The 55,311-nt window shown below is 48.6% G+C and overlaps 1 protein-coding gene across 1 annotated transcript; it reads left to right on the forward strand.

Moving 5' to 3' along the window:
- Positions 1–6,651: 6,651 nt before the first annotated feature.
- INSR (insulin receptor) lies at positions 6,652–53,962 on the forward strand. Its single transcript, XM_054050238.1, has 21 exons — positions 6,652–6,882; positions 13,802–14,353; positions 34,370–34,685; positions 35,946–36,091; positions 36,383–36,527; positions 36,751–36,965; positions 39,187–39,313; positions 39,846–40,096; positions 40,507–40,674; positions 41,378–41,579; positions 46,105–46,376; positions 46,871–47,013; positions 47,623–47,782; positions 48,098–48,197; positions 48,417–48,484; positions 48,692–48,921; positions 49,241–49,351; positions 49,430–49,589; positions 50,393–50,522; positions 50,764–50,898; positions 52,078–53,962. Exons 1-21 carry the CDS (start codon positions 6,801–6,803, stop codon positions 52,430–52,432), a joined length of 4,068 nt encoding a protein of 1,355 aa, XP_053906213.1. The 5' UTR covers positions 6,652–6,800; the 3' UTR covers positions 52,433–53,962.
- The last annotated feature ends 1,349 nt before the right edge of the window (positions 53,963–55,311 follow it).

The following is a 55,311-nucleotide window of genomic DNA, read 5'->3' on the forward strand; positions in this document are numbered from 1 at the left end:
CTGGCTGCAGCTCTCGTCCTGACCGGCGGCGTTGCTGAAGCTTGGTGTGCCCTCTCCCTGTGCTCCCACCGAACACGGGTGACGTTAGACCCACCTCAGCTCAGCCACTGCCGCCCGTCCCCCCACCCTGACCGTTCTGGCACGAGTGCTGCCTCTTCACCGGAGACAGGAGCGAGGAGCAGCAGCAGTTGGTGCATAATGGATGAGAGATGCCTGATCCGTAACATTTACAAAGCCAGGGCGTCTCCCAGCTACCAAACAAACTGGTTATCGCAGCAGGGACTGGAAGTTCTGTGTTGTCCAAAACGCAAAACACGAGATAAAGCAGCGCATGGGTACGGTTTGCTGAGCTCCCCCGTGCTGGGCTGTCCTGCCAAAATTGACTGGATCAACAAAAACATGAAATCATAATAAAAGAAGAGAAAGAAGGGGGTTTGGGGTGGGGAGTGTGGATCAGAACTGACGCACGTCGATGCCCGTATGTGCTGTGTGTCTGATGCTGCCGCCAAAGCCACTGTTGGGTGCACGGCTACCGACCGGTGGGACCAGCCCGGCAGCACCAGCAGCGCCCGCAAACCAGGCCTGGGGCTGGTGGGGGGCACTGGGAGAGGCTGGGTGGGAACGGTGGAGGTGGCAGGGAACGAGGACCCGAGGGGACAAAAATGTCCTGACAGGAAATGGAAAGTAAGTCCGGTGTTGCATCTGACATCCCCAAATCAAACCGAACAAAGCCAGAAACTGGACAAGAAAAGACCAAAAGGGGCAGTGCCGCAGCTAGCCACGGACAGCTGGGATTTCCTTCGCATCCCTCATCTCCAGCTCCTTTGAACTCGATGCGGCAGAGATGCCCTCTGCCATTTCCACCTTGGGCAAGGGTTGCATTCCGTAATGTAACAATAGAATTGTCCAGAAGGATCTGACAGTGTTTCCTGTTTCAGCAGTAAAAACTCTGGGACAGCTGTCCTTAGCACGTAAAGCAACCGCATCCTCATCCTCTGAGCTTTCTCCCACCGCAAAGAGAGCCGTCACTTATGGGATTTGGTGTGGACGGAAGGAAGGGTAAGAAAGGAACCTTCTTGATCCATGACGTGAAATATTTTATATTAAGACGTTTGGCAAATAGTTCTGTGTGAATCCAAACAGGATGAGATAAATTTTCCAAGGTCGGCCCTCCTGTATTCCCAGCTTTAGGGCTTTGGTCACCAAGAAGTCCACTCTGTAACCTCCACAGCAACATCCTGCCAGGGATGCAGAAGGAGCTATTGTTGGCTTCGCAGTGACTCCTCTGCCTCTTCAAAGGCTGGAAGGCTGAGCGATGTGCGTGGTGAGAAACTCGTGAGCAGGAAAATACATTAGGAAAAACAATAAAAACGGAGTGAGCAGAGCACCGGGGCAGCCACTCACCCAGGCAGCTGCGCTTCGCTGTTAGGAAAAGGCCACGCTGAGCGGCGGGTGAAGGCTTCTCCTTGGAGCGCAGCCGCCCCACGGACATCGCGCGCCTCTGTAAAAGGAGGCACCACACATACTGAAAACTGGTTGGATGGCCCAGAGAGTGGTGGTCAATGGAGTTCACTCCAGCTGGAGGCCAGATACAAGTGGAGTTCCTCAGGGCTCGGTACCGGGTCCAGCTCTGTTCAATGTCCTTATCAATGACCTGGATGAAGGCATCGAGTGCACCCTCAGCAAGTTTGCAGATGACACTAAGCTGGGAGGAAGTGTGGATCTGCTGGAGGGTAGGGAGGCTCTGCAAAGGGATCTGAACAGGCTGGACCGATGGGCCGAGACCAATGGGATGAGGTTTAACAAGGCCAAATGCCGGGTCCTGCACTTGGGGCACAACAACCCTGTGCAGCGCTACAGGCTGGGGGAAGAATGGCTGGAGAGCTGCACGGAAGAGAAGGACCTGGGGTTAATGGTTGACAGTGACTGACCATGAGCCAGCAGTGTGCCCAGGGGGCCAAGAAGGCCAACGGCATCTTGGCTTGGATCAGAAATGGGGCCACCAGCAGGGCCAGGGAGATTATTCTTCCTCTGTACTCGGCACTGGTGAGACCGCACCTTGAGTACTGTGTTCAGTTCTGGGCCCCTCACCACAAGAAGGATGTTGAGGCTCTGGAGTGTGTCCAGAGAAGAGCAACGAAGCTGGTGAGGGGCTGGAGAACGTCTGACGAGGAGCGGCTGAGAGAGCTGGGGGTGTTTAGCCTGGAGAAGAGGAGGCTGAGGGGAGACCTTATTGCTCTCTACAACTGCCTGAAAGGAGGTTGTGGAGAGGAGGGAGCTGGGCTCTTCTCCCAAGGGACAGGGGACAGGACAAGGGGGAATGGCCTGAAGCTCCGCCAGGGGAGGGTCAGGTTGGATATCAGAAAAAAATTCTTCACAGAGAGAGTCATGGGGCACTGGAACAGCTGCCCAGGGAGGTGGTGGAGTCGCCTTCCCTGGAGGTGTTTAAGGAACGGGTGGATGAAGTGCTGAGGGACATGGTTTAGGGAGTGTTAGGAATGGTTGGACTCGATGATCCAATGGGTCCTTTCCAACCTGGTGATTCTATGATTCTGTGATACAGTGATACAGCTCTACATTGCTGTTTCTTGGGCTTTTTTATACCCTTTAAGTCTGCCCTGTTGTTCTTGGCAGCTCTGAAGTGACTGGGAGAGCGAAGATGAATCCATGGGAAAGCTCTTTGGGATTTCAAAAGCAATGAGGCTTTTGATGGGGCCTATAAACTCACTTGCATTATCTCACGATGCGCTGCTCTCATCCTCTATCATGTAGAGCACTTTCACTGTGCGTTACCTCAGCTGAAATGCCAAAGATGACACAAACCAAAGTGTGTTTGCATAAAAACACCGCAGCAGGGGCACCGCTTGGGCTCTGCCTCTGGAAGTACAATACACATTCGTCACACTGACTCTCTGAAGCGTTTCAAAGGCAAAGATCTTGCATCCCAGCCTCGCTGAGGGTTCTCCAGACACAAGCAGTAACCAGGCCAATGCTTTTGTACATTTTAATGTATTTTGTCCTATGAAGAATATCCGTCACCTGCTATGAGTATACACTGCTCAGGTATGGATGATGTTCTGCATCAGAGAGAAAAAATACTGAAAGCCAGAAAAGAGAACATTATTTCAAGGCTCGGGACCTGTTTTCCTTGCAGTTGCTACTTAAGAGATTTCTTTACGTAAGCGAGTGGCCAAAAAAAACCCAAAGAAGCATTTGTGGGGTCGCTCAGGTAGGTGACCTCTGCTGCAGGACTCTGTTTTCTTAGGAGGATTCAGAAATGAACTCCAAAAGTTTCTGTGACAGTTCAGAGCAGAGACTGTGAGACTTCATCTGGAGTATTCCACCTCTGGAATCCTCAGCATAAGAAGGAGATGGAGCTGTTGGAACGGGTCCAGAGGAGGCTACGAAGATGATCCGAGGGCTGGAGAACCTCCTGTACGAGGACAGGCTGAGAGAGTTGGGGTTGTTCAGCCTGGAGAAGGCTCTGAGGAGACCTTAGAGCAGCTTCCAGTGCCTGAAGGGGCTCCAGGAAAGCTGAGGAGGGGCTGTTCCCAAAGGTTTGTGGTGACAGGATGAGGGGCAATGGGGGTAAACTGGAGAGGGGCAGAGTTAGACTGGACATAAGGAGGAATTTCTTCACCATGAGGGTGGGGAGGCCCTGGCCCAGGTTGCCCAGGGAAGCTGTGGCTGCCCCATCCCTGGAGGGGTTCCGGGCCAGGTTGGATGGGCTTTGGAGCCCCTGATCCAGTGGGAGGTGTCCCTGCCCATGGCAGGGTTTGGAAGAGGATGGGCTTTAAGGTCCCTTCCAACCCAAACTAGTCTATGATTCTATGATTATCACTGTGGAGGGAAGGAAGAAATGTGAATGTTGTGAAGAAAGGAGTCATATTTAATATATCAAACTATAAATTTTAGTGTTTTCTTGATTCAGACATGAGAGAAGAGCCTGCAGTGCAGCTACTAGGAAAAAAAAAGAGGAGTAAGCAGGTGCTGGCTGAGTTTCCTCGCGCCCACATCACTCCTGTTGGTTTATCTGATTGCAAACCGAGTGCACTGCAGCACGATGAGGGGGTAGCAGCGAGCGTACAGGAGAGATGCTGGAAAGATTGCACCCTGATGTTCTTAATCAGTAATTAGAAACTAAAAATAGCATTTTAGGGAAAGATAATAAATCTGTAGCCTTTAATCCTCCTGTACCAATCTGTAAGCTGATAGCGTTATTACAGGAGAGGCAACAAGAACATCAGTGAGTAAGCAAAGCAGGTTGGTGTTACAGTCCCATCACGAATTCCACATTGCCTGAGCTCTCCGGATGACTTCTGGCTCTGTCTGCTCTATGCAAAGCCTACAGTCACAGAGCAGGGTCATTTGCAAGCAGAGAACAGGTATTTTTTGTTGTTTATTTCCATTCCTTGACTGCGTTTTCCTTCCTGAAGTACTCTGAACAGAGAGGATTAGGTTCCAACTCTTAAGCTCTCACCAGTTGTAAGGAGTTGCGTACGCGTGGGAAACATCAGCAAGAACTAGATTGGAGCTAAGATGATTTTTAAGGTCCCTTCCAACCCAAACTAGTCTATGATTCTGTGATTCTATGTGAACTGCTGAAGTAGAGCTTTTTTTAAGCTGGTATCCTGCAGAATTGGGGGGAAAGCAAGAGCCAGATCGCATTACTGGGAGTTGCCAGGAAACGTTAGCGTTGCGGCTTAGCACGACTCCACCGCAGCGATGATTAAAAAGAGAAAAAGGCATCAAATGCCGAATCCCATTGGAAAAGGCAACCAGAAATCTGGGATAACTATTTGAAAGGGGCTCATTGAGCTGGAAAATGGCACCGTTCAGGAGGTGCCACCCTCTCGCCAAGCTTCCTTTCCTCAGTCCCTGGGACAATGCCTGGCCTCCGAAGGCTGTAGCGAGAGGAAGAGGGAAAGGCTGGTGTGACAGATTCTCGCTCCTAGGTTGGGAATAAGCCCAGCTCCAAGGCTGGGAATGAGCTCTGCTCTAAGGTTGGGAATAAGCCCAGCTCCAAGGCTGGGGATGAGCTCTGCTCTAAGGTTGGGAATAAGCCCAGCTCCCAGGCCGCGGAAACCGAGCTGCCCCCTCCCCACGCCTGGAGCAGCGCTCACGGAGCCCCTTGGCCTCTCCTCAACTCCCACATGTCCACGTCCTGTGCCCTGTGCCCTTCTCCATGTCCTATGTCCATCTTCTGTACCCATGTCCATGTTTTGTGTCCTGTGCCTGTGTGTCCATGTCTGTTTTCTGTCTGTGCTCTCTGCCCGTGCCCTGTGCCCGTATCCGTGTCTTGTGTCTGTGTTCTGTACCCATGTCCTTGTCCTGTGTCCATGTCCTGTGTCCCTGTCCATGTCCAGAGTCCACGTCCTGTGTCTGTGTTCTGAATACATGTTCTGAATCCACATCTTGCGTCCATGTTTTGTGTCCTGTGCCTGTGTGTCCATGTCTGTTTTCTGTCTGTGTTCTATGCCTGGGTCCGTGTCCATGCCTTGTGTTTGTGTCCTGTTGTCTGTGCCCTGTGTCCATGTTCTCAGTCCATGTTCTGTGTCCGTGTCCTGTGTTTGTGCCCCGTGTCCATGTCCTGTGTCCATACCCTGAGTCCATGTCTCTTTTCTGCCCGTGTTCTATCTCTATGTCCATGTCCTGTTGTCTGTGCCCTGTATCCACGTTCTGACTCCATGTCCTGTGTCCATGTCTGTTTTCTCTCCATGTCCTGTGTCCGTGCCCTGTATCCATGTTCTCAGTCCATGTTCTGAGTCCATGTCCTGTGTTTGTGCCCTGTGTCCATGTTCTCAGTCCATGTCCTGTTGTCCATGCCCTGTGCCTGTGACCTGTGTCTGTGTCCTGTGTCCAAACCGTGTCCATATCTGTTTTCTGCCCATGTTCTATGCCCACGCCTGTGTCCATGACCTGTCTTTGTGTCCTGTTGTCTGTGCCCTGTGTCCATGTTCTCAGTCCATGTTCTCAGTCCATGTCTGTTTTCTGCCCATGTTTTCTGCCCATGCCCTGTGTCCATGTCCTGTGTTCGTGTCCTGTTGTCTGTGTCCATGTTCTAAGACCATGTGTGTCTCCTGCCCATGTCCTATGCCCACACCTGTGTCCGTGCCGTGTCCGTATCTGTTTTCTGCCCATGTTCTATCTCTATGTCCATGTCCTGTGTCCGTGCCCTGTGTCCACGTTCTCAGTCCATGTTCTGAGTCCATGTCCTGTTGTCCATGTCCTGTGTCTGTGTCCTGTGTCCGTACCCTGTGTCCATGTCCGTTTTCTGCCCATGTTCTGTCTATGCCCGTGTCCTGTTGTCCGTGCTGTGTCCATGTTCTGAGTCCACGTCTGTTTTCTGCCCATGTTCTATGCCCACACCTGTGTCCATGCCCTGTGTGTGTCCATGCCTGTGCCCTGTGTCCATGTTCTCAGTCCATGCCATGTCCATGTCCTGTGTCCATGTCTTTTTTCTGCCCATGTTCTATGTCCATGCCCCGTGTCCATGCCCTGTTGCCTCAGCCCTGTAGCCATGTTCTGACTCCACATCCTGTGCCCCTCGTCCCGTGCCCGTATTTTCCCTCCGTGCCCGCGTCCCGCTCCGCGCCCCGCTCCGCTCCGCCTCTTGCCGCCGCCCGCGGGCCGCTTGTTTACCAGCGGGACCGGGCGGGAGGAGCCGCGCCGGGCGCTATAAAGGGGCCTCTCGGTGCGCCGCGGGGCCCGCGCCGCTTCCCCCCCGTACCTCCCGCGGCCATGCGAGCCCGGGCCCGGCCCCCGCGACCGCCCCGCCGCCTCTGATCCGCCCCGCGGCCATGGGAGCCCGAGCGGCGGCGGCGGCGCTGGCCGCGGGGATCGCCCTGCTGCTGGCGGCCGGCGGCCGGGGCCGCGCCGAGGGTGAGCGGGGACCCGGGGGGAGAACCGGGGAACCGGAGCTGGGCACCGGGGGGAGCGGGGAAAACGAGGAACCGGAGCGCTGGGAGCGGGGAAACCGGGGGAATTGGGAGGAACCGGAGCTGGGGGAGCGGGGAACCGGGAGGAACCGGAGCTCGGAGAGCAGGGAAGCGGGGAAACCGAGGAACCGGAGCGCTGGGAGCGGGGGAACCGAAGAACCGGGGCCTTGGGGAGGAAGGGAGATGGGGGAACCGGGGCCAAGGGAGAAACTGGGTCCCGGGAGAACCGGGAGGAGCCGGAGCCCGAGAGTGGAGGAGCTGAGAGGGGAACCGGGGCCCGGGAGTGGAGAACGAGGGCAGCGCGGAATCGAGAACCGGGAGGAGCCGGGCCCGCAGCGCCCCTGCGGCGACGGGGGAACTGGGGAGAACCGGGGAGCGGCCCGGGTCACCTTCATCCCCGGGGCTGCCGTGAACCGCCTGTGCCCGCAGCCCCCGGGCCCGTTTAGGGGGGCTGAGCCCCACTCCCAGACCTGGCACTGCCTTTGGGGGGCTGGGACCGGATTTGGGGGGCTGAGCCCCACTCGCAGACCTGACATTGGTTTTGGGGAGCTGAGACCTGATTTGGGGGGCTGAGCACCACTCTCAGACCTGGCACTGCTTTTGGGGAGGTGAACCTAATTTGGAGGGCTGAGCCCCACTCTCAGACCTGGGACCGGATTTGGGGGGGCTGAGCCCCACTCTCAGACCTGGCACTGCTTTTGGGGAGCCAAGTTCCACTTTTGGGAGCCCGCTCTGCTTTTGGGGAGCTGAGATCCCCTCTGTGAGCCTGCACTGCTTTGGGGGAGCCTGCTCCGCTTTTAGGAGCCCACACTGCTTTTGGGCAGCCGAGCCCCACTCTTGGACTCAGCTCTGCTTTCTGAAGGGCATACTTTTAGGGAGATGGCTTTCAGATCCAGGTATTCCAGAGGGTGAAGCTCAGAGTCAGGGATGGGTGAAGCAGCGTCCTGTAAAATGTAAGCCAGGGGTATAAAGATGTTGCATCGGGGGTTGCAATCTTCTAGAATCCACGGCTACGGGAGTTGTAGCTGTACAAGCAATTTTGATGGGTTAAATTAAATGAACTCGCTTAGGAAGTCCTCGTTAGAGGCTTTAATTTCGGGTGATGTTTGCAGGTGTGTTTTAATAAAAGGGAACCTTTCAAAGAGAGCTGTCTGGGTCGGGTTCTGGTCTGTCCCGTAGGCAATCCATAGCCTACCTGTTGGCTTTCCCATCGGAAGGGGCAGTGGCAGGATAACTGCTTCAGGTGCAGCGATGGGCGTTGGTGAAATGTGTCTGGTGTCCAGGGAATAATGTGGGATGTACCCTTGAGACAGCCTCTGTTTTCCAGCAATCAGACAAGTGATGTATCTCAGAAATCCCCCTGCTTCCTCTTCAAACGTGTTTTTTAACGTTAGAAGGCTTAAAAGAGACCGGGGTAGGATTCTAACTGGAGGTAAGTTCCAGCTGGCGAGGGTGTACAAACCTACCCATTACCCACAGAGAAATGAAAAAGGGAGTTGACATACAGCACTAATAATAAATATGTGTACGGATTCAGTCCAGCAGTGCCTAATTTGAAAACGTTATTATTACTGCTGCACTGAAGCTTCTTATTTATGTATTTAAATCGTATTTACTTTTTGGGTTGCAAGTGTTCATGATCTCAACTCCCTCCTCTTTGCTGTATTCCCATGTGGTAGGAAAATGAGCCGTACAGTTCACGGACAGAGAAACGGGAGCGATGCACAAGGTGTCAAAGCTGGAATAGTTTTATATCGTTTGTGCAGTGCGAATACTTTGTAAAGTATTTTGCAGACAATCTAAAGTCCCTAATTCAAGAGGTTTCCAGCTACTTTGATGGTTGACTCTGTTTTCAGAGGATGCTGAGATCGCACAGCACTGCAGCACGGGTGGAATCCACCGTGCTAGCGCAAAATCCCGCGTCAGAGCATTGCGCATTGAGGGCTAAATGCATGTGCAGGAGTTGCGTGAGCGAACAAGTTGCTCCCTGAGCAACGGCACTGATGAAGTCTGATTTCTTGGAGGTGTATTCTGTACAAACACACCCCGTGATAGCACTGCTCTTCAGTGACAATGTGCCTCCCCGATACTGGAGAGAAGATTCTCTGTGATATATAAAACCATGTGCAATTTTCCTTTTGCTTTGTATCCTTTTCTTCCTTTACTTCTTTTAGATGGTCAGAGGCTGGGCAAAAGCAGCGCGTAGTGTGTGAGTGCTCAGCAGGCAAGCTGGAGGGATGGTTGTCCTGCCTCACCTGTCTCATTCTTTGGTCTGGTCAGACTCAGTCTACGATGAAATGTTGCTCTTGTGAATCTAAAGTAGGAATAATAACTGCGATAGGGCTGGTTCAAGCTGGGCGTGAATGGGTCTGCCAGCTCTCCTGGTGGACCCTCTTGCTGTTCAAGAGAGGTTTTATACTAACCATCTTCTCTGCACGTTTACGCCCATCAGCCTTCTGGAGGTCAAGTTTGGGGTGACGGTCATGACAATTAGAAGTTCTGTTGGTACCAGCAGCGTGTACAGCCTGTTCCTGCTCCCCCTGAAGTGATGAGGATCGTAAGGGCTGGTAGCACTGACTGCTGCCTGTTGCCCTGTGTGACCTCCCGTGGTCCTGGGCTGCTGTGGCTTCCCTGCCCGTTATCTTTGCCCGGGAAGGACAGCAGTGCGAGGTGTGTGTTGGGTTTATGTTTTGATTTAAATGAGGAGAGTATAATGGTATAGCACACCAGACTCAGAAACCAGGCTGAGGTTGTGTGCGCTTTTGGCATCAAAGCAAGTGGCCTCAGCGACAGCTTTGCCCCCAGTTTGACTGTTGGCTGAGGTACCAAGCGCCTGCGATGTTGTCCGAGGGGCTGGAAGTTTGTAGACAGATTCGCTTCTGCGTTTGTGTCTGAATTTTCTCAGATCAGAATGACTGAGGTGGAAAACTTAAGTTTGAAAATGAACACTTCTGGATTTGATGTGATGTTTGTTAGTCTAGAAGCTGTCTGACAGTCCCTTCGCTAACCTGTCACCTAACAGGGTGTTTTCCTGTCCCAGCTGTCATCCCAAGCAGCTCCCTAAAGCCGTTTTCCAAATTCCGAATACCACTTCTAGTCAGCCTTATCTGGAATGGCAAAGCTTTTGACTTGACCCAAGTGAGTGTGATTTTTTTTTAAATAATTTGTTCATTCAAGCAGGCGTTAAAGTTCTAAAATGCAGAATTCAGTAGTTAAATGGTTTGTGCTCTCCTGTGCACTGCTGCATTGTCCTGGTGTTGACTGTTAAAGAACCAGAGCTCTGGAGCAGTGAATCACTGAGGTTTGGTGTCCACGTTGTTTACTCTAAACGCGGCTGCAGTTCCAGCTCTTCCTGGTGAGGCTCTGTCTGGAAAATTGCCCCTTGACATCGGAGCGGGTTCCTCTGTTCAGGACTGTCTGGTGGTTGCCAAACTCGTTGGTTTGAGAGGCTTTGGCATCTCGGGGTCTGTTTGTTTGTTTGTTTGTTTGATTAAAGGCATGCCTTCCACCTTTTTTCTTGAGGATCTGATGAAAGACATCCATAACGATGGAGCTTTTAGGTTACTCGGAATTGCTCGGTAGTTGGGGATGAGGAGCGTGTCCTCCCCGGCAGTGATTTATTTGTGTTTTGAAACCAGGTCGTCTGTCTGATAACTGACTGCTCAACTTTGCTCTCTCCCTTCTGGGATCAAACCTGCCCTCGTACCCAATCGCTGATTAATTCCCCTGCGGAAGGAATGCTATCGAGAGGAGTGGTGGAAAAATACTTATTACTTTGCCTAAAACTGCTTCTTGTTGTCGTGGTAACAGAAATTTATAGGGTGACTTAAGCAGCTTCTGCGTGAACAGAAGCTACAAATGCTGAACAGAATTTAAGAGTGTGAAAAGACTGAGAGCTCTCCAACAAAAACGTGTGGTTTATTTCTGATATTCTGAACTCCTTGTGATTCTCCTTGATCCTTGAAATGGTAAAAAGGAGCTGAGATACCATAGTGGTGTTTATCACGTAAAACCTAGAAAAAGAAAAATAGTTTTTCAGTGTGATTTTTCTCTAAATATGGACAAAATCAGTACAAACGCTTTTAATCTTTGTAGCGTTACAATGATATTAGCCTTTTGTTCCGTTGCTGATTACAGAAACAACCCTCTAATGTGTTTAAAATTCCTCCTCCGTCTCCGTGCCAGGCTAACGGCAGCGTTTGACGTTGCCTGCTGTCGTGCAGGAGCTCCTGGCGCTGGAACCCCGTTCGCAGAGCAGCCACCGTGCCAGTTATTACACTGTGATTGCTCAGCTTTGAAAGCAGCAGGGTTTGAATAACTCGGGTCGTGTCCTGGTTTGCCGGGATGTGTGGAATCTCCTGTCTGATCTGTGCCAGCAGCGCTAATTACAAATAACTCATTCTGTATCAGAGTTCAGAAATGGGTGAAAAAGACTTGATTTTCTTGGGTGCGTGGCAATGCGTGGGGTTGGCTGTCCAGAACAGCTCTTCCAGGCCGGCTTCCACAGAGTCTTCACTGGGTGAAAGGAAGATGTTCGTAGCCTGAAGCGTGGCTGCAGCACTTGGAAGGCTTCATCCTGGCTGTCCCAGGCTGCAGCCACTTCTCATCCGTGCTCAAGCCCCTGCTGGTGTCTCCTTCTGTGGAGCCGAGCAGGGCGAGCTGTGTGCGTTCGGGGTGTCTAGGGGCAGCTTGTGGCCAAGTTCTACTGACTTACCAAATTCCAGCTGAGATGATGAAAGACTTGGGTAATTGTGTTTAGTGCATTGATGGATTTTGTGGCCTTGAGTCGCAAGAAGATCTCAGAGCTTCTGCTCTTGAAGGTAACCCTGGGTCTATGGAGTTGAGCTGTGTTTTCTGGCCTTCCCTTTTCCCTGGGTCTGCTGTGTATATTCCAGTTCTACCAGGTAGCCCTTCACGCCGCGATACAGCTGCTGGCTGCGTGTGCCGCCTCGGCTGCCGCGTTTTGCCCGTGTGCTCAGCAAGCTGCAAGTAAGAACCAAGATGTTGGATTTATGAGTTTATTATTTATTATTGAGTTTATCAAATCGCTGTAGCTGCACTGGTGACTTCTACGTGGGATTTCAGTGTTGGGGTTTTATTTGTCGTTCTGTGGTTTCCCCTTCCACAAAGAAACCCCTCGCCTGCCCTGTCACACACGTGCTGCCTTGGAAATACCCTGACTGTTTAAGATAAATATTGAGAGTGTTTAAAGGGAATCGGTTGCACTCTCGGTTCTCAGCCCACAGCTGGCGTGTGCCCTGGGGCAGCTCTGGCTGAATTCCACCTTGGCTACAGTTTTTCATGGTGCAAAGAGGCTGCTGCCAGTTGGGCATCACGTTTCCCTTCCCACTTTTCAACTGTGCACCCTTGATCTGCGTTCATTTTCTTTTTCTTCCAGAGAGAAATTTATGAAACAACTTGGATATAGTGCCAAAAAACCCCGTTGGGCAATAGCGTTGCTCCAAATCCTGTGTCGGGGTTGCCAGATTTTTTTTTTTTGATTGCGGTGGAGCAAATTTTTGAATAATCATTAAGACTTTTGCATGGAGTTTATTTTTAACGCACACGACAGTGGTCTGTGTGAAAGCACGAGGCATCGAACAATCGTAACTGTTCAACGTCTGCCTCTCCAACGGTTTTGTAAGGCTTGGGTACTGTGCTGGGTGATTTCTACCATGCTGCAGCCTCTAGTTTTAGAGTTGGTGAGGTTTACATACAGTGAAGAGGAAAGATCCTGTGTCTTTAACTCTTGAGGATGGTATGGGGAGTGTATGGGTGGGTGTCAGCTGTGGACAGCAGAGAGGAACCCTGAAGTGGAGGCAGTCTTAAAAATGATAATATAATGCACCTGGTGGGACAGTGAAAAGGTGATTTTTGCCCCATTCTATTGCCAAGCAACCTCACTTTACATGGGCTCCCTGGAATGGTGAGGTCTGGCTGTGCTTCTATGAAATTTGAGTTTAAAAGGGTGATCACTGGGACTTTTGTTGTGCCGTACAGGCACAGGACTCTCTGTTTCCTTCTTGATTTCTTACCTGTCCTTTGGCTTAGAAGAATATTTCCCTATTTAAGCTTTTTCTTTCACCTTTTCCTTTCGCTAGTGTCTGGATTCACATTATTCTGTTTCCCGTCCAATTTCTGCTTCGTGTAGTTGTTCACTTTCCAGTTCTTTGGGTTACTGGTTCCACTAACGAAACCGTCCAGAGCCAAGACAGGGACGTGTGCAACCCCGAGAGAGTAAGAACAGAAAAGCCTGAACACCTAATCTGAAAAGTGCTTAGGGCAGAAATTACTGGTGTAGTAAATTGCTTCCATCAGCAGAGTCTGGGCAGGAGCGTCGGCTCTGGTCTTCGGTGGGTGCATTTCCAGTTGTTTCCCTGCTCTCTTCCGAAGTGCTACTATTTCCTAGGTGTTATTCCTTCCTATCTCCCCCTCCCTGCAACCGCTCTGAGTTACCCTCTCTAATCCGCCGGCATTAATTGCACAATTGGAGCTGAGGTAGGTGTGTTCCTGGCAGCTGCAGAAGGGAAACAGGCTCCTGCAGAGCCCTCTCTTGCTTCTGTGAGCACCGAATGCTGCCTCGGGACTGGGGTTCCAGCTGCAGTCGTGACAGAGGGGATAGCCAGAAAGGCAAGATGGCAGAAAAATGATGAAATCCTCTTTCTTTATTTTGTAATCGTGTACCAGGGAGTGTGCCCCACAGTTTGTTTTTAACACTTACAGCATCCTTTGCTGAAAAAAACCTAGAGGTGAACTCCGAGTGCGGAATATATAGAGTGAGGAGGGACAGAACTGCGTGTTTAGAAAACTAAACGAAATGCCTTTCCTTAAACCAATAAATACCATTGTTCTTCGCATTCCAGTTTGCAGAAGCATGGACATTCGCAACAACCTGACCCGGCTGAACATGCTGGAGAACTGCACTGTGATCGAGGGCCACTTGCAGATATTGCTGATGTTTAAAACCAAGCCCGAAGATTTCCGCGAGCTCAGCTTCCCCAAACTGACTATGATTACAGACTACTTGCTGCTTTTCCGTGTGTATGGCCTGGAGAGCTTAAAGGGGCTTTTCCCCAACCTCACTGTGATTCGAGGAACTCATCTGTTTTTTAACTACGCGCTTGTCATCTTCGAGATGGTTCACCTGAAGGAGATCGGCCTCTACAACCTGATGAACATTACACGAGGCGCTGTGCGGATCGAGAAGAACAATGAATTGTGTTACTTGTCCACCATCGACTGGTCAAGGATTTTGGATTCTGTAGAAGATAACTACATTGTGGCCAACAAGGATGACAAAGAGGAGTGTGGGGATGTGTGTCCGGGGACTGTGAAAGGGAAGAGCAGCTGTCCGCCTACGGTGATAAATGGCATTTTCATTGAACGCTGCTGGACCCACGATCGCTGCCAGAGAGGTGAGTGACGTATGTCGGCTATGGTTTGGCTGTCGATTTTTAACCCATCAGACCTGTCGGAGGGCTTCTAGGTACCAATTAATTGTTACCTTTAAGCATGGGTTCCTAAAAGCAACACTGAAAATCAACATCCGACAGGTGAGGAAGAGGACCTTTGGGATGGGGCTGCTTTAGCTGTTCTGTCACCTGTGTGAATAATGTATCAAAAAACGTTGTCTGGCTTCCCTGTAAAGTTATGGAGAACCTGGAGCTCACGAGTTTACCTGTGAGCATGACTGTTATCTTGGGTAGGAGTTGGGGTATTGGTATCTCAGTCGGGTTGGGTAGGAGATCAAGAGTCCCGATGGACTGAGAGGCTGCAGCAGGCAGAAACAGGATGGCAAGGGAAAGGCTTTATGGAATCAAACCAACTCTAGAAAGAGACAATCACACCTTCACTGAAACTTTCCTGCCATGAGGAGGTGTAAGGTGAGTGAATAAATATGCAGTGCGAGAAGGTTAGAGCTGAAGGGAAATGAGAAGAAGGAGAGGAGGACCTCAACGGGATTTGCCTGTAGCTGGAGTCCAGGGGAGGGTGAAAGAGTTGGGCTTTGAGCCTGATCTTGGGTTCAGGGTGGAGGGATGTTCAGCTGCTGTTTGCCACCCCTGAGCTCCGGTTCTTAAACTGTGGTAGGGTTGCTTTTAGTTTCATAGAGATTTGGGGTTTCCAGACTGGGAACTGAGCTTAAGTTTAGTTGTAATTATGCATTTACTTGGATTTATGTTAAATCTGACTTGACTGGGGGGGAGCAAAATGAATTGAGGTAAAGCTGACGCGTTTAAGTTGCCTCTCTTTCTAGAGGTAGTGCATCCCAATGGAACAGTGTGTCGGAAGGTGAAATTAGGAAACTTGTGGGCTGGAGAGCGTTTCTTGCCAAGCTTTAAAGGGCAATTCTGAGTGCTAAGTGCCAAATTGGGGAAGGAATTCCTACCAGCATGCATAAACTGATGAAATTAATGTGGTTTCCCCTCTGCTACTTCTCGCCCCAAAATCGTCTGGCTTCCTTTTAAAGAAAGCGGCTGGTTTTTGTTGCCAGCATGAGGGTATGAGCTACACGATGGAAGTGTGTGTGTTTGTTCCTTTTTAGAAATGAAAAATAAGGTTATAAAGCATTTTTGTTTATGAACTCTTTCGGTTTACACCTCTTATCAGCACTGAAACCTGTGTTTCTTATGCATTCAGGTTTTGTTTTCTGCTATTTCATCGGATTAAAGATGGAACTGAACTTTTTCTGTGGCTGGGCCATTCCTAATGTCCCTTATTCTAGGGAATTTTCTGGGCCTGTGCTACAGCAGGCTGGAATGCGGGGTTTCTCTCCTTTATATGGCTGCCTGTTTCCATGGAACCTGGTGGAATGTCACATTTGACCATTGGGGCAGAAATCTCTGCTCTTGAGCCGATCGTATGGTTTTGACTCGGTGTGTTGGAGGATCCCCCTCACGGCACCACACGCTGTTGTAGCTTCGTTACTGAAGGCAGCCAAGCCAGCAGGTCCATTCCACTTGAATTTGAATTTGCAGTTTGAGATTGAAAAGGGTTTCAAAAGTAATTCCGTACAGATGCTCACATCTGGTTTTCTGTGTTCTGTTTAGAGAAGCAACACTCCTATGTGTTTTGGTTGTAACTGGTATGCGTTTTCAAAACCACTTCACAAGCCACTCTTATCTGCGTGCTGAACACTAGGATTTGTACCTTTATTTATCGGTAGCTTTAGTTTATTGGTATCTGTGTTTATATTGTGCCTTGTGGCACCTGCCTGTGTGCTCTTACAGTTGCTTTAACAGCGTTAGATGTTACACACACACACACTGGTAACGTCTGTGGAGATGAAGTGACATTTATTTGGCAAATCGCTGGGTTCTCTGTTCTCGTGCCAGCCTTAACGAATCTTTAGTATGCGTAATTGTTTTGTCAAGATTAATAAGCGCTTGTGTGAGCTGTGTGTTGGCTTTTCTTAGCCTGAAGAGCCTCCCAGCAGCTCCCAGCGCTGAGGGCATTAATGCCATGAAACCTTTCCCTCTGCATTTTTGCAGCTTATCTGGGAATCCTCAGCAGCAAGTGCTGTGCTCGAGCTCCTGCCCGTGCTTTAAGAGTATTCCTCTCTTTTATTTCTGCTCTCTGTCTTCTAACCAATTGCTGGAGTGAACTGTAGTGATTTCAGTACAACTTTCTGTGGGGGAAGCTTGAGTTTGTGTTTGTTTTAACGAGGGTTATTTGTATCCCTGCTTTATTTTATAATACTTGGTGTAGGATCTCCTGTTCGCTCTCTCTTGTTTTGCCTGTGGATGGGCAGTTGCTGTTGCCTCAACTGATGGCAGGGCTGGAGAGCATCGCTGCCCTGGGACTGTTTGCTCTTTTGTCTATCAGAAAAAAATCCCTAAAGAGCATGTAAATATTGGTTGTTTGGGTGTTACAGAGCGTGTGTCGGTTGGCAGAGTCGAGTCCCAAGCTGGTGAGGTCCTCCAGGCTGCTGAGCTTTGAGTTTTGCTGGAGCAAATGTGGAGACGGGCAGAAAGTTTGAGAGCACACACGTGGGAAGGCTGTGAGATCCCAGAAAGGTCTTGTGAGAGTGGGAAGGGAGGTGGCGATGGTTTGGGTTGGAGCGGGGTCCCAGCTTTTCCACACTAGTCCCTGACCTTCTCTGCCTCCTTGGTGGTCGCTTCCTTTGCTTTATCTCTGCCACATCTCAGACCGATCCTGCATCTTTGATATTTCTTTAGTTTAATCAGATATCCCAGTAAACTCCCAAACTAACTTCAGTTGTAGCATATAATTATCCCTGCGGCTCCCATCCAAGGCTCTGAATCATCCTTGCAGCTCTAAATCCGGCCCAGAAAGTTATTTCCTTGATGATAACACGTTGAAGACAACAAAGGGAAGGATCTTAGAAATGTTGGAGCAAAGGTGGTGGGTGAAACCGGCTGGGAGGAACTGAAATGATTTGTGGGCAGCTGTGCACTTTGAAAATGGTTTCAGCGTTGAGGGATCTGTGTTGGAGTGCAGAGGTGTGGAGGTGGATACGCCATGGATGGAGATCAGCCAGGATGCGTGTCCTGGGAGTTTTCTGTTTTCTGCCTGGCTTTGCTGGTGTGAAATGCAAATCGGTTCAGCTAAGGCCAACTCATGGTATATTTTGAGTAGGAAGAGAGGCAAATGTGTAGTCTGTTTGGAATTTGAGTCCAGCCTTATGCTGTTTGTGGCAGCCAAACACCGTTCCTCTTCTGGAACATTTGTACCTTTTCAGCCCACATTTTTATAAGGCTTTTTTTTTCCATACATACTTGCTTTTACTGCCATAAAAACAAAGTTCGCTGTTCGATGCAGCGTGTTCACACAGAGAGCGTCTCTGCTGAAGAATTCAGTCAACAAAAATGCTGGAAATGCCACGTCCTAGACCTCAGGCTGGATCTGCCAAACATGATTTTCATAGCTTGCATTTTTTTCCACATGTGTTTTTTTTATGTAATAAAAACTCTATATGTCTGTCACTGCGCCTGCGGAAGGAACAATTCTCTCTGAACTGGGATTTCCTGCCAGCTCTCCCTGCAGTGAGTCTGCTCCGTCCGTGTGTAATTTGCAGCAGCCTGATGGTTTTGACAGCCTAATTATAAAGGCGGATTCAGCCTTTTACTTGCATATTGGGTCATTTGGAGGTGGAATAAGGAAATAGGGAGGAAAAGTAGAATGGCCAGATGAAAATGAACAGGAAAATGGTCTGCAGGATCAGCCAGTCCCTTGGTGAATATTGGAATATAAGGAGGACTATCTGAAATATGGACTTCATTGCTTAGAGGATGTAAATGAGGTTCAAGTTCTCACGTTCATCCTGAATGAAGCCTTTGTAGGAAGCTATTATCGTCTTGATCTTGGGACCTCACGCTACAGGAAATTTGAGTTATTGAGACTTTGTGCCATTGCAGGTTTGTTGACAGACTCTTCCTTCAAACTGGCGTTTTGCTTTATGGGATAAACGTCAAAATTGGGTCTGTCCATTAGCGCAGCCTAGAATTTGCTGCAAAATATTGACCTCAGGAAAAGAAAGCAGAAGGTGCATGAAACCATTGGGGACCAAGTGAAAAGAATGGTAAAACAGGGCTGATTTAAGGGCTGACGTTCTGAGGCGACTGACACGTCGAGGAGGTGCTGGGGAAGGGTATTGTATGGAAATGTTTGTCCTGATTTTTTCTTATGATGTTGAGGAAGCAGCTCTGGAGACAGGGTAGCAACAACATCTCTCTTTAATCTTCCTGTGACTTGTCCAGGAAGAATCCTGGGACAGGTATAGAACAGGTAGGGAACTGAGGAGTGGCTTTAGGAGCCTGCTTTGTTTCCTAGTACAAACAACACAACAAAGCACTCAGAAAAACACTGCTCCGCCTGGAATGTTTCTCAGCTGCTGTGAAATAGCACCATGAGCTTTCCTTTAGACCTGTGCCAGAAGGGATCCTGCAACTGCGAACATCTTCGAGGCAGGTTTGAATAACAAAGTTCAGATATGTGTGTGGGAAACGGTTTGTGGTGTTTACTTAGGTACAAATACTACTTAGCAACAGCTTCCTGTAATTTTTATGTGCTGGGAATTTCTGTCACCAGCAGCTTGGTTTTATTACCTTTGTCTGGGAAAGGGGTCTTGGAGCACCAAACGGACTCAGCCGACCTCCAGGGCAAGATATTTTTAAAGCTTCAAACACAAAAGAAATGTTTCCAGTTGCTGCCACATGGAGTGGAAGTGCTTCTTTTCCTTGGAGATCCGATAAGAACCGCCTTTCCCCTGCTCCGACAAATGCCAGATGGAAGCTGACACCCGATAATCTCGCTGGGGCGTCTGCTCCAGCCTTGCCAAGCGGCAGCGTTACTCAGTGCGGGTAGCGCTCATAGTTGGGGCTGTTGTGATGCTTGCAAACGGCTCAACTGATTCATTTTACCTTATTAAGAGCGGTTAAGAGATTTGTGATGCGTGGTGGCGTGATACAGCCTGGAACTGGGGGGAAATGATCAATCCATACAAACATCCTACCTGCTTTAAAAACACCAAACAAAACTTGAGGCTGTCAAGAAGCATCTGCTTAGGCTTCTCTTCTGCGACAGGGGGTGATTTCACCACTGACAGTCTCAGCTTTCTGAGAAATCGCTGTGGGTGCAGCTCCTGTGGTCTCACCACGCTGATGTTTCTTGGGCTTCTTCCCCACTGCACCTTCACCTGAGTGCAGGAGGGGCTGAAGATTTTCTTCCCCAGCCCCAATTCCCGAGCAGCACCGTAGACAGAAGGCACTGTGTGATCCGTTCCATCCGCAGAGCATTTGAACAAGAACTAATTCCTAGCTCATCCAACACTTAATAAGCAGTAAATACAGAGAATTCTCCTCAAAGGTCAAAACCCCAGGTGTGCCCAGCGAAAAGATCGTTTTAGGCTGGAAGCCTGAGGATTTCAGGACCTTTTGATTAACGACAGAACTGGTGAATAATGAAGTGCATCCTAGAGGAAGCAACGCTAACCCTTCTCTGTTTGAAACAATAGCTGGTTAAAAGCTCAGTGACCAAGCTTCCCAATTATACCCCATAATTATGTGCAAGTTCCTATTGGACGGGTGCAAATGAACTTGCTGGGGTGTTTGTGTTTCTTAATTTGGGCTGAATTAGCTGAAAAAAACCTTGTTGGGCAGTGGGAGGTTGGGTCCTGGCTGGGACTGCCTGGCACAGGCTGAGCTGTTGCTCTGTGCCGGCCGGTATTCCAGTTGCTACTTTGATCCCAAGTTTGTCCGGCATCGCGGGAGTGTCCGAAGCAGCGTCCTGTGGCTGGGCCACTGCCATTCTATAGATGACAACTGTGTGCGCTCATCATCTCTGTTGGGATTTTGCAGATGAGGGGGCACGGGGCTGGCATTGTGTGGGAGCCCTCAGCCTGGCTTTCATTTCGGCTTGTGGCATTTAAACCCCACAGAATTAACTCTGGCTCTCTGCGATGCTTAAGTGTTGGCGAAGTGAGTGTAATGTTGTCATTTGTTTCTGGCTGCCTCGTGAATCTAGATTTAAACAAACTGAAAACCAGGGCAGGGTGCTCAGCACCTGTTCATGGCCAAAAAAGTTTCCAATGTGGAATTTCCTTCTCCCCATTTCAAAACAGGGGCAGAATTGCTGTGGAGGAGAAGGATGCAGGCGGGGCGAGAGGATGCTCTGTACAAACAAGTGGCTTCTAGCTCAGTTCCCTCTGCTTGCTTTCATCCCTGACCAGAGGCTGGGCACCTTGAGAGGTCGGAGTCTCTGAGGAAGAAGGTGATTTGAAGGAAATCGCATAAAAGAGTTGGAAAAATTTCAGCTGAGATCCAATGTCTTCTACATTTTGTTAAAGAACTCAAACTGTATGTGGTTTCACTGGCATCGCCGTGGTGCATGCCAGAAAAATAAATGTGACTTCAATCTCGTGTATCAGGTTAGAGGTGCCCTTTTTCCAGGATGTCAAGAAATACTGCTCTGTTGGAATTGTAAATTTTGCAGACACTGGCTCCCACGCAGCAGTCTCTGAATCACTGGCAGGTGCCTGACGGTTGAGCTGTTCAGTGTTGCAGCCCTTGGGTGACAGGTATTTAGCAGGACTGGCCTGATGAAGAGTGCAAATTCTACAAGGCCTTTTTAATTGGGAAGGGGAAAGTCCTTAATCTGCTCATAGAACTACTCCAGTTGTTTGTTTTCCCTGTAATCTGAATATTTCTGGAGATGGGCACATCTTACGGCTGGTCACTCAGGTCTCCCACAGAGTCGCTGCTGCCACTGGTATGTGGCCACGCTGGAATTTCAGGGCTCTGCTGTGAAGAGCTGAGGCTAAGCTCAAATTACAGGGGAAGACTGATGGGTTTAAGTCAACGCATGGAGTTAGGGCAACTTAGGTAGCCAGCTCGTCAAAGATCAGAGGAAATACATGCAGATCTGAGATCGCTTGCTAGTTCTTCGTGCTCCCCTCGGTTTGCTTTAGCCTGGCCCCTAAGGATGGTGATTTCTCATCTAGTCTTGTAAAAAGCGAGTTGTCTGGGCAATGAGGCAGGAGGTTGGTTTCTGTTAATCGAAATAGAGTCGACTGGGCTTTAAAGACCAGGTTGGATGGGGCTTTGAGCACCTGATCCAGTGGGAGATGTCCTTGCCCATGACAGGGGGGTGGAACTGGGTGGGCTTTAAGGTCCCTTCCATCACAAACTATTCCATAATTCTATGATTCCTTCCTCTGGTGTGGAGAGGCCAAGCTGATGCTGTGTTCGAGGAAGGGCTGTGTGGTATCTGTGGGAGAGCTGCTGAGCGTGGCAGCTTGGCTTTCCGTAATGTGTGCGAGATGCCATCAGCTTCAGAGCGATTGGTTCTGAAATATCTGAAAATAGTAACTGAGATTTTTCTCTTAAGCGACCTGCAACAAAACCCATCAAGTTCCAGCTACTGCCCTGAGCTGAGCACCTGGAAATAAATCCCTTGCACAGGAACAACACTACAACTCTGTTGTATCAGCAGCTTTTTATGGTGGAGGCAGTCTATAAAGAACGCTTGCACTTGAAGGTGGGCTTGAACCCTGCTGCACTGTTAAAGGCATGGTTAGAAAATCTTTGGAATGGTGCAGGAAGCTTTACCAGCGTATTGGGTTTCCCAGGAACAAGGCACGTGCCAGTCAGCAGGCACCACGGGATAACTAAGCATTTTTCTGTTACCATTTTAAACTGCATTAGGCATCCATGCTGCATTACAGCACTGCGAGGGTTTTAATAGTTCATGAGCCTCATTTGTTACAACTGGAGTATCAGCCAAATACTTTTCTTGTCTTTTCTGCAAAGCCAAACCAATTCTGCTCTATGGGCAGGGAAATCAACAGCGATGATTTAATAAAACAAATAAGACTTGGTTTTTCTGGTCTTCAGTCTTCTCTGAATGTCATCTTTCCCAAGGAAGGCAGATCACGCTGAGTGTGTTTATACAGCCTCAGCTCGAGGTGAGCGAGTCCAAGAGTTCCCTTGTGAGTTCCCTTGTGAGTACCCCACGAAAGCTCCCAGAAGCCAGAGAGGAAATGAGGCTTCATGGTGTGATGTCTGGCTCTGAAAGTCTCATCCAGTGGAGCCTTAATGTGGCTTAAAGGAATAAGGCATTTGTTTTAAAACTGTATTCAAAATGAAGCCTTCAAGCTCGAAGATTTTCTCTGTTGGTTCAGTTCTGAGTGTTTAGGCTTGGAGACTGCATGCTCTGAGTCTCTGCAGGAACAAAGAACAGAAGGTGCAGTAGCCCCTCTCTCGCTTACCTGGAGACTCAGTGAAAAAGCAGTTAACATGGAAGCTGAAGCTTCATCCAAAACAGCTTCTCACCTCATCATCAGATTTCCACAATTGTTAAAATAGCAAAAGATTGCCTTTTCCTTAGGCTGCTCTGCCACGCTCAACAACCTTATCTCCAGCACTGCTGAAATAATTTCTGTACTGTCTGACTGCTCTTTCAGTTCTTGGATGCTGAGTTTCTGTGTCTTGGTGCTGAATTGGTCTCCTGTAGACCAGTTCAAAGTATCTGCATCCAGCATTAGATGTTTTGTTCAGGAGAATAGAAAATGTTCTCAGTGCTTGTACAGTGTGTGAATTTGGTGGGTGTGATAAGAAAAACCTCCTGGTGTTTTGCATGGCTCTGTTGGTGAAAGGAGGAGTCTCTGCATGATGGTTCTTGTTGATCAGCACTGGGGAAGAGCGTGTTGTTTTTCCACATGCTTTAATCTGTGATAACGAAGAACTCCAGATTGTGTTTTTCAAACGCGCATTAGGTCTCTCGGTGCTCAGATCTGTCAGTGACGATCCACTGCGGTAAGACATTCATCCACCCTAAGTGGCATGATTTCAAACATGAGCCTTGCTCTGATGCTGGAGGAGACTGAGCAGCCCTTGGCAATGAGCTGTCAAGTGTTTCATACAATCTTGCAAGGGACCTCAAAGCCTATCCAGTCCCATCCCCTGCCATGGGCAGGGTCGTCTCCCACTGGATCAGGGGCTCCAAACCCCGTCCAACCTGGCCTGGAACCCCTCCAGGAATGGGGCAGCCACCACTGCTCTGGGCAACCTGAGTTAGTGCCTCACCACCCTCACAGTTTCACTTTAAGTATTTTGCAGAGGATCGTGTGGTGAATGTGGACTTGGGTACCACCAGCCTCTTCTCAGCACTGGTCGTCGGTGATTCCGTGCCCCTCTCTGGGTGTCAGGGCGTGTTTGCCTTGTAGAGCTGATCAATGAACTTCAGCCAGTGAACGCAGGAATTGCTTGAGGCAGACTTTATCTTTGAGATGGTTTAAACAAACAACTGTCAGAAATGTCCTAGGTAGAGTATTTATCTGGCCTCGGGCAGGTGGAGGGACTGGGCAGCATCTGGGGAACTTCTTCAGCTCCTCTCCAGTTGAAAATTGCTTTCAGTGACGGCAGCTCTGGGCTGAGATTGAAACCACCGCAGTTAACTTAAGAAAAGGACTCTTTGTTTCTGGAGAAACTAATACGGCTTCAGGTTTGTGTAGAGGAGGTTCCATCCCTTTTTTTCTGCTGTATAATGATAGTTTATTCCCCCTTCACACCCCAGAGAACTTCTATCCGCAGTCATTTTATTTCCTTAAGTTCCCTCCTATGGTAATTACACATTTGGGAATTGGCAGGTGTCGTGGCTCGTGTTACCATATCAATTAGACTGTCTCTGAATTGTCTTCACTGCTCTGAGAGGGATGATGCTGGTGGTGGCCCATGATCAGCCCCTGTGTGGGCTGATCAACACCCACGCAGCTGAAGCCTCGTTGCCAGGCGCACATCTGCATGGTCTTTGTTCTTTAAGGAGATCCTGCCTCTCCCAGGGGCCGAGTGTAGCTAATGGGTGGTTAATGAGACTTCTGCTACTGCTGTACTTCCTTATTATTGAACAAAGTGACTTCAGTGAGGTTCGGTTTTGTTTGAAGAGCTCACCGTAGGAGAGGCATGAAATAAAGCAGAATTGTTGTGATGCTGGCAACTGGCAGTTGGAGCCGTTAACTGTTGTGGAAGAAAGCTTGACAATCCAAGGTCTCCCTGGGGTTTAATGTAACTGCAGAGATTCTGTTCCCTCTCCTTGTTGGCATAGCACAACTGGTTTGGGATTGAATTCTTTCAGATTACAACTTTCTCTTGCATAATTTACAAGGAGAAAGAGATTAATAGCCTCTAAGGATGCCTTGTGCAATGTAGTTAATGGTTTTTGTGCTAATCTATTGCCATTTGTTTTTCCTTGGGGTTGTGTCTGTGTGGCTTTTGGTTGGTTTTACCATTTCTCCTTGGCACTTGGGTTAGAGAAGCAGAGCGAAGTGGCATGGCACGCGTCCTACAGCTCGAAACCCGTAGGGATCAGGTTGTTTGTAATGAGAAGCCATTCAGTAGATACATCCCTGGATCGGGCTGGGTTGGGTCGTTTGTGCAGGTTATGCACTGAATTCCTTGGGAAGGGGCGTTGCTGGAGTGCTGAAGATGGCACAGGCAAGTAGTAAATAAACCCCCGTTTCCTAGGGAGGGCTCTATTGCCTGGCTCTGGGGCTGCGAGCAAATGGTGTCTATTTCAGTGCTGCTGAGTAAATTCTTATACCTAGAAATAAACTGTGGCGAGCATATTTACAGCTTTGGGTGAGGAGAGCAGGGTATGTAAGTCAGTGGGTGGGAGCTGATGAGGCCAAAATGACCAGACTGATTGAGAGAACATTCAATGGGTTCCTGTAATCTATGCATGTAATGCTGGTAATGAGTTACTGCATACATTTCTCCTTTCCACAGTTCAAATATGATTTTGAAACAATTGTTTTTCAGGGAAACCTGTGACATCCAATAAATTACTGGAAGCCATGCTTTACAGTATTTAGTTTCTGAGGTATATACGTGGGATGTAAATCTCCTCAGAGGAGGGTGCACGCGTTAGTCTTTGGGTGAAGCCTCCCCTGCGCTAGCTGCTCGCAGGAGATGCGACTGCTCCGGTTTGCTTCCTGCCAGGTTGCCCGTTCCAGCCTGGGGCTGTGCCGGCGGCAGCTGACCGGCAGCCCTGCTCCCAAGGGTGCTGCCTGCTCGCGACCCAGAGTCGCCTTCCCACTGCTGCCGTCTCCAGCAGTCAGCCTCGCTTGGCACAGAGCGGAACACTTTACCCTTGGAGTGGCTGCTGTGGAACAGAGGCTGGCATGGGGATCAGATTCCCCTCGCAGCCGCTCCGTGTCTGGCATGGGTTTGGGCAGCATGCTAAATGACCGTGCATGAAAACATTTATGCATCCTGGTAACTTAAGAGAAAAGGTCTGGGTGGCAGAACTGGGGAGCTTTGCTGCACGAGAAGCTTCATCCTCTGAGTAGTCCTTTGCATGCTGGCCTTCAGGGGATGTTTTCCTTTTCTTTGTCCTCATCCTCTCTGGAGGGAGTGGTAGGAGAGGGGGGATCTAGGTTAGTTATGTTCCTTCTTTCTCTCTGGCTTCTTTTCAGTGTCTTGGTCCACAAACACAAATTCCACGGCAGTGTCCGTGGTTATGATTCATGACTGCGCCGTGAAATCTGTCCAGATTAGAATCTTAACCTCTGCCTGACATTTCTGCGCAGATCATTAGTTATCAGTGTAATCGCCTTGTGGTTAATCTTATGCTTCCACCCGTTTCGGTACCTTTCTCTGTTAACAGGCAACTCCGCTTTCCTACCTGCTGTGAACTGTGCGTCCTTTTTGATATAGATCTGCTCTTACTTTGTGTGTCCGGGTTACATTCTGCACATCTTTCGCATAACCAATCTAAACCACAATCTTATCCCCGCAGAGCTGAGTGCGTTTCATTCTTTCCTGCCTTGTTTACTACAACATCCTTCTCCGTGGCCTTGAGAAAAGCAATCTTCTCCCTCTCTTATCTCTGCAGAAAGCAAAGGTTATACATTTTCACCTCATGCTTTGATCGTATCGCTCCTCGCTTTCAGGGCAAGGTTTGTAGGTAAACGCAGTAGCTTCTGTTAGACCTGCGTTTGGAAAACTAGGAGACTGTTGTTGTTGGACCATCAGCGCACATCAAAGTGCTTCTGCGTGCCTTTGTCTCCCTTTCTCAATAGGACCGGTATAAACTTCTGTTTTACAGCCTGTCCTGATGCAGCAGCATCTCTCGTTCAGCGTTGAGCTGCTGACTTCTTACTCTGGTCAGTCCTTGCTGCCAATCACTAAAACAAATTGATGTGGTGAGAAGTTTGCCTCACACACTGTGCTGGTGAGGCTTGAGGGAGACCCGATTGCCATCCCAGTGGATAAGACAGTGATCTATACTCAAAATCTATACTCAAAATACAGCAAGGATACAAACTTTATATGCAATTACACTTATTTTTAGGATATCTGTGGCTGGACCATTTTCCTGTGATTCTTGGGTCTTCTGGGATTGCAGTGCGAGCGAGCAGGTTTGACGGAGTAGGTTAAAGTGAACAGGGATGTTTGTGAGATGCTGGGCATCGGAAAGAGCAATATATAGTTAAATATTAACAGGAAGCATTTGTGAGGCTCCCAGGTGGCGTGTCAGCCGTTGAATGATAAAAACAGGTTGTAATAAGGATTGAAATTTAACAAACCGTAACAACGAAAAAGCACTGTCATAGCTGTGAGTAAAACAATCGTAGAATCATTAAGGTTGGAAAAGACCTCTAAGATCATCTTGTCAAACAATGAGCAAAACTTTACAGAAAAGCTCCCCAAACTAACTTTAAAGATTCTTGTCTGGGTCTGAATTACAGATCTTCTCTTCTGCTATGCAGCATCAGGTACAATAGGAGGTGGTTGGTGTCCGAATGACTTTAGAATTATCTGCTCTTTACAGATCTCTGCGTTCAGTAGTGGTTACTTACCCTGAACATCTCTGTTGCTTTTGATGGGGAGAGAGATTTCCCTTAGTGTCTCTTTAGCAATTTGCTGTCTGAAGGACTGAAGCTCAGAACCTCTCGTCCTCTCAGGGCTCAGGAACCTGAGGGAGAGGAGTGGATGTGATGGCTTCTTCATCGTCTTCAATTATCAGCCATCGAAGGGGCTGATGGTAGTGAAGGCTGCAGTCACTATGGATTTGCATGGGGCGTTATAATTTATGATAATTCGCCGAGACTGAAGATGTGGAGTCATTTCTGGGGCTTGCATTTCAAACAACAAGCAGGCAAGCAGCAGCCAGGGGTTATTCCCGATCTCTGACGCTGTGCTAAGCCCCTGTGTCATTTTGAATGCACAGGACGAGGAGCAGGCTGGAGAGTGGCACAACAGCGGCATTGTGGGTACCAGATAAAGCGTTTCCACCTTCTTCTGTCCTCAGGTGCACTTTGTGGTGCCTGTCCCGCCTTTAATGGTGCTGCTGTGTTTTCACATCAGACTCTGTTTTGATATTTAGAGTTTGATTGCCAACAGTTCAGCTAAATTTCTGAGAGTTGTTCTTAACTGTTTATGCAATCAACATGATCGAAAGGTACTCGGGAATGACAACAGACCAAGCCTGGATTTTTTATTGGTTGTTTTTTCCTTTAGCTTTGTCCCCTGGCGTTGATCAGAGAGAAGTGCTTTGCTCTGTACATTTGGCTCGTAAGGAGCATGAACACTGTGTGCACTGCTTAAAATGCACAAAAGAAAGATGTTTGATCTTCGTTCTATCTGGGCAATGTTAGGCAGACCCAAGTGGGAGGCATCCACTGCTCTCTGTAAATAGTTGGGGTGACAAAGGAGAGCAGGGGTGAAAACCTTCAAGGCAAAGAAACAAAGTTCTGGAAGATCCATGAAATGGGAGCCTGTCCTGGAGGTTTATTGAGAAGAGGTGAGAGACGCTCATAGCTGAGGCTTGTAGGCAGGAAGTTTCTGTCTCTGAAAATAAGAGGCAATAGTTGGACTGTCCTACCACCTCCAGCCACAGAGCTGAGCCACTGAATCTGAAGGTACGCAGGGTATGCTGCCTTGTCTTCTGGCCATGGGAGCTGGAGGAGCTCATTTGCAAAGGTTCTGCTTCAGGGCATCGAGAGCAAGTGACCAAAGGTGGTGTGGGTCTGTTGTGGTGGATGACTGCCTTCAGGGCTTCACTGTATTAAGATGACTTGTATATAAATATATTTTTGTATATAGCATCAATTAATGTGTGTGTGTAAGTGTGTGTGCCTGTATGTATGTGTTCCTCTTCCGAAGGTTTCCGTATTCCTTGACGTAACTCATATACGAGTGAATGTCTCTATTTCCAGAGAAACGCTCCACCAGCAATTGATAATGGATCACGCCAGTCTAACAGCAAAAGGATGGCGTGGAAGAAGAGGATCTTTCTAGAGGGATCTCCCTTTAACCGTTCTTTTCTTCTCCCAACAGCAGAGCTCAACCTTTCCCCCTATCTCCATTCAACAACTCCTTCCACAGACCTTGGTATCCTCCGTTATCACCACTGGACAAGGTGGCACACAGCTCCAAACCCTTTTATCTTTTCTAAACTCATTTCTGATCCCTGATCCCAACAGGTCCACACACCAGCATCTCTGCCAGTGTTAGTGGTAGCGGCTGTTCTTGGCGGGAAGGATTCCTTTGGGGAAGCAGCTGAATACATGGGGTTTGGAAATGGCACTGGTCCCATTCTGGAATGTTTGAACGTTCCCCATAGCTCCAAATGAGCACATAACTTGTGAAGGGGTTGGGAGGAGAAACAAGTTTTTTCTTATCCTTACTGATAGAGGAGATAAGAGTCATGTTGTCCTGAGAAATGTCAATGGGAAGAGTTTCCTTTGCGTTTTCGTAACCGTATGTTGTTTTTGGAAGCCCCGGTCTATGGGAAGGGAGGCACCTGCAGTTAATTTTATCTGTTCCTGTGTAGATATGGTCCTCCTAATGTTCCCAACTCGTGGCCTAACAGGGTCGTGGCATTATGTACTTTAATATCTTATTTTATAAATAACACTTTAATTTTAGTGACGATTGTCAAACCTTGAGTCTATTTGGCGCTTCCTCTTTCCCGAGTTGGTGCTGAGAACTGAAATCTTGTGTGTGGGATAACAGTCGATGTGTTTGGGGAGGTTGTTCCTTGGACACCTCTGGCACCGGGGAAGAGGGAGGGATAAATGTTGTCAGAGCAGCTGAACGCTGTAAGTGACAAAGTTTGCTTGAAAGCTTTGTGATGTTTCCCGATTTTTTTCTTGGTGGCGGCAGCTGGTGGTGGGTGTTGCTGGCAGCCGTTTTGTAGAAGCGTGTTAAACTCTTATTTTCTGTTCTGTCCTGGTTTCTCCCCTTCTTTTGTTGACTCAGGAGGATCTGAGAGAGGACCTGCTGGTGGTGACAAGTCCCTGTGCTCCACGCAGTCAAGTGGAGCTCTGTAACCACGCTTCTCCCAAGCACGCTGCTGCCATCCGAGAGCCGCGGCTGGGGTGGCTCAGGGTTTGGGCTTCTGCCTCTCTGGTCTTGATGACATGAAGAAGCACCAGTAGAATGTAAGGCACAGTGCAGGGGGGTTGGCAGCACCCTGGTTTTCCTGCAGCAGCTCTGTCTGCCTCCTCTGCTCTGGAGTTTTAGGTTGTACCTGGTCTCACTGAACACAGTTTTATTTAATTTTGAATGGTTGTTTTCAAGCTTACAATGCGCTGATGCCTTTGGGTTAGACGTCATCGTGGTGTGTTCAGATCAGATAAATGCTCACAAGGAAATAGGTGATTCTGAGTAAAACAAATTTAGTATTTCACAGGTAAAAATTATGTTCTAGAGCTCTGCAGAATGAGTTGCAGAATTTGGAGTCATTTTCACAAGAGGAGAATGACAGTCTTGAGAAAAAGTGATGAAGTTAATGCTCTATGTATAATATGATTTAATATGTGATTTCCTAAGGCGATAAGAACCGTAGAGATTTAATACATAATTTTCTCAGGAGGTAAGATCCATGTGGATTTCATAGCAACGATGCCGCTCAGCACGTGCAGAAGTTCAGGAACCCAGCACAAACTCTGGTGCTAAATTAAGATCCCATGCTTGCGACACACTCCGAGGAGCTGCTGCCGTGGGCGATTAGTCCTTTGGGTTTCCTCTTTGTTCCTTATTGGTTTTGTTTGGTTGAGAACCACAAGAACCCCTTGGTGCGGAGGTCATTATCGTGACTGTACAGTTAGGAAATTAGAGTTCCTGCTGCAGCTGTAACTCGGTGTGATTTTGTTTGTGTGCGCGCGCCTGTTTGTGGTGAGTTCCTATCGCGGATGCTGCAGCCATTTACAGTGACTGTTGGTGGATAAATTTATATCGCGCTTATTGTAGCCATTTACAGTAAGGGGAAAAAAACACAAGGCAGTGCCGATCCTGTTTCTGCAGGGCTCTGAACTCTACCCGTGCGCACACGTCATACAGCATTACACCAGCCCAAGCGCTGGCACCAGGCGCTGCCTATCGCGGCCAAAACAAGCCCTTTTGAGCTGTGTTAATGCTGGGTCCGGACTGGCTTCCTCCTACAGTTTTCTTGTGGTTATAAATACGCCTTTGCGTGTTCGGCGCTCGCCGTGAGAACCCCTGCGAGAGCTGGGTAGATGGCACTGGCGGGATGGGGTTTGCGGCACCGTGGGTAGACAGTGGTGCAAGGGCTGGTTTGGGAGCCCAGGCTGGGGTGGCTGGCAGGGGTTAAGGCATGTTTGCCCAGTGCAGATAGGAGCGGTTGGATGCCTCCCTGTGCAGGCAGCAAACACATTGGCTGAGGCTGAGGGCGGTTCTCCTGCTGCAGTTGTTTTCTGTCCTGGACTCGGTTGGATCGGGAGCCTCCAAGCTGCCCTGTCTGTAATCCAAACACACTTGTGTAATTCATGCAGACGGACCTGGTGGTGCGAGGCGAGTTTGTTCCCTGCTGCTGGCTTGTCTGCTGGCCAAGAGGAGCGGCTTGCACAGGACACGGCTGGTGGCCCCAGAGGACCCATGGTGGCCCTAGTTGCCACTGCTGACCCATGCTCACACGGATGCGGCTGTTATTGCATGTCAATTCATGACAAATCCATCTTAAACCCCTGTGAGAGCATCTGTTCCTGCAGCCTGTAATGCAGCGTCTTGACGTTCATACGTGTGGATTAGGATTCCTTCTTAATGAGCTCTGCACCTCTTATCGTACCCGAACCACCACTGTTTGTATACTCAGCTCACCCAGGCACTGCTACTTAAACCCCTCCAGTGCCAGAGGATCCCAAAGGAAAAGCAAAACTTCCCCTGAGTTATTTTTATGTCTTTTTCCCTTTTCCAGGCAATTCCCTGTTATTGTTTTGTTAGCAGAGAGCACAAAACAAGACTTAAACACAGTATTTTTAAGCATACTTCCATAGTCGGACAGTGTTTATTAGCTGAACAGCTTAGTGCTTGGTTGACTTGCCTGTTAAATGCAGATCTCCTGGTTACCTGTCTTGGCTCTGGAATATGTTTACAGTATCAGTGTGTTTTCTTTCCACCTGAAGCACAGGGAAGTGGTGAACCATCGGGAGCGATCCACAGAGGTAGAAATTCCTTTGCACTGACTCTGCTGCCTTTTGTCCCCCGCAGCTGGGCCTCAGCAGCGTGAAGAAATGTCGGGCTGAATCTATAATCAGGAAGGTTTGTAGAATGCATTGTTCCCTGAGCCTTTGGAGCCACTCTGGCTCGCTAGTTAAATATTTATTCACCCCTGGAACAACAGGTTTGAACCTCCGTGTCTCCTCCGTCCGGGGTGGATTAGTTAAGCGTCGTGCTGTTTGTCATCCTTGGGACAGGGATTTGGAGTCCTCTTCCTGAAGATCTGATGAAGGGGTTCTGTGGTGGGAATGAACAGCTTGGCTCTGCTGCCAGCACTGAAGCACCTTTACCAACAGCAGCTTTTATGGAACGGCGTGGTGACTTCTGCCCCAAAACGGCTCTGCCCTGTGTCTTAACTGGGGTTTATGAAGTTCCCTTTCAAATTTCTCCTCTTCCATCAGGGATGAAGAACGCTGACTCTTTTTCCTACCCCGAGAGAGAGGCACAGTGTTGTCCCAGGATTCACCAGAGGCTGGGGCCTGTGTCTGAACCCTGCCAAAGCTCCCAAAAGCGCCAATGCATTGCAGAGACAAATCTGCGTGGGCCAACAGTGGTTATTGGGATCTGCAAACCTCAGTGATAAGGGACCTATGAGGCCTTCTGGATCAGCACAGACCTCTTCAGTGTTGTCCTGCAATGAAAGTGTAACCTGGCAGCAAAAACCCAAACAAAACCCCTGTCTGATCCATCTGAGTAACCTGAATGCTGTAGTAATCATGATAAGAAGTGCTGGTGAAGAGAAGCTGGAGAGGTTCCTATGCGACTTTCAGGTGCTCATTGGAAAAAATGAAATATTAATACTCCCTAGCGTGCGCACTTTGATAACATTGAGATGATATCTCTTCAGGGTCTTGCACAAAACGATTGATTTCTGGTTTTGAGTGCTTAATGGAAACAAAGCTGTTGCCTTGGCCGCTTTGCGTTCTTCAGGCTGTCTTTAGACATCAAAAGCTCGTAGAACAGGAAAGAGAGAAACGTTAACAGCAGTTTAGAAATAGTGTAATTGTGTCTTCTAAACCCCTTTAGAGTTGAGAATTCAAACAGTTTCTGCCCTGTGAATATTTGCAGCTGAGCTCAAGACATGTCAGTAAGCAAAAGGCTTTGAAGATTGGTTCTCATAACAAATTAAAACAATCCTGTGTGGCACAGTCTTCTGTAGGTGCCCGGTGTCACTGTGTGACGGCCAGCATTTCCCAGTTCCCCATCTGCTCCTTGAGAAACAAGTATTGTCTTTGGAATATTCCAAACTTTGTAGTTCTTCAGGATGAAACTGGCCCCATTCCTCATCCCAGGTTCTTTCTCCTGCTGCATCAAAGCCGTGCTTGGCTTTGGTGCTTGCTCTTAGAGTGGTGATTTCAACTTCTTTAGATCTTCGGTGAGGCATTAGCACAGGGTGCCTGGAGAAGTTGTGGCTGCCCCATCCCTGGAGGTGCTCAAGGCCGGCCTGGATGGGGCTTTGAGCAGCCTGATCCAGCGGGAGGTGTCCCTGCTCATGGTAGGGGTTTGGAACTGGATGGGCTTTGAGGTCCTTTCCAACCCTAACCATTCCATGATTTTTGAACTTGAAGATTTGGAGCATATTCTGGGTGACAGAGTTGGGTCTAATTGCTTCAGCCGCGTTTGAATTGTTGTGACTGGTTGTGAAGATGCTGAGCAGCAGAGGAGCAGGACTGTCCTTCCCTTCAGAGCCACTCTGGGTTCGCTCAGTCTTAGTCATGGTGTTTGCTCCGAGCTATGCTGCTGCTTGGTTTCTATTTCAAAGCCCAATCCGCTCATTAGAAGTATTGTGAGGCATTAAATAGTGGGTAATTAAAAAGTAAACCATAAAAACCTCAAGCAATGATACTTGTGGACGCCTTTCTTCTTGGACTTGTGGGAGAGTCACCACAGAGCTTGTATGGGGTGCCAGGGCAGCAGGCTTCCTCCTGGGAAACCGATGACAGGGCAATGGACGGATAAGAAGCAAATCCCGATAAAGCTTTAGGGTTATGTAAAAGTATTGTTGGACTTGTGTTATTGGCAGCGTTACTGTGGGAAACGGCTTCTTAAACTGAGAAACTCAAGTCTTCTGGCTGAACTTGGCTGTTCCAGACTGGAGCTCTCGCTGTGGGAGTCTCATCGTTTCTGGGCTTTGGAAATAGTGTTTGGGTCACCTGAGCATCCCTGGGAGCCTCTTGAGTGCTGGGCCGAGAGAAGGGAAAACTCAGTTGTTTCTGAAGATGAGCGTTCATGAATTGTGAGGATGAATGATAACTTCAAAAATATCATTGAAATTGGGGATTCACAGCTGAGAAGTGGAGATGAGGCAGACATCTCTGCTTCCTGGATGCTACTTGGAAAAAAAGGTTATCCAGCTGAGCAGGATGAGGTGTGATTGCTCATAAGCTTTCTGTGATCACACCTCATCGGGCTGTCCTGGGGTGCTCAGTTGCCTTTTCTCTTTTCTCTCCACAGTTTGCCCCGCTGCCTGCAAGTCCCAGGGCTGCACCTCTGACGGTCAGTGCTGCCACAGCGAGTGTCTCGGGGACTGCACGGAGCCAAACAACCCTGACAAATGCGTGGCTTGCCGCAACTTCTACCTTGATGGCAAATGTGTCGACACCTGCCCACCCGGTTACTATCGCTTTGAGGGATGGCGCTGCGTGACCTTTGGCTTCTGCCAGGAGCTGCACAACAAATGCAAGAATGCCAGGGAGTCGGGGTGCCACGTTATCCACAACAACGAGTGCGTTCACGAGTGCCCGTCGGGGTACATCATGAACTCCAGCAAGTGAGTACAAGTGTCTGCAGGTAAAGAAACCACACTGTGGTGTTTGTGCAGCGCTTTTCGCTCACTTTGTGTTCTGTGTCAAGACCGAGGAGAGTCTCCAGCGTTGAGGTGTCTGTGACAATTACCCGGTCTGCTTTAATGTGATTTGCAAACTGAGACCATGCTAATTCAAGCCATTAAACGCAGACAAGTCCACCTATCAGCTTATTCTTCCTCTGCTTGTTTCCCCTTCAGTTAGGAAAAAGTGGGAAGGTGAGATTTGAGAGAGAGGACGAGGAAGAGGTGCGTTCTGACGTTTGAAGGGACTTTTTGTTATCAAGCAGGACAAGGGAGATGGGCTTTAGTAGCCCCATTCCTTTCCCCTCCACCACAGCCCTCAGACTGGAACGCCTCGCTGTTCAGCAGATGGGGGGAAGTCGTGTCAAATGAGAAGAGCGCAGCGTGTGCCGAGTGGCTCGTTCTCAGAATGTCCATCCCTCGTCCCTGTAATTACTTTCATTGAGCAGGTTCAGGCTGTACCAGACAGAAATGAGCAATGTAACAAACAAGCGTACATGAGTCAAAGCAGGGAACAGCTATTCGGACTATTCCCAGGGTTTTCCAACAAAGGAATGAAACAATTTATGTTGCGGAGCTGTTTATCACTGAGAACTTTGCTGTTTGTCCCACAATATCATTAGATATTGTGATGAGTCAGATTTCCTATGAATGTTGATAGCTTTATGCACGCATGTATTTGCTCCTGCCGTAACGATTTCAGGAAATTCACTCTTAACAGTACTTTTTATTTTGTTTCTTGTTTTGCTTTTCAAAAGAAAGAACTCGCAGCCCCCAGAGTCGTAGGTACTGCTGGTGGAACAGCAGCCGTAGCCTCTCCCCTGTGCTTCTTCAAGGCTGCTGTTGGTAGGACCTCATGGCTCTGCTCCATCCTTATTGTAATGTTATCTCCAGGACAAGCAATCAGCTTGGTGCTGTTTGAGAGGTGTTTCCTCGGAGCAGCATTGTGGTGGATGAGCTGTTCAGACAGTCAAATCACTCCGTTCTGGTTTCTGTTACATAGAGAGGGATGAGCATTCAGAATGTGGAAATGACAATTTAGCTAATTATCAGCAGTTATTTAGAGTGCCCAAGAGCCACGGCATTTTGTCACGACACTGTCACTTTGAGCTGGTTCCTCTGCTTTTGGGAATTGCTGGAAGCACCTCCGATGACATTCTGCAAAAGCATCGCACCTATATTCCTGCCTCTCTTGTTTTTCAGCCTGCACTGTACCCCCTGCGCAGGGCCCTGTCCAAAGGTTTGCGACTTTGGGAAAGAGAAGACGATTGATTCGGTGACATCGGCACAGGAGCTGCGCGGCTGCACGGTGGTTAACGGGAGCTTAGTTATAAATATCCGCGGAGGAAGTAAGTCCTGCACGAGTGAGGGCTGAGGGGGCACTGGCTGTCAGCTTGGCAAATATGACACCGCTGGGAGCTGGGGCGTTTCTCTCCTGCTTCGACCACTTGGAATCTTAGAGTGGCTCAGGAAAAGAACTGCAAAGCAAATACTGATTTGTCTGGGTTTTTTTATTAACTGGTTTTTGTAAGGTCTTATTAATTAATATAAAACAGTTCTATTTAATGTGTCTGGGCTCCAGTGTCAGTATTTCTCTCTGTCGCATGAGAAAACTAAAGCGGATGTTTTCTTCTCCTCAGATAACATAGCTGCTGAGCTAGAAGCAAATCTTGGCTTGATAGAAGAAATCTCAGGCTACCTAAAAATCCGCCGGTCTTACGCCTTGGTTTCTCTTTCTTTCTTTCGTAAACTCCATCTGATTAGAGGAGAAACCCTAGAAGCTGGGTGAGTTCTTTCAAAAGGGTTTTATTTTAATGCTTTGAAGCCTAAGGAGTGCCAGGGCTATCAGGGCAATTTGTGTTGGTTCCGGGGTTATTTTTATATGTTCTCCTGTCTGTGACTGACCAGGGAAGATAGTTTGCATTCGTTTTCTTCAGTGTCTGGATAAGTACATGAGGAAAGAAGAACTTTCAGTGGATCAGTCCATGTTTTCATTCTCTACTTTCAGGAATTATTCGTTTTATGCCTTGGACAACCAGAATCTTCGCCAGCTCTGGGACTGGAGTAAACACAACCTCACTATTGCACGAGGCAAACTCTTCTTCCATTATAATCCCAAACTGTGTTTGTCAGAAATCCACAAGATGGAGGAGATCTCTGGGACTAAGGGACGTCAGGAGAGGAATGACATAGCCCTGAAGACGAACGGTGATCAGGCGTCATGTAAGAAAGTCTTAAAATGCAGCAGGACTTGCATCCTTCTCCTTTCCATATGCCTTGTTGATCTCACGCTCTGGTTTTTCTCAGCCCAGCCTGTGATGTTTTTCCAGGGACCCTCCCTTGTCCTTTTGGGAAGGCACCAGACATGCGACTTGCTGTCGATATGCTATGAGTAAAAGCAACTACGGGCTCTCCGTCTGGCCAGGAGCCTACCCTGCCGACTCTGGTCCTCAGAAGTTTGCCCTCTGTGTGCTCAGCTCTGCATTTTTCAGGGCTGAGTGTATTATTGTGTCTTTTTGAAGAGTTTAACACAACGTAACCTCAGTCCAGCCTGGGACTTTGTGTTACTGCCGAGAACCTGATTAATGGTCATAATCTTCTTTTCCCAATGTCATAAGGCGGCAGCGTGCATACAGAATAAGCACAGTAGAGAAACAAAACTTGCACCCATCTCTGGAGCCACGTGAGGGAATTGCTATGACAACAGTCATTTTCCCAACGCTTTTTGTTATGCTTCTCAGAAGTTTTGAAGCCAACAGCTTTCTTTGAGAATAGCGATGATGCTTGTGTCGGCGTGGCTAAGGAGCAAATGCGTCGTGTTGCTTTATGCTCTCACTGAAGTCCTGCCACTGCAGACGTAGTTGTGCAGATGCTTGTTTTAGCAGCAATACTGCCATAAGTGTACCCCATCTGCACCCCTGCCTTCCTTTGTTCCCATTCTGTGCCACACACAATCCCCTTTCCCTGTTTGTGCCCATTAAACTTACAGGGCTGGTGAACTGGGATGTGGACGGAAGGTGGGGTAAAAACATAGCGAACTGTGTTGCTCTTAGCGTGTGTCATCACTCTACTCTCATTTATTGCCTGGCCCCACGAAGTTTTACATGCACGTAGGAGCACTCACAGGGTGGCACATGAGATGCTTTAAGCCATCAAAACCCCAGTGTTAATTAAACTATGATTTCAGTTCCTTGCCTTTCAGTTCCTTGCTCTTTTCAGAGCTTGCAGTGCAGCTCTGATCCTCCAGCCACGCTGTTTCTCTGCGTTTGGTGCCAGTTCTGCTCAACCAGCCCCTTCCCTGGCCCTGCCCTCGAGGTTGGACCACTGCAGCTATTTGTAAACAGACCTAAAAAGTAAAGATCTTTTGGCTGAATTGGTTTCTTGATCCGGTTTGCCACATCTCAACACTTGCAGCCGTGTCAACCTAGTGGGGAGAGGGGAACGTAAGGACTGCCTAGTTTTTAAACTGGCTTTTCCAGTGAAACGCCTCCCTGGAGCAGCACCCACAGGGATATCGCAGCTCCAGCCTGGGCAGGGTGAAAGAGGCACAAGGAATCAGCTGCCTGTAAAGGTCATCTCCTCCCATGGGACACCAACAAGCTTTTCCCGTGTTTGGAACTCGGTTGTAGTTCTGATCCTGTGCTGTCGTGGTGTTTTGTGTAAAGGCAGCTGGAGGCGGTGGTTGCATTTCTCTTTGCCAGCTTGAACTCCTCTCTGCTGAGCTATTCCCTGTGCCACCCCCCACCTCAAACCACAGATTGCCAGCGTGTTTGGCTTTTTGTTTGTTTTCACATTTCAAGTTGAGTTTTCACACTGGCAGCATCCTGTTTACCGAAAAAAAGGAAAAATAAGCACTTGTTTGTGCTGGCTGCAGTGCCAGAGAAGTGAATGTTGGTGCTCCCTTGTGCAGCTACCGCAGGAATGACGAATCCAATCGGAGCTACAGTTTGTCCTTCTTGGGTTGTTGGACATACCATATCGTAATGTGTCCCTTGAGCCTCAAAACTCCACCTCCTGCAACTGGTTGTGCTTCCCCCCTGTTGGCAGAGGGACCGTGCTGCTCCCGGGCAGGGCTGGGACTTCTCGCTCTTGGGATGCAGAGGCTACAGGAGTCGGGCATTCCGCATGCTTGGGTTCAGCTGTAGAGATCATAATGAGTTAAAAAATACGTTGCCTTTAGATATCCCACTTATTAGGGTTGAGTTCAGCTTTTCTACAGGGTCATTTTCTTAGGCTGACAGGAGCCTTGGAAGGTGCATCTATCCCCGCTCCGGCTTCAGGCAGGAATAGCATCTAAGTATGATAAGGTTTTAGTAAGCAGCTCATCCCAGTGCCAAGGTTCTCCTGTTTATCTGTGGAGAAAATAAATGTCTAAGATAATTAAAAAGAGAAACCTTTATTTCTTAGCATTAACAAAATTATTGTCTCTTCTCTTTTGTTGTAGGTGAAAATGAGTTGCTGAAATTCTCTTCCATTAGGACATCTCATGACAAGATCCTTTTGAAGTGGGAGCCGTACTGGCCTCCCGATTTCCGGGATCTCCTGGGATTTATGCTTTTTTACAAAGAAGCGTAAGTGATCCACCATGAGGTTACACAAGAATAGCTGGGCTGGGCTTCCCCAGGTGGCAGCTGGCATTTAAGTTTCCAGTGTTGATTAAGATCACAACTCACCCAAGTTGCGTACACTCAAAATTCCTCATTCAAAAGCAATCCAAACATCAGTTATTCCAACTATTCCAGACATACATACTCAAACCATGGAGTTTTTTACCTCCCCTCTCTCTCCATGGGATATTCAGGTTTTTATTCCCTCCGAGGTAGGAAACAATCTTTTAGAATCGAGGTTACAAAGTTGATTTTCATAAAGCTCAAAGTAATCAGCCTGAATTTACTTGTTGGGATCATCTGTGGCACAGTACCTGATCCGTGATGCTGTTAGGAGGCTCAGTTGCAAAACTCCATTTTTCAGGGTACACTGAGATAGTTTTGCTTTCTCTGAAGGGTAAAGGATTATAACTTCCATCGATGTCTTTAGAAATAAGGTTTTTAAAAGCTTGAATTAAGATTCTGTTCATTTGAGGCTTTTCTTTCTTTCCTAAAGTCCATACCAAAATGTGACAGAGTTTGATGGCCAAGATGCTTGTGGATCGAACAGCTGGACAGTCGTGGATGTTGACCCACCGCCCCGGTCCAACGAGCCCAAAGCCCAGGCCCAGCCAGGCTGGCTTCTGCGGGGCTTGAAGCCCTGGACACAATATGCCATATTTGTGAAAACACTGGTCACCTTCTCCGATGAGCGAAGAACGTATGGTGCAAAGAGTGAAATCATCTATGTCCAAACCAACGCTACTGGTCAGTATCGTTAAATTGGTGTTACCTTACTGGTGAAAAAGAATAATAGACCTAAATAAAGAGTCATCTGCCTGGTGTTCATGATAGTCCCTTATCCGCGAGACTTTCCACTTCCATTACAGCTCTGCTCTAATAGGAAAGTGTTCCTAAACGAGCGGGAGAATGCATGCTTACCTGCAAGGGGAGGTGGTGTCAGCGTGTGCTTCTTCCACCAGACACGTGTGGCCGCGTGTAAGAGCTCCTGTGCTTACTGGTGTGTCCAGCTGCAAGGTTGCTGGATGGTGGTGGCTCTGCTGTGGAGAGCGCTGTGTGTTCCCAAAGGAAAAAAACTTGCCTGTGTTTGTCCCTTGTTGTGTCAAGCTCTTGCAGAGCAGTTGAAGTGACCTCTGCGTCTTTTCCCACCCACGCAGTTCCGTCAGTACCATTAGATCCGATATCCGTTTCCAACTCTTCGTCCCAAATTATCCTGAAGTGGAAGCCGCCCTCGGAGCCCAACGGAAACATCACACACTACCTGGTGTTCTGGCAGCAGCAGGCAGAAGATAGTGAGCTTTATGAGCTTGATTACTGTTTAAAAGGTGAGCATGTGTTTTTCTCTGTGCCTGTCTTTCAGGCTTTCTTGGGTTCATCCAGAGATTTTCCACACGCTGGAGGTGCTCCGGATGCCTCATTTTGCTGTTTCCAAGGCTGCTGTTCACGAAGCAGGCTGAGGTGCAGCTGAGTTCTCCTGCTATTCTGTTACAATATACATTGGGTGCTATTGCCAACTAATGTGCAAAAGCTCTCCAAACCTGTAATTTTACAAAGTAATTGGATTTTTTTTTGTCCTTTGGGGATCTCCCTTCTGTGCTTCCTTTTGAAACCCAGTGATAAATTCAATAACAGCTGTGGAGATAGCAAGGAAAAAGATTTCAGAGCTTCTGGAGGTCAGCGTCCAGGTTAATTTTTGAAGGCATCCTGTGCCTGGTTTGGAATTCTTTCAGAACATGGAGTTTCACTCAGGACTCCCAGAATCTCACCTGCTGGTACGTAAACTGAGGTGAACTGGGGCAGAACTCTGTTAGACTACAGCAGCATTTGAGCTCCATTTCAAAGAGAGCACAGTTTTGGATGAAAACTCTGTTGTACAAGAGAGGAAGTGGCTCGGCCCTGAGAATGAAAGCTCAGGGTGCCCAAAAAGTGTTCCGAATCTCATGTGCACTGGTTTGGGATCTTTGTAGGATCAAACAGCTGCTTCTGCCCTGTCAAGCATCAGCGATACGAATATTATTTTGTCCACAGGATTAAAGCTGCCCTCGAGGACGTGGTCTCCTCCTTTTGAATCTGAAGACCCTCAGAAGTATAATCAGAGTGAAAACGAGGATGTCAGTGGAGAGTGCTGTTCCTGTCCCAAAACAGACTCGCAAATACAGAAGGAGCTGGAAGAGTCTGCTTTCCGCAAGACGTTTGAGAACTATCTTCACAACGAGGTGTTTGTCCCCAGGTAGGAATATCAAACGATATTGCCCAGGCAGGGGAATGCAATTGATTGTTCAACTAAAATATTGGGCTGGATGTGGCCGTATTGCCAGTCTTTCTGGGCTTTCCTAAGGCTTCTTGGGCTGGCTGAACGTCTGATGGTACTGCAAATCTGGAAGATCCTGCTCTTGTTCCCAGTCTCTGAACTCTCCTCAGCTGGGGGATAAAGTGACAATCGTTAACAAACGGCTGAACGCCTGCAGCTCACTTAAACGTGTTCGATGCCAAAAATAGCTATTTTTTTTCTACCTTCAAGTGTTGTGATCTAGCTTTGCTCCAGTTGAAAAGAAAGGGAAAGAGAAGGGGTAGGTTACCATGCCACAGCCTTGCTCTTCAGCACGGTGTTTGCAGTCTTCCTGCCCTCACTCTGGGAAATACCCGCGATACTGTGGGAGTGCAGCGCTGTGGGTGCTGAGTGCCCTGTTTGGAGTGGCACACACAGGGTCACTGTAAGCGGTGTTGAATGTCTTCACACTCCTTATGAACTTACAGAGGAAGCACTGGGAATCAGATTCGAGTCTGTAATGATTTACCCTCTTCGCTGCCCTGGATTTTGTGCTCTAAATTTATTCTCTGCTTGCTGTCCTTCTAACAAACATTTTATTTGCAGGGGCTTGACAGAAGTTACGTTGCTGCACTGAACGTTTTTCATTACTGAGTGCATTACTGGACAGTGTAATCTCTTCTCTTCTCTGCAAGCCGGCAGTTGTTGCAGGGAAGCTCTCTTTGCTGTTTCTGTGCTGTTAGCGTGATCAGAAGGACAAATTCCAGTGTGCAAAATGATGCCAGGACACAACATACTCAAAGGCAGAGGAGGACCAAGCTGTGTATGAAAGCCAAACTCCTCGATGTAGGCAGACAATTCTGACAATCTCATTTCTCTTTTCTTTTTTTCCCAATTTCACTGTGCAGCCAGCCCAGGATGCTTCTCAGGCCTGTTTCTGGGGTATGTATTCTGAGAAGAAACCAACCACCAGCATGTGCCACCTTGTCAGCCTGCTAAGGAAGGAATCTCCTTTTCTCCTAGGCTTGCTAATCCTTTCAACACAAGCCCCTTTTGCCATTCGAAGCCAGCAGTAAAGATACCGTCCCGCTGGCATGGTCCTGCCTGTCTTTTCTGCCAGGCTCCAGGCTGTGGCACCGGGAATTAGAATTCATTTTCCTGTGCACACTGTGCCTATTGCCTGCTCATCAGGCAGCCTGTCTTGAGCCTGGCAGCTGAACATGGAGCGTCTTTTATTTCAAGTTCTCTTTATGCGGCTCCAGGTAGCTCACTGACCCCTCTCCAGGCTCTGTGTGGGCTTCCCTTGAGACAAGAAGCCTCTGCCAGTCACGGGGAGAAATCTCATGGATGAGGCCAGCAGGGAATGTGAGAAGGCAGGGGTATGGAAGGCAGAGCAATTGAGAAGTTACTCCCGCTACGTCTTGTCCCCTCGTTTTCCATGTACCTCTTTTCTCCTCCCATCCTCCTCCCAACTGTTTGATCCTGGTGCAGTATCCAGTCCATACGGGTTTCTGCCGCGGATCTGCGGAGCTCTGATCTCCCTTCTCCTGAGAACCTTTGGGAACCAGCCACAGGAGAGCTGTTCCTTCTCCACAGCATGGTTGGTTGGCTGCTGTAGGAGATCCTGTCACGACTCTTGTGGGTTCATTTACTGTGGCACTGGCAAGGCAGACTAGAAGTTTCTAAATGCCTCTTGCCATACCCACTATCCCAGGCAGGACTGGTGGGTACCTACACCATGCGCTTTGTAACCTCCCTTTGTAGCTGAACAAAGTGGCCATCAGAAGCTGATGCTTTGTTTCTTCTTTCCTGTGTTATTTGTTCTTATATTGGAACGAGTTTTGCACAGATTGGAGCAAAGGGGCCATTGCCCGCTGGAGCAGGTTGCCCAGGGAGACTGTGGAGTCTCCATCCTTCGAGATCCACGGAGCCTGACCTGATAGTCCTGAGCAGCCGCTCTGGCTGTCCCTGCTTTGAGCAGGGGTGGGGATTAGGCAATCTCCAAAGGGGACCTTCCAGCCCCAGCTGCTCCACGATTCTTTGGAAAGCTTGGGAAGACTTAAAAAGCAAAAAAGAAAAAAGGTCCTGAGAGGCAGAGGGGAACCAAGTGGCTGCTGTTCAGGGGTAATTCCACGTCTACTCTCCACCATCACTACTGCAGCAAAAGCATCTCGCTCTTCTTTCTGTCTCTGTCCCCCCTCTCTGTTATACACAATTGTCCCATTACAAATATTCATGATTTACAGAGTGAACAAGCTGGGAAACTAATCACATTAAAAGTAACTCTTTATTTTCTTGGTTTCCTACTTCGATCCCATTAATTGTGTGGAAAAATCAAATATGTCAATGCTTTTACCAGCACAAGGGGGAAGCCGTTTGCCAGCTGCTCCTCTGCTCTTCCGGTGTGTGTAAGGTAGCGAAGGCGTGTTCACAGCCATGTTGCGTGTGATGAGTTTTCATTTCCATCCTTCCCACTGCGAGCCCTCATGCACGCCGAGAGCCTGTGGCAGTGGGAGGAGAAGGAGTCCGAGTCCGAGTATTCCCCAGGGAAGGGAAGGTCAATGGAGCTACTGAAACAGCCATAGTGAAAATTGCACTGGAACAGCTATGGGAAGACATCAAATATTTGAAAATACAGAGAATTTGGCAAGAAAATCGCTGTAAATCTGAGATAATAAATACGTGAAGATGGGGGTTCACAGCTTCAGGATATTTTCTGGCTTTCTGTTACTGGAGAAGGGAGAAATTATTCTTGTGTTCTACTACGTGTGCATCAGCGGTCAAATTACTGTTTTACTTGTGAAAAACAAAATTCTTGAAAACATGAGGAACAGCTGAGTCCACACTTTGTACCCGGCGGCGCGTGGCTGTGCCTGTGAGTCCAAACCGGGTCTTGGCTGCCCGTAAGGAATCCTTCCACAGGAGGGAGGGGGCACGACCCAGCCCTGGTGCTCTGAACTCTGCCCCATTGTTGGGGGACGCTGTGCAGAACAATGCACGAGCTGAGATAACAGCAGCTCCCAAATAGGTTAATTAGTAATTAGAGAAAGGGAAAACTAAAAACTGCAATGTGCTCTGCTGAACCTGCCGCTCAGCATCCCCGTTTGTCATCATCAGGTGGGTGAACGTGCTCATGGTGTTGCGTACAACCCGATGGTTAGTCTGAGGAAATCCGAAAATCCACTTCTCAGCTGGTTGCGTTCAAAGGAGAACAACCAGCTGGGAAAGGAGTGAGGGCTGCAGGCAAAGACCTGATCTGTGCGATCGCCCGCTGTCACCGCAGCTGGCCGATCGTTTCCCTGAGAGTCAGAGGGCGGCAGTGGAAAGTTCAGTTCAGCCGCAGAACTTTGCTTCAGCAGCCTGGTACATTTTTAGAGACTGGAGACGCCTCGAGCGTGGGTTCAGCTCGGGTCACTGTTGTACCCTTTAATAGCTGCACACACGTGTGCACACAAAAAGATCATCATCGCCTTAAAATACACGGTCGGGTTCTCAAACGGCATCAATGCCTTTTGTGTAACCGAATACTATTCCTGATTCACTGCGCTGGTTGGCTCCCAACTTGGAATTCCTTGTGGTGAATGTGGGGCAAGACGTTAAGTGTTAGACCGAGGAGTTTGGGTTTGTTACTTGTTCCTCATTTTTCTCAAGAAAATTGAATTTGTGAATGTTTTTTTTAGTTCTGTTGATTTGATGCTGTCTGTTTGGTGACAAAATCAGACACTGACGGTGGCTGTGAGCGTTTGTGAACAGGGAAGCTGACAGGATCGTCCTGTCTGTGCTATTTGTGTGGCTCCAAAAATCAGATTTTCAGGGTGAAGTGCAGCGATACCAGAGGCGATGTTGGTTAACAAACAGCACAGCAACATGTCAGCTGAGGCCGTGAGCTTTAAATGCGTCTGCTGAAGAGGACGGAGTAGGTGTGGGCTCTGGGGAAAAGGTGAGAGGGTCTCTCAGGGTTCCACGTGACGGATGCATTCCCATGGGCTGTGAAACTAGTCCTAGGCTTTGTATATGCAAGTTTATAGAGCTTGGAATACACAGCTGATCAAGGCCCTCCGAGCTGGGCTGCATGTGACCTCCTTTGCTGGAAGCCGGAATGTGTAGGAGATGAACTCCAAAGCATTGCAACACTGCATGAGGCATCTGTGAGGCACCCGGTAAAGCCGTGCTCACATGAGAGGGTCTGGAACTTGGATTTTCAAGCAAATATTTAGACTATTGGGTTTTTTTTCCTCCCTGTATGAAGTGGTGCGGCAAAGGTGTCTCAGGGATATGTGATTGTAAAGAGCTCTGTGCGTTACAGGGGTAAGATTGCTTGTTTGAAAAGAAAAGGTCCTGAATTTCTTTGTTGCATTACAAATGTGAGGCTTGAATTTGAGTTTTCAGCGACACACTGAGCCCTCCTGTTTTAATTCTTCCTTTTCAGAGGAACGTGTTTACATCAAATATAACAAATAACACCATAACCTGTATTCTTTAATAGGCCATCAAGAAAACGAAGAGACCTGGGCTCTGTGGCAAACGCCACCGTGGTGATACCCACCATCCCGTCCTCCCCAAACAACTCTGCAGCAGCATCCGAGAGTACAGAGGAGCAGAAACCTTTTGAAAAAGTGAAGTCCAAGGAATCTCTGGTTATCTCAGGCCTGCGGCATTTCACTGGCTATCGCATTGAGCTCCACGCTTGTAACCACGATGCTCAGGAATCCCGATGCAGCGTTGCAGCTTACGTCAGTGCCAGGACCATGCCAGAAGGTAATTCTCTTCCCGAGCTTTGCTTTGGGTTGAAGGCTGCTTTCAAATGCTGCTGATCCTGGGGGAGCAGTGCTGTCTTCGTGTCCTGGTGGGAAGAGATGATGGAGGAAGTAATGGCAGGTCTGAATTTTGTCAGACAGAATCATAGAATCGCAGAATGGTTTGGGTTGGAAGGGACCTCAAAGCCCATCCAGTTCCACCCCCTGCCATGGGCAGGGACACCTCCCACTGGATCCGATTGCTCCAACCTGGCCTGGAACCCCTCCAGGGATGGGGCAGCCACCGCTGCTCTGGGCAACCTGGGCCAGGGCCTCCCCACCTGCACAGCAAAACATTTCTTCCTAAGATCTCATCTCGCTCTCCCCTCTTTCAGCTTCAGACCATTCCCCCTCATTCTATCCCTGCAATCCCTGGTCAAGAGCCCCTCCCAGCTTTCCTGGAGCCCCTTTAAGTGCAGAAAATAAAGCTGTTACTAACCCTGGCCTTCGTTCTAGCTAAGGCGGATGATGTCGTCGGTCCAGTTACTCATGAACTGGTGGAAAAAAATACTGTGCATTTGAAGTGGCAAGAACCAAAGGAACCAAACGGTCTCATTGTGCTGTATGAGGTGAATTACGGGCGTCTTGGGGAGACAGAGGTGAGAGTTTCTGCTTGTCCCTTAACCCAATAAGTTTGGAGAAGTGGCTCCACCTGGGAGCCCAGTCTTTAATAGTCCTCATGCCTGTGGTGTTCTGTCCTATCTGCTTTCCCTGGGCGTGAACCAGTGTGACATAAACCTTCCCTGGTGAGTTTGTACCCTCTGGAGGTCGCTCTGTGACAGCATCCAGAAATAAAATCCTGCCTCAGAGGTGCCTGTTTGCAAAAAAGTGTGTCCACTTTGCCAGCTTTCCCCACAGAACTTTTCAAGAATTTTATTTCATTGGAGGACAGAAAATATACATCTAAACTTAAGTTGCTTAAAGAAAATAAAGCAGCTCTGCTGCCGCAGGAGGGCAGAGCTCTGTGCCCAGGGTGGGCTGCCAGCCCAGCTCGGGTTTCAGGGCTGAGCTCTCGCTGTAACCTGAGCTACCAAACTGTAAAACGCAAATCCAGGACAAACCACCACATGGGAAAAGACCTGAGCATCTGGAAGCCCTATTTGTGTGCATTTTCCGGACGGGGAGGCAAGGTAGAAAGGCGAGTGTACTGTCACAGAGCTGTGGTCCTCGCAGAGGCAGCTCACGCGATGCCCTCTCCTCCTCTGCAGGAAGCCCACTACTGTGTTTCCCGCAAGCATTTTGCCAGCGAGCAGGGCTGTAAACTCCGTGGACTGCAGCCTGGGAACTACAGCGTCCGTATCCGAGCTACCTCACTGGCTGGAAATGGCTCCTGGACAGAACCTACCTATTTTTATGTGGCCGATTATTGTGAGTTCAACTTTTCAACACAATTCCTGATAGAAACCCAGTGTATTTTGGAAGACAGGGGTTTGGCAAGCAGTGCACGGGGAACTGAGGGGGTCAGAAAATACTCATCAATGCATCTATTTTCAAGAAACTGAAATTGCTTAGAAATGTGTGACTTTCCTCCATGAGTCCTCGTTCCAATCAGCCCCACATCTGTACCTGATGTAGTCTCTCGTTTCATGTTTGTTCCAATTTATTCAACGGGGGGATTTTGTTGAGGAAAAGACTTTGATTTTGGAGCTGTCTAATACCTCCAACTCTCTCTTTCTCTCTTAGTGAATGCTCAGCCGAATATTGCTGTGATAATTGTTCCGATTATTTTTGCCATAATCATTGCTGGAATTATTGGAGCTGCTTACGTGCTTGTGAAAAAGAGGTGAGTGCAGTTTTATGTCATTTCCAAGTAACACTGCTGTGTTTATTTTCTAATTTAGGTAATGATTGCAATGCTAATCTAGTTTGGGAAATCTATTGTGCCTTTTGGAAGTGGGGATAGTTTGTATTTGCCAGATGCTTTGGGAATTAATCAAACTGCTTTTGGCTCTGATGTGTCAAAGGCTGCAGATGCGCTGAAGAATTTATGTCTCTCTTCCAGACAAACGGAAGGGCCAACTGGACCACTCTACGCATCCTCTAACCCTGAGTATCTCAGCGCCAGTGATGGTGAGAGCAGTGAGGGCTTTCTTCAGTGCCCTGTTTCTTGTGTGGTGGCTCGGGCAGTGCAGCCGCGTGGGGTTGGCGTTGTCCTTAGGCAGTTTTCCTAATCCTTGTTTAAAATGTGTACCCACAATATCCTGTGGCAGAGCCACACGAGGCTGCTGCGGAGATGTCTCTCGGCTCAGCTCAGAAACGTTTCCCTCTGCTCCACAGTCTACGTCCCCGACGAATGGGAGGTTTCACGAGACAAGATCACTCTGCTCCGAGAGCTCGGCCAGGGCTCCTTTGGCATGGTCTACGAAGGAATCGCCAAGGACATAGTGAAGGGAGAGCCAGAGACGCGTGTAGCTGTGAAAACAGTTAACGAATCAGCCAGCCTCCGCGAGCGCATCGAGTTCTTAAACGAAGCTTCTGTGATGAAAGGTTTCAGCTGCCATCATGTGGTGAGCATCGCAGGGTGCCTGGGGGATTAGCAAGTCCCGTCACATAACTAATGGTGCTTTGGTGCTCTCGAAGCTTGACGTTCAGCTTGCAAAAGTGACCTGTCTGCAGCGGCCATTGGTCAGAAAGAGCTGGGGCCTTTCTGTGTCGTATTCGATAAAATGCATTTTTCCAAACCTCCCAGCGTGACCGGGCTTCGTGGTGCTGTTCTGCATTCTTGTTCAGGGCTGTTGGTTTTGCTCTGTCCCCATCTTTTCACAGCTGGGCTCTTCCCAGTGTGCTCGGCTACAGCTTCGAGAGAATTTTGCACTTATTTTCTAGGTTCGCCTCCTCGGGGTGGTCTCGAAAGGGCAACCAACTCTGGTGGTGATGGAGTTAATGGCCCATGGAGACTTGAAAAGCTACCTTCGCTCTTTGAGGCCTGATGCCGAGGTAAAGACAAGAAAGAGAGTATCTGCTGTGCGACAGAGTAACTTGATTTGGTTTCTAATGCTGCTTTACTTATCACAGAACAACCCTGGTCGGCCACCACCAACGCTGAGAGAGATGATCCAGATGGCTGCCGAGATCGCTGACGGCATGGCCTACCTGAACGCCAAAAAATTTGTTCACCGGGATCTTGCGGCCCGGAACTGTATGGTCGCAGAAGACTTCACTGTGAAAATTGGAGGTAAGTAGTGTGCGACCAGGAGATCATTCTGTGGGTTATGTTTGGGCAAACATAGAAAGCCCAAGACTGATGTGGCAAACAGGGCGTTCTTCACTGCTCCCTCTGATAATGCAGCAAACATTTCTCTTTTGCTTCCCTGCAAAAGAATTGTATGGACTTCAGTAAGAACAGCATCTCCCCTAGAGCCAAGGCTGCTTTTCTCACCTTCTCAAACCTCTATCCAAAACGTTTGTTGCCTTCCCAGCCTAAAGCCGCCCAGGGTTATCTCACTGTTCTTTGCTTTCACAGGAGTTACAGCAAAGAAACTTTTGAGCGCAACAAACCACGTGTTGATAATCCTATCATTAAGCTAGATGCCTTTCAGAAGTCATTTATCTTCCACAAGAACCAGTTTTTAACCCGAACCCTTTTAGAAATAAGTAAATATAACATATAAAAATAAACTAAAATGCCACAGCACGGTGGTTTTTTGGAGCTCCTTGGACTGAAAGCCGAGGCAGTGGTATCTCAGGGCAGAGAGCTCTGGTTTACTTAAAGGAGATGAATACAAATAGTTTAGCGCAGAGGCTGTCGCTAAAGATGTTACGTCTGGAGTCTGTATCGTGGCTCTGTAGAAAATACGCAGAGAAAAGGGAAATGTTTTGAAAGTTAATGCCAAGGAGACAAATGAGTGCAGGTTGGGCTGAACTGGGTGTGTGGGAACAGCCTGGCGTCGGAGGGAAGGAACATTCATCTGGGGATGTTGCACGGTGACAGTAACATGGGAGGGGAGACATTTAACACATCCCTGTTGCTTTTCTTAGACTTTGGCATGACCAGAGACATCTACGAGACAGATTATTACCGCAAAGGAGGCAAAGGGCTGCTGCCTGTGCGGTGGATGGCGCCCGAGTCGCTAAAGGATGGCGTCTTCACTGCGTATTCTGATGTCTGGTGAGTTGTCCTCTGCAGGTCCAGGTGGATTCCACCTCAGGAGCTCCCTGCTTTAACACACATGGTTTAAATTGTGAGTTGTTGACTCCTTCAGAGTCCAGACAAGACAAAGCATTGTTTGAAACCCTCCTTATAGAAATATAGTTGAGTTCTTTTAAAGTACGTACTCTCCAAAATCAGACCATCACCTATAGATCTGCGGAATATTTCATTCTCACCGGGAGTCTTCTCTCTCTCTTAGGTCCTTTGGTGTTGTTCTCTGGGAAATAAGCAGTTTAGCGGAGCAGCCGTACCAGGGACTCTCCAACGAGCAGGTGCTAAAGTTTGTCATGGATGGAGGGTACCTGGATCAGCCGGACAACTGCCCAGAGCGGCTGTAAGTAGTGACGCGGGGACAGTCAAGCAGGTTACACTCTTTAGCTGAAGCGTAGCCTGAAACATGGCACTTGGGAAGGAACAAAACAGACCTTAGTGAGTCACCTCTCTCAGAAATTTAACCGGTGCATCCTTAGTGATCAGGAAATAGAGACCTGAGCCAGCCTGTTCCACTCGAAGGGAAATTAAACCAACCTGGACCTCACATCGTGAGTGCAGACGCAGGAGAAGGAGCACAAAGCACAGGAAAGACTTAAAATACAAATTAGTGCTGTGTCTATTGCCCAAACAGAGAGGTTTTCCTTCACTCCAGACTAGTGGCTGGCAGTTGGCTAAAGCCACGTGGCTAAGAGGCAGGAGAGCAGCTCCTTAATCCCAGCTCTGCTGAGGTTTTCTGTACTCATGTCTCTGTACGTAAATAGTTTTGAGAATTACAGCTGGTTTTTACCACCGTTTTTCAGAAATCCTGGTGATGGGGAGGATGGGGAGGCTGTGGCGAGCCAGGACCTGTTTATCCTGTCAAAGGCCTCTTCATTTCTGGGGCAGGCTCATTGCCCCGCTTGACGGACAAGGCGAGGCTGCCTGCAGGGTTAGCGGGGCAAGAGGGCACTGCGGGCAGACAGTGCAAAACACCTCACAGCAATGAGATGAGCTCCTGATGAGAAAAGCCTGCTGTCCCAGCTGTCTGTCCCACAGCCAGTTACAAACTCCAATTTGGAGCCGTATTTGTACGTCTGAGTTCTTTCTCGGTGGTGTCTGATAACGTACGACCTGTTGCCGCAGCCGTTCTTCAGCGTGGGATGTTTGCAGGACCTCTGTCCTCTGCCCAGGCTCCTCTTCTCCTTGAAGCCTTAGGAGCTTTGTTGTCTTCCAGGCTGAGTTAAAATTAAAAATGAACGTATTAAAAAGTGGGCTATAAGTGGGTGTGTGCATACACAGGGTATGTGAACTGCAGCTCCATTTCCTTTGGAAGCCAAGTTCAGAACAATTGAAGGAATTGGAAGGGATTTTTGATCTCAACAGAAATAGAGAAAAAGGAGAGTTAGGATCTACAGGCAAATACGGAGATCAGGAAGAGATTAGAGGAGCTGTATGGGTGGCAGGTGGTCTGACGCGGACACCGGGTGTGCTCCAGTGTGCGTGTTCCTCCTGTGCCTGACTCTGGTTTGTCCTGCTGTAGGCACAGCCTGATGCAGATGTGTTGGCAGTACAACCCCAAGATGCGCCCCACCTTCATCGAGATCATCGAGATGCTGAAGGAGGACTTGCACCCCAGCTTCCACGAGGTCTCGTTCTTCTACAGCGAGGAGAACAAACCTCTGGAGACAGAGGAGTATGAGATGGACTTTGAGAACATGGAGAGCATTCCCCTCGATCCCTCCTCATACTCACAGAGGGACAAAGTCCTGGGGCGGGACAATGGGCCCTCCATGGCCCTCAAGGGGAACTACGAAGAGCACATACCCTACACTCACATGAACGGTGGCAAGAAAAACGGGAGGATTCTCTCTATGCCCAGGTCGAGTCCTTCCTAACGCTTCCTGTTTGGCCCAAGGGTTGTGTCTGCTTTTCCCCCCTCCACAGATCTCAGGACTCTCGTTGTTGCTGCCACGTGGATGACAAACGTCCACAGGCTCTTTGGATTTTCAATCAGCTGATGATTAATACATGGGGTTTTTTTTGCCAAGTTGACTGGTTGTCAGTGGATTTATCTGTGAACGTAAATGGAAGAGGTTTCCATGGCTGCTGTCCCTTCTGTAACCATGGTTTCAAAACAGGAAGCCACCGTGTCGGTTGAACGGGAGGAGCACCCGCCTTTGCCAACAAAAGACGTGAAATTCTGCTACGATCTGAGCTACGGCCCAACGATGTGGAACAAACCTTCTGCAGGACAAAAGCGTTTCCAGTAGGATCCCAGGCTTTCAGGCAAACTCTTCACTACAGCTGAAGGATTCAACACATCGATCGGACGCGCCAGATCCTCAGATTGACCAATAGCTGCTGCTTTCATCCTTTTTAAATGAGTTCAATCCCAGGGGAGCGTGCGTGTGCGTGTGTGTGTGCAGTATCTCTACGTGGGGTTGTATGTCCAGCAAAACAGACGCTACTGGGATTTTGTACATATTTTGTATGTTCTCACAGCTTTCCTCTTCTCGGAAGCATGTTCTTATCTTTCCTCCCATTTCCCTGGAGTGACTGAATCCTAAACAGATTATTTTTATACTGAGGACTCTTGGGAGCAGGTTTTTGCTCATTAACAAATGAGGAAAACGTGCTGGGAGCCAAAGGAGCAGAAATCTGAGATTTGTGGGTACTTTCAAGACCAAACAAAGTTGCAGTCCCCTGACCTGAGACGCGGAGTGTTCTGTCCTCGCAGCATCGAATATATATATTGTTTGTTGTAACATATTTAAAAATGTCTTCAGTTTAAATTTTAACTTCATATAAATTATTGACTGTTCATGGTCCTTTTGGGGAAGGGAGAATCTGGGGGATTGTTTGGTCTTAGAGTGGTCCAAAGATTTCAGAATGAACTGATTTTAGCCGATTGCCCTTTAGCTGTGAAGCACACATTAAGTTTATTCTTGACAAGGCTTTATAAAAGAGTTTCGTGGTTCATACGATGCAGTCAGCGGCTCCAGCTGAAGCCCTGAGATAACGTGGTTGGGGCTTTGCTTGGTTGTTGGGGGCTGAAGGACACTGGAACATCCCAATCCTAAGTCCTGCTGCTTTGTTGCCCCCACATCCCTCGCTGCGCCGCAGAAGCAGCTGGCAAGAGGGGACGAGCAAGAACTCGAAGCAAGAAAAGCCCGAGGCTTGCAGCTCTGCAGGTGAAGCAGAAACTGGACGGGAATGTGGTTCGCTGCTGCTGTGCAGGCATCTGGCGCCGTGCTGCTTGCCGGCTGCCGCTCTTTTCCTGGAATACTCGCACTGCATCCTGCTCACTTCTGGGACGCGTGCGGGAGCCACTGCTTTCGGCTCTTTGGGATGTCGCCTTCCGTCTGCTGGACTGTGCTTTGTTTGCTGCTGTTTGCCTAAAAAAAAAAAAGAACTGATGAGCATAAAATGATTGCGAACATAAATGTGGCAGGAGGGAGCGCGGTGGCAGGGAGAGGTGCTGCCCTGAGGAGTGAAGATCAGCGATGCTGCAGGCTGCTGTCGTGCGGGAGGTGCTTCTGCAAGGGGAGGGAGACGCTCCGTCCTCCTCCTAGGGAGGCCCAAGAACTGGTTTGTGCTCTGCCAGGAGAAAATGAGGTTTCCCTGACTTGGTCAGAGCGGGGCTGCCAGGCTGATGTGGGGTTTTGATTCCAGCCTGGGTGGTGCTGCGGATTTCTTCCCGAAGCCGATGAGAGCTGCGGTCTGTAGGGAAGCGCCTCTCCGAGCCCATCCCATGCTGTAGCTCAACAGGTGGATGCGGCATCAGGGCAGGATGCTGGGCTCCGTGCCCTGGTGGGATCCCATCAGTTGGCATGGGAGAGGGTGCAGGCTGCTCACAAGTTTAGTGGGAAATAGGCAGCAGAGGGTAAGGAAAAGGCCTCGTTTACATTTCTTCTGCTTTACGAAGTAGAACTGCTCAGCAGCTCTGTGCACCACCACAGGACAGGAGACTTCCTCACTCTTTTCTAAGAAAGAGAAGCTTTTCTTAGTAGAAATTTTTTTAATTTATTTTAATATCTAAAACACCGTAAAAAAAAAAAAAAAAAAAAGCCACAATTTGTTTTCTTACACACAGAATCTGTAAATTTGTACCTGTAAAATCCCGGCCGGTGGGTGTGGTGGGATTCCTTCTGTCCCGTTCTGGTGCTGTCTACCTCAGCGTTTCTTATGGATGTTTTTCATACTACACACCTCTCAACCTGGTGAAATATTCTGGTCTGGATCTATTGTGAATCAGGGAAAATCAATATTGGCTGATTGCAATGCTGGGGACCATTCACTGCAGGGAACGGGCAGGAGAGCGGCTCAGCACTGTTCATCATCGCTGATTGGAGCAGCGGTGACCAAAGGAACCGATGCCCAAATCTGGATTCGATATCCTGGTACCATCCTCCGGTTCTGAAGTGATGCAAAAAAAGGAACAGAAGAGCCATTTAAATGTTTGGACTTTGGTGACCCAGAAGGAGCGTTCCCCTTGCTTCTGGAGCAGTATGGAGCAGGGACCGTGTCCAGCCTGTGTTGCTGGAACTGGATTTGGGTGTCTCGGTCACTGCCTTTCTCACTGCACAGGGGTAACAGAACCCATCCCGTGGGATGTGACCTCCTGGCATCCCCCTTCCCCAGCACGTCCTGGTTTGGGTAACGTTTTAAATCACAGTGACCGTAACTGTGGGAATAGATCTTTTATACAAACAAACATCGGAACCTTGTGTTGAGTCTGGCTTTTCCATCTGGTTGATATTGGTTGACCCTCTGA

The sequence above is a fragment of the Cuculus canorus genome, chromosome 27 (genome assembly GCF_017976375.1).
Source record: "Cuculus canorus isolate bCucCan1 chromosome 27, bCucCan1.pri, whole genome shotgun sequence".
NCBI lineage: Eukaryota > Metazoa > Chordata > Aves > Cuculiformes > Cuculidae > Cuculus > Cuculus canorus.

Excerpts from the sequence above, each read along its gene's own strand:
- INSR (XM_054050238.1), top strand. The coding sequence starts at position 6,801 with ATGGGAGCCCGAGCGGCGGCGGCGGCGCTGGCCGCGGGGATCGCCCTG. Across the intron at positions 34,686-35,945 it reads TACATCATGAACTCCAGCAA|CCTGCACTGTACCCCCTGCG; the intron begins GTGAGTACAAGT and ends CTTGTTTTTCAG. Across the intron at positions 49,352-49,429 it reads CTTTGAGGCCTGATGCCGAG|AACAACCCTGGTCGGCCACC; the intron begins GTAAAGACAAGA and ends TACTTATCACAG.